The sequence below is a fragment of the Zingiber officinale genome, chromosome 9B (assembly GCF_018446385.1).
Source record: "Zingiber officinale cultivar Zhangliang chromosome 9B, Zo_v1.1, whole genome shotgun sequence".
NCBI classification, from domain to species: Eukaryota; Viridiplantae; Streptophyta; class Magnoliopsida; order Zingiberales; family Zingiberaceae; genus Zingiber; species Zingiber officinale.
In genome coordinates, this window is record NC_056003.1 from 92,526,161 (window position 1) to 92,598,249 (window position 72,089).

Consider the following 72,089-nt stretch of genomic DNA (forward strand, 5'->3'; position numbering starts at 1 on the left):
TAGGCTCCGAACGAAGTAAACGACCGTGTCTCTGTGTTTGTGTTTATTTACATTTTCCGCTGCTTTAATTACTCTACGAACGTTTTACGATTCCGATAATCGAACGAAATAGCCGCGAACGCTATTCACCCCCCCTCTAGCGTGGTTTCGATCCAACAACTTGGACTTACACCGTCGAATGGACTTACGTTGCCAAGGCTACACACTTAGACTTACACCGCCGAATGAACTTACGTTGCCAAGGCTACACACTTGGACTTACACTGCCGAATGGACTTACGTTGCCAAGGCTACACACTTGGACTTACACTGCCGTAACAAAAATGCAAACATGCATTGGAACATATCCCAAGGCTTCCCCTACACCTATACTCCCCATTGAGCTAGGGATTTTAACACAAGGCTATTTAAGAACCTATCACAAGGCTCCCCCTATACCTAAGCTCCCCAATGAGCTACGATTTTTCCACAGGGATATTTAAGAACCTATCACAAGCCTCCCCCTGTACCTAAGCTCCCAAGCTAGGATTTTTACTACCGCAAAGGTATTTTAAGGTTTTCCCAACTAAACCTTACTTCTCCCCCTTTGTCTAACATCCAGAAAGTTCTTCAACAATATCCCAATTGTTGAAAACTTGTCATCCAAATTGACCCTAAACTCATGTATTTATCCCTCATGGATCTTATACACCTACACGAGCTGACGCGCCCCCAAACCAATGCTGAAAACAAATTCAGACTGGCATCAGTCGACTGCACCAGTTGACTGCCCTTATCGAAACAACACACAGAACCATTTTGTGTTCGATATTCATTGTTACCAGTCGACTGGTAACTCTACCAGTCTACTGACACACTGTTTTCAGCCCAAACAACATTTTGAACCCAACTTTAGAAATGCGCCAATAATTCCACAGACATCCAAAAATTCCTAAATTTTGTAGAGAGGTCTATTTTATCAGTGTATACTTGGAAAAAATATATTAAAAAATATATCTATCATCAATCCTAAGATTGACACAAAATCCAAAACTAGCTAAATGGTTCAATTGAACCTTGACCTAAAATCTTAGTTTTGGCTTCCTTTTGATGTATTTGCCCATACTAACCCACAATGCATCCCTAGCATTGGTTTATATGACATCTATACATCCAAACTAATTATCATGCTATATGACCCCAATGTCATATTTCTAAGCGTGAATTATAAACCAATTGTGCCAATTTCCTAAGGTTGAGACTCAAATCCGTCTCCAAATCACTTGGCACATTCCATGATCCAATCTAGACTCCCAAGTAAAATACACTTGAGATCCATTGACCATGAGTCTCAAATTGGCTCTTTGAGCTCCCCCTAGAGCTCTTAGCCTTTGCCACCTCCCTAGGTGACTCATCCACAATCGCTAGGCCACATCGGCACACCTCCGGTGACGCTTGGCCTACAAACCTAACCTTCTTAACCTTGGACACCTTGTCCTTGGTTAATTTCTCCTTACCTTTAAATGGTTTTCCCTTGCTATTTATTGACTTCTCCTTGCTATAGTCATATGCAATCCTAGCATAAGACTTTCCCTTAGTATTGGAGACATTAGATTGGTATCCCAAATCCGATCTATCATTGTTGGGTCTTTGGCTACCCAACACCATACTTAATCCATTAGATCCAACATTGAATCTATCTAGGGTTTTCTCCAATAGATCAAGCTTTGCCTTTAAAGCTTGATTTTCCCTTTCTAGGTTTCTAAACCTAGAGTCAACATGTCCACCATGGACATTCCTAGACCTACCCTTCCTAGGCATGTATCTCCCTTTCTTGGGATTAATGCCTTGGTTCTCCTTAGTTCTACAATTTATAGATTTATCATGAATAGTTCTCCCAGGGTTATGATCTACAATTACCTTATTCCTATTATGATATCTAAAGCCAAAATTTTGCATAGGTAAATAATGAAAATTATTTCTAGCATGCATAGAGGAATTTAAATTTGACTTCAAATTTAAACTAGGGTTTATCTTACCCTTTACCTTTGGAGCTCACCCTTGACATGAGCCTCCATTCTTCCTCCACTTCTTTTCCCACATCTTCAAATGTGCCAACTTTTTAAGCTCTCCCTTCCTTGGACATTTTGTGTGGTAGTGTCCCATTTCTCTACACGTGAAGCATCTAATGTGCTTCTTCTCCTTCTTCTTCCTACAACTCAAATTAGATTCAAAATGAATTGAATTGAGTTTAGGAGATACCTCTTTCTTACCCAAAGAACATCTACTCTTGTAGTGTCCCTTTTCATTGCACCTAAAGCATATTATGTGGTCCTTTGACTTTACTTCAGTGGAGGTGCTCACTAGCTTGACTTCCAAGACTTCTTCTTCATCACTTGTCTTGGATTTTTCTTCAACCTTTGAGGTTATAGATGATGCCTCATCTTCCTCCTCCTCCTCGGAAGTTGAGTATGAATCAACTTTTAGTTGCTCCTCCTCTACTTGAGCCACTTCATCCTTCTCTTTGGATTTTTCTTCTTCTTCTTCTTCTTATGTAGGCAAGAGTTCTTCTCCTAGAACCATCTTTACCTTGCTCCACAACTCGTGAGCATTCTTGTATTCACCTACATGACTTATTACGTTAGAAGGTAAAATTTCAATCAACATTGATATTACCTTATCATTTGCCTTTGACCATGTGGTTTGCTCTTCCGTCCAATGTCGTGGTCAAAGCCTCTTCCCTTTCTTGTCTCTTGGGACTTCAAATGGTTCCTCAATGACCATCATGGTGTCCCAATCTGTCTCAAGGAAAATTTTCATTTTCACTATCCAAAAGACCAAAAGGTGATGTCCTATAAACTTCCTCCTTCATACTTCGGTTCTATCAAGCTGGTCATCTTCTTAAGCGTTGCTCTTCTCGGCGGTTAGTCCGGTGAAGTGCGTCCTCGCTCTGATACCACTTGTAGGGGATCGAATGATCGACTAGAAGGGGGGTTGGATAAATGACGCCCACAAATTGATTGCTTATTATGATGTTAGCACAGTGGAATACAAATAAACACAAATAGAAAGTTAATCTAAAGACAATAAGGAAATGCAAACCAATACATGTTCGTTTAACATGGTTCGGAGATTAGGGCTCCTACTCCATGGCTGCCTGTAAGGTGGACAATCCAAATCTGTCGGTGGATGACTCCCCGGAAACTCCGACTAGCTCAAATCTCCTTGTGGGTGGAGAAATCTCACCACAAACTCACCAAGACCTCTTGGACACAAGGAAAACCTTGAGCACTGGTAGGCTACTAATTGGACTTTAACCAAGTCCAATTTCATCAACTCTAACTAAGCTTCCAAGCCTTAGTTATATAGGCCATGGATTGAAAAATGTCGTCTACCAGTCGACTGCTAAAACCATCAATCGACTACCCTCTGTGGAGATTCGACCATTACATCCCAACGACTCGATACCAGTCGATTGGTAAAAGTATCAGTCAACTGCTCCATACTATCTGAGTGAACAGAAGTATTCTGCTCGCTCCCAGTCGATTGCCCAGTCGACTATACCAGTCGACTGATGAAACTACGAGTCGACTGGTATCCGAGTACAATCTCTCAGTACTCAGACCCTCATCCTTATGACTCACTTGACGCTTCTTTGCAGCCTTGACCTCTTGCCTTCAAGCTGACTTCCTTTGGCTCTCATCCCTCGGATGCATTCAAGCCCGTAACTCATCCCTAATGTCATCCTTCGCGTATGCCTCGAAGTCGCTTCTCTCGGCCCTTGTCCTCGCTACCTTGTCCACGGTCCCTCGGATGCTCCATCTTTCACCGGATTTGAAGCCATCAACCTGAGTCACATGTGTATCCTGCAAACTTGCACAACTCAAATACACATATCAAATACAAGGGTGAACATAACTTAAACCCTTTGCTCAAACACCAAAACACATTGTCACACGGACCATTGGGATTGCTCAAACAGTTAGGAGGGCATTCTTCTTCTCTTCAAACCAGTTATTCTTCCTCTCTTGATAAGAAGTAAGTTCCACCTAGGCAGTCACCAGCTCGGTCAAGAGACTTGCCGTTTTGGATTCACCAGTAGTCACAATCGCTCGTTCGACCTCTAAATTTGCCCGGAGTGTCCCTAGCTCAGTTTCTTGGGCATCCATTTTCTATTGTTGTTCAATCATTAATTGGAACTGGACTACGAGCTCGACAGCATGGGTAGTTTTTGAGTTTGCTAGTTGGGTTGTGAGGCGCTGGATTTCGGTAGTCTTCTCATCTAACTCGGCCAGTGTCTTCATTCGGCGAGCAGTCTCTAAGCGAAGTCTATCTTCCGAAGCTTTTAGAGTAGCCTCAGCTTTCTGCGCCTGCTCAACATCCATATGATTCTTTGCCTAAACCTCTTGAAGCTCTTTTTAAACTTGGCTCAATTGTTCCAGTTGAGCCTAGCTCACTACGCTCAAGCGGGAGGAAATACCGAGCATATTCGCTTCAGATTAAGCCTTTTTTCAAGTCTTCATTTTCTTGAGCCAGAGCCGCAAATTTTTGCAGCATGCCCAGCCCAAGCACCCATTACTGCAGAACAAGGACTATCAAAAACACACATAAGGAAAAATAATCAAAGCGTTGAAAAAATATCGTAGTTATATCAAAGGAATATTCGTCCATTGCCCTTGCCAATGTAAGATCTTCTAGTCTATTCGTGATAGCCTCCCAGGCTTCCATTAGAGAACCCAGTAACGGTACCCCCACCACTTGACAAGGGAGTAAACGGTAGGGAGGTCGAGATTGGGGTGAACAGTAGATCATACAAGGCAGAAAATTTATAGAGCTCCCTTTGCCTCATAGGTGCTGAAGTTCCTGGCTGGTCGGTACTAGGAAGAGTGGTTGGCCGTAAAGTAATATTGGCTGTGGACTCGGTTAGTTGAGAAGTAGCCACTTGAAGGGAACTATTGGAAGGAAGAGTTGAGGTAGACGGGCGGACAAATAAGGTACGTTCAGAAGATTGCACCTGGGTCTCCTCTAGAGTAGGCACACGATCGGGGGAAGGAACATGCATGGGAGATGAGGGTTCCTCAAGAGCTTGAGCAGAGAGGATAAGCCTATGCGTCTTACGTCTTGTCCTCAGTAGCTCCTCCTCCTCCTCAGGACCCTCGGATGTTGGGAGAAGCTCGGTCGGTGAGGCCTCTGGCACAGTCGCCCCACTAGGGTCTGCTGCATGGTTGCTAGTTGCCCCGCTAAGGGGACCAGTCGGTTGTCCCGCTAAGGGGACCGCTCGGACAACAATTCCTCCTCTTTTCGCAGCAGTTCCTCTTCTTGCATCTGTATACGTTTTGAGGTCATACATTTAAAGAAAGCGTCCATTGCATAAAATAAAGAAAAACTTAGTTAGAGATTATATAACAGACCCAATTGTAAGCCTTACCAAAAGAGCAATGGAGCTTTGTTCAAGAGATTCCTCGGACAATTATTGCATATTGCCTGGGTTGTACCCTTTCCTTTACCTAACAACCTCTGACACACTTCGACACCTCATGATTGTGAAAGTTATGAGAGGTGATATATAAAGACGGGATTCTTTCCGTTGGCGAGGTACGCTCTCTGAACATCTAAAGTTTATTCTCACGCGTTCTTTACTGTTCTTCATCCATTCGTCCGGATCTGTACTGACTTGAATGTCAGAGGGCCTTCACCAGGAACTCCCCTTGGTTTTTAAGGGCTGATATTTTATTAGCTCGTCTCCGTGTGTGCAGGATCAAGAAGAAGTCCTTCCGTAGAGTGAAAAGTCTTCTTTTAGTCAACCATATATCTACTGTGTCCAGCACATCATCTCTATAGTTTTCAGATAAGATCAATTATTAGTCTTTCTCACATTGTGAGTGATAAATATATCCTCGAAACGTGATATATTGTGCTATTTAATATATCATTATATAAATAAATAAATATATTAGCCCAACATAATATCATCATTATTATCATCATCATCATCATAACTAACCGTCCAGTCAAACTATATGGATTGGTGCCCCTGGAATAATGGTTCAATGGTTAGATCCTTCAACCAGTTAATCAAACATCTAAGGATCAAATCTGAGCTACGGTGCACTACAGATTTTCCTCCAGTAAGATGATTACTCTAAGAATGTTAGCCGCTTAAATGAATCATTACAAGTGTCTTCTGATTTATCTTAGTAACTAATAAAATTTTTTTATAGGACTGGATCAGTCCAATATTAGTCGGTTAAAAGAGTTTGATATATTGATTATTAAAAAAAATTATATAGGTTGGACATCTTTTGTCGTCATGGACCATCATGCAATTTCATACTAGTACCATATTTTTTCATAACTGGAAAATTATTCATATTGGCTTCTGCAAGAAACCGGCAATTATATGGGTGGACATATCAACAGAGAAAGGTAAACACTAGGTCACGCATTTCTGACCTGTCTTTGCTAGCCCCAATTGTTTACTCCTAGGATTCAAGATTCAACCCACTGGATTTGGGACCGGACCCAACCTGATGAAATGAGGTCAACCAATTCTACTCTTCCAACTTTTGCTTCTAACTCAGTTCCTACCACAACCAAATCAATCCACGAGTTCTATAACATTCTCCTGATATGCCTGCAAATCTATTCTAGGAATTTGCCAAAGCAGCTATTCTAGATATGTTGTCCTCCTTATTCATACTATTCGGAGTTGATTACTAGCTTGAGAATAAAAGGCTCACGGCACTTATATATTTGGTTGGATGATGATGTCTTACAAGGCATTAGCAGCGTTCCTGATAATCCATATAATAAGGATGCAGCATAGTTAGACAAAGGAAAAAATGAGCTATCATTTATTTAAAAAAATAATTGAAAATCTGGGTAACCTGGGCATTTCATGCAATCAAAGTGAAATTCGGCTTAGGAAAATTATTCTTATGATTCAATGTTGCTTGTGACCAAAGTTTACCACAAGTTCAATCAGCTACTTTAGAATCTATGATAATCTCAGTTAACCTCATTGATTATCTATGACAGCGACCGAGCTACTTTAGAATCTATGAATTAGATAGAAGTTGTTTTGGGCCAGTTAGGGTTCTGGAGTAAATGCGCAAAATGTTGAATCTTAACACAGGCAAAAACATTGAACACGCAAGCCAACCATCTAGCATTCTTGAATTCCACCTTCCCTAACAAAATGGCACTAGAGCACTGAGGTCAATTACTAGCAACAGTGTACTAGTTTATTGGACCACTAGTGGGATACATGGATCATCAATCTTTCCCTTACTGAAGCAATAGTTGGCTGTTAAAACTGGCAAGCTGGCAAGAAAGCACTGGCAACAAAACAAGATTCAGCTTTGCCCTTCTCTTCTAAAAGAAATTTGTGTATCTAATGGATTCCGATTATAATAACATGGAAAAGGTCGAACATTTAAATCTTTACAAAACTATCATTCTTATATTCTTGCAGGCACCTATTTCTGAGCTTGAATTAGTCTAGCTTCATATCCATGCTGTCCTCTTCGATGATGCTTTAAGTACATCCACTTGTACTCATGCTTCATCTAATTTCAAACGTGGAGCAATGTTCATCGACTGCAACTCCTGATAACACAACATGAAAGATAAAAAGGAATAACGTGAGACCATTCCTCCTACATCAGATTTGAATAGACAGGGAAAGCAAGCAAATGACACAGCATGACACTATAACAATTTAAGTTCTCGCCTGGATTAGAAGCTTGGTGGCGTATGGAATTTTGACAGTGCTCATATTGTCGCCACTTTTTTTGCACATTGAACAAGTGCCTATCTCCGACTTGTAATTATAGTACCCTAACAGGCCACACTGCCTGCAGACCTATAAGAACAATGATTTTAAAGTGAGCAACTGATAGTTTAAAATCCAAAGTCAAATGTTTTCCAGCAACATGTTGGATATTAAAATACAGAATATACTAGTTAGGGCTAAGATGCATGTTGCAGTGATTATGAAAATTACAGATGAAGAAAAAGAAGGGCATGGTCCTAACTTTCAATAACTAGATGTGAGAGCACTCCTGGTTTGATCAAAATATACTGACAGTTCAATGTTGTTCCACATTTGTGGATACATGAATTGATGTAGGAACAAATGCATGAGGCTTTAACGGGATTTACATTGCCTGTATAGTAGGGTACATGTTACAGACAAGTACTCATGTTTATTCAGATTGTTAGAGGTGCTACATGAAACATACTGATCCAGCTATGATTAGATTCAGGTGAGAAAAGAAGAATTTATAGATTTCAGGTGGTTTGAGTATCAAAGTAGTTTCACAAAAAAAAAAAAAAAAAAAAAGGTTTTACAGGTAACCAATCAATTACTTTTCCCTGCTCATATCTAGTGTATCATTTATTGCATGTTGAAGACTATGTAGGATTAACTTAAAAGGACTTCATAAGAGTTCAGATTTTTTGTACTCAGCCATAGGTAGGAGCTGCCTCATTAAGTCAATATCTATGTTTTCCCGATCTGACCTGTGTCCTAGGATTCAAGATTCGACACACTGGATTTGGTACCCTGGCCTGACTTGATGAAATCAGGTCAAACGGGGTCAACCAATTCTACTCTCCCAACTTTTGTTTCAATTCAATCCCTACCAAAACCAAGTCAACCCACAAGTTCGATAACATCCTTCTGATGTGCCTGCAAATCTATTTTATTAGAGCAAAAGGTGATAATGCTCACCTCAGACAGCTAGTATCGTCAGCCCCCTTGTTAGATATAGGCAAATAAATTATGGGAAACATTTTGCACTAGCACAGCGACCCCTTTACATAGGGGAGGTCAGACACCCAATGAGACATTTTGCACTGAAATTGACACTAAGACCTATTAGAACAAACACCCATAAACTTAGCAATTGTGTCAACCTGTGGGAGCACCTGCAAATCTATTCTAGGAATTTGCTAAAGTAGCCCGTTATTTTGTCCTTTTTATTCTTACTTGTATACTTAGTTGGATGATGAAATCCTACAAGGCTCACTAGCAGCATTCCTGATAATGCATATAATAAGGTTGCAGCGTAGTTGTTAGACAATAGGAACAAATGAGTTGTTAAATATAAGTGAATGGAGAAGAAATGGAAGAGGAAAGAGGCTTCATTGCGAAAGAGACTTTAGTCCCACATTGGAAGTTTCAAGGCATTTTTGGTGGTTTATATTGATTCGCATACATTGAGGATGTGAACAAATGCATGGAGAGAGACTCTCTCTCACGCGTGGGTGCGCAGGGGGGTGCAAATCCAGGATCCGGATTGTACAAAATTTGCCCAAGTGGAACAACCAACATTTTTCCATGTAGATCTTTTGCTGCTATGAAACGGATGCTCCGATCATAGGCAGAGTACACAGCAAGCAAAGCAAAGGCTCTCCATTTTCCTTCCTCCTCCTCTGTCGTGCAGCTCCTGCACGGCGGAGTGCCCGTGGTAGCATTCGGGTGCTACTCAGCTGACCGTGACCACCAGTGCTTGGTGGGGATCACGATTAGCCGTTGTATCCTAGGAGACAGATGACCCTAGTAAGCCTCGAAGCACAGCCGACGGTGGGGCGAATTTGTTTCAAGGAAACTACGACTCTCGCAGGCCTCAGTCTTTTCCCCGCTCGGCTCCTCTTTCCGTCCGCTCGGCTAGCTTCTTTGCTCACCAGATCGGTCTCTCTCTGTACGACCGGTCGACCGTTTTGCTCGCCCGACCTGACTTCTTGCTCGGTCTCTGCGCCCGCTCGGAATCTTCACCCGATCGGCCTGTTCGCTCGACCGACCTCTCCACTCGCTCGATCAGTCTTTTCGTCTGCCTGACCTTACTGCTTGGTCGGCAACTTCGTCTAACCGGCCTCCTCTCTGCTCGGCATGTCTGCCTCGTCTGAACGGCCTCTCTGCTCGGCCTGTCTGTCTAGTCCGACCGGCCTCTCCTGCTCGGCCTGTCTGCCTCGTCCGACCGGCCTCTCTGCTCAGCCTGTCTGCCTTGTCCGACCCGCCTCTCTGCTCGGACGCTCTGCTCACTCAGTCACTCTGAGGTCGACACTTGGATAAAAACCAGCCCCTGCTGGCAGCCTGAGATTATCTACTTAGGTCAGCTCAACTGTAAGTTGAATTTAATTCGAGTATTTAAATTCAACTAATACCCCGTAAATCTCTGGCAGCAGATTGTTTTGTGTCCAACAATCTTGAAATAGATTCACTTCTATTGAGATGGCCATAGAACAAAGTGTTGAGGTGCAACAGACTCAACACGTGCAGGCCCCCCTCCGCCCCGATTGAAACTATGCCAATCAACCACGGGGAAAAGCCAGAGAAGTTCAGTGGACTGAACTTCAAGAGGTGGCAATAGAAGATGCTCTTCCACCTGACCATGCTCAATCTGGCTCGGTTCTTGTCCGAGGACCCTCTCAAGCGTGCTAAGGATGCTGATGCGCAGACCATCAGTAGGAGCTTCAGGTGATCTTGCATGAGATCCACTCAAAAGGGATGGTTCTAAGTGAAACCTTTCAGGTGGCTGCTATCATTGAAAATCTGCCTCCTGGCTGGAAGAACTTCAAGAACTACCTGAAGCATAAGCGAAAGGAGATGAATGTGGAAGAACTCATTATTCAAATTTGCATCGAAGAAGACAACAAGAGTTCGGAGAGAAAGCTGTTCTCTCAGATTACTGTGAAAGCCAACGTCGTCGAGCATGGTCAAAGCTCGAAACAGAAGACCCCAAAATCTTCCAAGATGGGACCCAGAGGAGGCATCAGCAAGAAGTTCTATGGGAAGTGCTTCAACTGTGACAAAGTGGGTCACAAATCTTCGGAGTGCAGAAAGCTGAAGAAGAAGCAAAAGGCCAACCTGAACGAGGGACCAGAAATGGACGACCTCTGCGTTGTGGTCACTGAGTTGAACCTGATCGGTTCAAACCCGCGACGATGGTGGATCGATACTGGAGCCACCAGGCATGTGTGCTGCAACAAGGAGCTGCTCCACAACTTCGAAGAAGTCACTGGAGACAAACTGTTCATGGAGAACTCAGCAACCTCGGACATCATGGGCCAAGGAATGGTGGTGTTGAAGATGACCTCGGGCAAGGACCTCACTATAAACAATGTACTGTACGTTCTGGAGATTCGGAAGAATCTAGTATTCGGATCACTGTTAAGCAAGCATGATTTTCGCATTGTTTTTGAGTCGGACAGAGTTATATTGTCAAAGAATGGAATATTTGTAGGAAGGGGCTATGTATCTGATGGGCTATTCAAGCTCAATGTAATGGTCATTAGGCCCAAGATAAATAAAAATGAAAGCTCTTCCACTTATATGCTTGAGTCTTTGTGTTTGTGGCATGGTAGACTAGGACATGTTAACTACGATGTGTTGCATAGATTAATAAACATGCAAAGCCTACCTACATTCCTCCTTGACCCAAAACACAAGTGTGAGATTCGTGTTGAAGCAAAAATGACAAGATTATCCTTTCAACATATTGAAAGAAGTAACGAACCACTTGACCTAATCCACACTGATGTGTGCGACCTAAAAGGTACGCCAACACGTGGTGGTAATAAATACTTCATCACTTTTGTAGATGATAACACAAAATACTGTTATGTGTATCTTCTCAAAATTAAGGATGAATCTATAGAGAAATTTGCTCTCTATAAGAATGAGGTTGAAAACCAGTTTAAAAGAAAGATTAAGGTGGTTCGAAGTGACCGAGGCGGTGAATATGTGCCACCGTTTGCTGAGTTGCATGCTGAACATGGGATCAAACACGAAACAACAGCTCCTTATACTCCTCAGCAAAATGGAGTTGCTGAGCGAAAGAATCGAGGGCCCGGATTGCACTGAACCAAGTTGACTCGTGTGCGAGCGCGACTTGTGCATACGAATGCCGTGGTCGGGGAAAAATTTGTCCAAGTGGAACAACCAACATTTTGCCAGGTAGATCTTTTGTTGCTGTGAAACAGATGCATTAAATTCGAGATTAATGCAGAATAAAACCGGGCGAGTAATAATGAGTGAAACGGTGGTCGTTTCACTGCTCGGCTAATAATGACCATTAAGATCATTAACTCTGGTCATTGATCCGAGCTCTTATATAAGGAGGCTCCGATCATAGACAGAGTACGTACACAGCAAGCAAAGCAAAGGTTCTTCATTTTCCTTCCTCCTCCTCTGTCGTGCAGCTCCTGCTCGGCGGAGTGCATGTGGTAGCATTCGGGTGCCACTCAGCTCGCCGTGACCACCAGTGCTTGGTAGGGATCACGATTAGCCGTTGTATCCTAGGAGACAGACGACCCTAGTAAGCCTCGAAGCACAGCCGGAGGTGGGGCGAATCTGTTTCAAGGAAACTACGACTCTCGCGGGCCTCGGTCTTTTCCCCGCTCGACTCCTCTTTCCATCTGCTCGACCAGCTTCTTCGCTCGCCAGATCGGCCTCTCTCTATAGCGGTCGGCCGTTCTGCCCGCTCGACCTGACTGCTTGCTCGGTCTCTGCGCCCGCTCGGAATCTTCACCCGATCGGACTGTTTGCTTGACCGACCTCTCCACTTGCTCGGCCAGTCTTTTCGTCCGCCTGACCTCACTGCTCGGTCGGCAACTTCGCCTGACCGGCCTCCTCTATGCTCGGCCTGTCTACCTCATCCGACCGGCCTCTCTGTAGACCTGCCTCGTCCGACCGACCTCTCTTGCTCGGCCTGTCTGCCTCGTCCGACCGACCTCTCTGCTCGGCCTGTCTGCCTTGTCCGACCGGCCTCTCCTGCTCAGCCTGTCTGCCTCGTCCGACCGGCTTCTCTGCTCGGACACTTTGCTCACTCAGTCACTCTGAGGTCGACACTTGGATAAAAACTAGCCCTTGCTGGCATCCTGAGAAGGTTGAATTTAATTCGAGTATTTAAATTCAACTAATACCTCGTAAATATCTGACAGCAGATTGTTTTGTGTCCAACACCAGTTTTAATAATTGAAAACAAACTTCTCAAAAACTGAGAATAACTGGGAAAATAAACCTCATATAATGTAGAAAATCACTGAGCACAAGTTTCAATAGACTAATACTGATCCAATAGGTATTCAGCTTGTTCAAGTACCTGAACTTCGTATGGGTCACTGGACAACATCAAACGTTCAAATATCACCATACTCACACCATGTGCTATCAAACAGTCACGTTCCATTTCTCCTAGACGCAGACCTGCAAAAGGAAACAATAAAGAAAAATTTAGTTGAAGATTAAAGCCACCAACAATTGTTGTCAGTTTCAAACATGATTATGATCAAACAACCTCCATCTTGGCTTCTTCCTGCAGTAGGTTGTCTAGTCAGTAACACATGAGGCCCTGTAGCGCGAGCATGCATTTTATCAATTACCTGTAGGTCAAGAAGACGATGGACATTATTTACCAAAAAATCTATTATGCTGGAATACCAACAAAATGATTGATATTTCGTGGTTACATATTTAGATATATTGTTCTGTAGAATTGAATAATGAGCAGGGATTTCACATTGTATAAGAATCTCACAATAAATATGGCATTTCTCAGCAAGTAAAAGATATATATACTTATTTAAAGGTTCCAATATTAACCTACATGTCCAAATAAAATATGCTAAAGTTAATATGAAATTTCTATCACGACAAACATTTAGACATGATCAAAAAACGAGCTAATAAAAAAACTCCGAAAATCATAGGAAATGGATCCTGAATAGGATATTCAGGGCTTCTCATATTAACTAGATATACACTTGTTATAATAAGTAGATATCATATGTTCAAAATAAGATTTGAGAACTAAGACCAGACCAGATGACAATAGCATACAGCTTTCTTGTCCTTGCAAGGTAATAACATTGTCTGCCTGATAAATACGCGGCTATTCTCACATGTAGAAGGCCTATTGCTGTTATTTTTGTGAGTTGCAATGTGTCTTTATCTTTGCATTGTAGAAATAACCTTCTTCTTCGAATCCGCTCCTTTATTTTCCGTCATACCAAATATTTCTAAGTTTGTTATGGAAATGATTCATGTTCCTACTTTATCGTTGGATTCAATATTGCCTACTCTATTGTGTGCTCCTATTTCATTTTCTTCGCCACACTAACAACAGAACCTAAAACAATGCAAACTTACAGGGGCTAAGCATGTAACAACCACTTGAGATCCTGCTACCCTCGTGTCGCCAACTCTAGTCCCTGAGCTACCTTTGGTTTCCCATTGTTCTTAGAAAATAACCTTACAAATGCACTACTACAAAAAGTACACACATGATTCCACTTTTTTTTTTAACTTGTCCTCAATGACATTTTGGAACTAATTTCTCTTCCATCCTGATAAATCCACAGGTGGAAATGTTGCTTATTATGCAAACATCATCATAATTCAGAAGTATTGCAAATCAATCAAGGGATTGATTCAAGGGGAAGACATACAAATTTATGGTGTTGATTATCTTCATATTTTTTCTCCTATAGATAAGATCACACGTTCAACTCATACCGGCCTAGAGGATGTTTTAGTGTAGCATCAAAAATGTATTTCTTCAGGCTAGGGATGTGTATCATTTCCATAAGACTGACATGTTTGAAAATCTGATTCCCTAATTTTTTTTCTCATGCTTCTTTAACATTTGAAGGGGAGCCTTGGTGCAATGGTAAAGTTGTTGCTTTGTGACAAAAAACTCATGGGTTCAAATCCTGGAAACAACCTCTTGCAAAAAAGCAAAGTAAAACTACGTTCAATGGATCCTTCCCCGGAACCCCGCATGACGGGAGCTTCATGCATCGGGCTCCCTTTTTTTTCTTTAACACTTAGATCCCACTTCATATATCAGATGACTTATTGACAACGAACAGAATTCTATTAGTCCTTAAAACTGTCTTAGGATTAAGAAGGCAATCAAAAATTTATAGTTCCAAGGATGATGATAGAAATAAAGTTTTTGGCTTACTAAGCGACATTTAGTAACATTGTTGACACCTAACAACAACATTGCGCAAACCATGAAAACAAAAACATTTTGATAGCAGAGAAACATTTCAGAACAAGATAATCTCATTGAAAGTTTGCCAAATCTCTTTGCAAGGAGGACACATGAGAAATGAAATATGTGTACAATTACCATATGTTTCAACTTCTGATAGTAGATTGGCCCCATGAAAATGTATGCTTGTAATAGCCAGCCTGTAATGCCTGGAACATTCAAATTACATGTCAAATATTTTCTGGTCAACAGAACAAGTTGAAATAACAGATAAGGAAAAGGTCATGAGACTCTTGAATATAGACAAAAAAACATAGAGCAGACACAAACTTGAATGAATATACACAAGTGGATGTGCATTGTACTCATTTTGAGGCCAACTAATGCTCCTCCATTTTTTTTCCATTTTTTTTCAGTGAGGGAATTTTGACCTAAACACCTACCTTTTCACCTTAGCTATCAAATTACATAAAGCTTTGCAAAATAAACCCAAGCAACTTGTAGGCTCATGCAAATCAAGACAGTATTATGAAAGGCTTGATATCAAAATAGAGAAAAACTCATCAAGTTCCTTCCAAATTTTATTTACTTAATATAAACTATTGATAAAACAAGCTCAAATCTTGAAGTAATTTCTTATAAGAAAAAACATACCTGAGTAGAGGAAATCTTTGCCGCTATAGCTAAATCCATGCTTCGCAAGTGTATTGCTGGAATTTTACAAAATGTGTAAGTGCATGGTCATGGCCAGAAATCTATAGTATTAAAAGGAAACACACCTTATGTCTTCAACCTTATCAGCATGGACACTAGGTTCTTCAAATGCATCACCATAATGAAATCGGCCACAAGAAACTCCAGCTTTTCCACCAATAAGCTCAAACATTTTGCCCAGTGTCATCCCACTATTAATTGCAACTGATGTGAGAGCCAGTACTTATGTTTTAAAGGTGAAAATCTATATTCCAAACTATGAGGAGATTTCAAGCAATAATAGGAAAATCAATGATAGAAATTTTGGGAGAATACTAATAATCTCTACAGCAACATATAAATATAATTATCAAAAGAGTTGTATGATGAATGAGAAAAGCCGAGAGAAGAAATTTTTGCATTTCTCTTCTACATCAACAGAAGTATAGAAATTTTAGGAAAAAGGGAAAAAGAGAAAGAGGAAAAAGCAAACCCTTTAATTAGGAATTCATATAATAGACGAGAATACTGCCCATAAATAATGAACCAAATACCAAAAAAAAATGAATCCCTGAGAAATAGCCACAAATTAACCCTCTAATTGATACTATTTTCTGAAACTCCCTAAGGTGGTGAATAAACATTGTCCATCCTCAACTTGTTAATAAATGTGTGAAACTAACTAACTGAGGAATGCCAAATCCCTTTGTGAGCAAGTTTGCTAGTTGGGACACTGAAGGTATATAAGGAGTACAAATGAGATCATAGTCTATCCTAGTGTGGCACTCAAGTAACCACTATGACTAGTACAACTAGGTCACTGCAATTGCTACCGAGTGCCAATGATGTCTAAGCAAATGTATTCCTATGGCTGAGCAACTAGGCATTACAACTGTGACATGGTAAGTCATACACCACAAGTGTAATATAACTGATCTGGTAATGATGGGGGGTTCCACCAAAGATAGGTCAAAGTAAGGAAGATCGGCTGACATGGAAGACAAAGTCAAGCGGGGAAGCCAAGTCGGCCGAGCAGACTAGGTATGGCCGAGCGAACCGGGAACTGCCTAGCGGATGGTACTAGCTCATAAGACAAGTAAGTCGGGCTCACCCCGACCGGATAAAATTGCCCTTCGACAACAAAGGGAGCTAAGCAGCAAGTGGTCTCGTCGACCGGGCTTTGCTTCTAATCAAAGGGGGATAATCGACAAGGGTTAAGAAGCAAGGAAAAAGACAGGCCGACAGGCCCTAAGGACATTGTCGAGCGGAGGCAGCTCGACCGAGAGAACTCCGGTCGACTGCGCATGACCCCACCAAATATCTTATCATATCCTTTTGGGAGTTAGTGCTGCTGACAGGCAAGCAAGCAATCGTACTTTAGAAGCTTCCAAACTGTTACATTAGAGAACTACATGTGGCTGCTTAAGGAATGGTGTCAGGGATACTTTTTGACTTGTCTTTTCCTAGGACACCTATGAAAACGTGCCCACACTTTGGGATGCGTGCACAAATACTGCAATGACGCTATAAAAGGGGAATCCCATATACAGGAAGAGGTATACGCAACTTCATTTTCTACATCTCTTAGCTACAATTCTCTTTTTTTTGAGATCGTTGGAGACTGACTTAAGCGTCATGAGGGCCAGTGCCGAGAACCCATTCCCGACCCGGCACTGATGTTTTTGTATTGCAGGGCTACGTAGAGTCTTCATCGCGTCAACTAGGAAGTCACATCCCCAGCTTGCCATCTTCACTGATTTGAACAGGATCATATTTAGCGTAGTTTGTGAGAATCTTATCTGAATCTGAAATGCAAAGATGGAGGACACTGGCCGGCTCATCACCATGGCGTTGATGCAAGAGGAGTTGGGCGTGCTGATATAAGAGCGGGTGGCTAAGATGTTAGAGCAGCAAGCAATAGCCGTTCGCCAAGCAAACGAACCCGTGGCATCGGGACAGGACAACAAGCCGATCATAGAGGTCGAGTGGACAACGCCGTCGCTCGTCGGCCGATCAACAAGCCGACCGACACATTTGGAGATGCGTCGAATGCACCAATCCCCTATCACCGAGCGCTATTCCGAACTCCTTCAGAGGAATAAGGCCGAGCGGATAGGGCCCAAGAATCGTCTTCAGAGGATGCACCCGCTCAGGATGAGCAAAGGAGTAAAGCACCAAGGCTTGATGACTTTCCCAAACGGATAAACAGACAATTTTATCAGGAGATCCTAGATAACCGGCTGCCGCGGCATTACACGTCATTAACGATTGGGGAGTACATGGGGCGACCGACCCCGAGGACCATCTAATAAAATTTGACAATATGGTCACGCTCCATCAGTACACAGACAGAATCAAATGCCGAGTCTTCCTCACCACGCTCTCCGAGTCAGCCCAGTAATGGTTTAGGCAATTGCTGATCAGATCTATATGTAGCTTTAAAGACTTCTGAGCGACGTTCTTACAGCACTTTGTAAGCAATTGCCGCCATCAGAAGACAAACGTCAATCTATTTGTGGTTAAGCAAGACCCAAGGAAGCATTGTGGGCCTACATTAAGAGATTCAACCAAATGGCTATGGAAGTCCTGTCAGCCACTCTGGAGATCCTTGTAAGTTCATTCTCACAAGGGCATTTAGAGGGTGAATCCTTTCACTTGCTCATCCAGCGGCCTCCCAAGAACTTTGATCGTCTGCTCGGATGGGCCATCGAGTACATTAATGTGGAGGAAGATCAAGCCGCTTGGAGAAGGGAGGTTATCCTTGAGTCAACCACCGTCCTGGAACGCCGAGCGACCCATACTCACCAGCCATCAAAGGGGCCCTGAGAAGGAGTGGCACAACCGTAGGTCGAGCCCAGAACTCATGCGGTCAAGCATGTGGAAGTTGAGCGGGAGAGATTTGCCGGAAAACAATAATGGACGCCGCTCTTCCGTTTCTATCACCGGGTGGCGACACACAACACTAGAGACCGCTATAGTCTCAAGTCGAAGCCCCATCGAGAGGCCTCACCAACCGTCGGTCCCTGTCTCCTGACCAACGCCATCACAACCGATCAGAAGGGCGGCATGAAGAGAGAAGGCATCAGCTAAAAATCATCGACAGTCGACTCAGAGCCGAAGAGCATTGGCATCAGTTGAGCGACCACGTCCCACAACTCGGGAAGAGGATAACTGCCACAACGCCGCCCGGGTGATATACGAATGATCGCAGGAGGACCGACTGATGGCAACTCTAATAGAACCTGAAAGTCACACACCCAGCACCTGGAAATCCACGTTGTCGGGTGCAGTAGAGCAGTAGCAAAAGGACCAGAGATTAGTTTCAGTTCTTGAGACTTAGAGGAAGTGGAGGTCCCTCATGACGACACCCTGATCATCAAAGCGGTAATTGCTAACTACAATATCCATCGTACTTTTATAGATACAGGTAGCTCGGTGAATATTATTTTCAAAAAGGCGTTCGATTAACTACAAATCGACCGGAGCAAGTTACTGACCATGAAGACTCCCTTATACGGGTTCACCGACAATGAAGTATTACTGATTGGCCAGGCTCGATTAGTCATATCCCTCCAGAATGAGCTATTCAGGAACACAAGGATGACGAATTTCATTGTGGTGGATGCCACGTCAGCCTATAATGTCATACTAGGCCAACCGACCGTGAATGGGCGGTTGTCTCCACATTTTGCTAGAAGATCAAGTTCTCCGTCGAGAACTCGGTCGGTGAAGTGAAGGGTGATCAGCTTGTCGCTTGGCAGTGCTACATTGAGATGGTCAAGACCGAGTCGAAAGCCATTCGGAAGGGCTAGCGACTAGAGGTAAATGCAATTTTAGAGGAGCCTCCCGCGCTAGTCTATGAAGAAAAGGAGGAGGTTCGAGTTCATCATAGTTTATCAGAGGCTACTACGTTCATCCTAGCCTATTCAAGACCTCTGCTCAAATGTATCCGATCGGAGGATGTTTAGTATATCTTGCAAGAAGTTCACCAAGACTCCAGCAGAAGTCATCCGGGCGGTCGTTCATTGGCAAAAAAAATCCTACTGGCAGAATATTTCTAGCCTACTTTGTAAGCCGACGCCGCTCGAACAGTAGTGACTTACCTATTTGGCCAAAAATATCAAAACATATAGCACAGGCCCACGACGGAGCTGAAGGCATCCGTATCTTGCCCGTTCGATCAATAGGGCATGGACATTATAGGGTCGTTCCGAATGGCGACTGGATAAAGGAAATTTCTCCTTGTGGCGATAGACTACTTCTCCAAATAGGTGGAGGCCGAGCCGCTCGCCAAGATAACCGAGTAGATGGTTATAAAGTTTCTATGGTAGAATATCGTTTGCTAATTTGGTGTCCCTCATCGGTCCGTCTCCAACAATGGAAGGCGGTTTCAAGGAAGGAGACTCAAAGAATGGTGCGCCAACTACGGTATTACGCAAGCCTTCACTTCGATGGTTTATCCCCAAAGTAATGGCCAGACAGAGGTCACCACTAGAGAAATCCTCTAAGAACTTAAGACTCGGCTCGACCACATCGAAGGGAGCTGGCGGATGAATTGTTGAGCGTGTTGTGGGCCTACCGCACCATGCCCCGAGAAGCGATCGGTGTAACCCTATTCCACTTGGTGTATAGGGGAGAAGCAGTGGTGTCGATCGAGATTGGCATAGAATTCGATCGGCGACAGCTATACAACGCAGACAATCCCGAGCGACGGCTTATGGAGCTAGACCTGATAGACGAAGTTAGAGATAAGGCTGTCGTCCGACGTATCGACAAAGGATGAAGCAAAATTACAACAGACGAGTTATCCCCAGATCGTTCCAAGTCTGTGGCTTTGTCTGGAAAAGAGTGAAACCGGTATACGACGTGTCAAAGCTGGAAGTGCCATGGAGAGGACCCTACAAGGTAATACAGAAGCTTAGCTCAGGATTGTATTATCTGCAAGATGAAAATGGAAGGAAGCTCGATCGGTCGTGGAGCGCAAACCACCTGTAGCCCTATCGAGCAGGATAGTAAGCATGATGTAGAATTAATGTAAATTGTAAAACCATTTATTCTGTGAATGCAAGAAAGTTTAAACAAAGATTCGCTAACCATCAAAGACTCTCAACCGAGCGAGCAAGTTATAAGCGAGCATGCCCTCGCGCCTGAAGATAAATAGCCACGAGGTTCAGATTGGGTGCGTTAAAGACTCTTGACTCAAGCGAGCAAGTTATAAGCGAGTATGCTCTCACGCCTGAAGATAAATAGCCACGGGGTTCAGATCAGGCGCATTAAAGACTCTCGACCCGAGCGGACAAGTCATAAGCGGCATACCCTCGCGCTTGAAGATAAATAGCCATGGGGTTCAGACTGGGCACGTTAAAGACTCTCGACCCGAGCGGGCGAGTTATAAACGAGCATGCCTTCGCGCCTGAAGATAAATAGCCACAGGTTTAGACCGAGATCGTCAAAGACTCTCGACCCGAGCGGGCGAGTTATAAGCGAGCATACCCTCGTGTCTTAAGACAAATAGCCAAGGGGTTCAGACCAAGCACATCAAAGACTCTCAACCTGAGCGGGCGAGTTATAAGTGAGCATGTTCTTGCGCCTCAAGATTAATAGCCACAGGATTCAGACCAAGTGCATCAAAGATTCTTGACCCGAGCGGACGAGTTATAAGCGAGCATGCTCTCTCGCCTCAAGATTAATAGCTGCAGGGTTCAGACCGGGCGCATCAAAAACTCTCGACCCGAGCGAGCGAGTTATAAGCGAGCATGCCCTCGCGCCTGAAGATAATTAGCCACAAGGTTAAGACCGGGGGTGTCAAAAACTCACGAGCCGTTCGGTCGTGTTATAAGCAAGCGTTGCTCTCGCGCCAAGTGTCGAGTCACGAGCCGTTCGGCCGTGTGTTGCTCTTACACCAAATGTCAAGGACTCATGAGCCGTTTAGCCGTGTTATAAGTGAACGTTTCTCTCGCACCAAATGTCAGAGACTCTCGACCCGATCGGGCGAGGTTATAAGCAAGCGAAATGCTCACGCCAAGTATTGGGGAAACATAGGTCTTTTGACTGTGACACTCACTGCATGGATGAATATAAAAGGCCAGGTCCCCTACATTGATGAGAGGTTACGAGATTATGGAACTGTAAAACGGATAACTGTAAAGCGCAGAGCGAGGGTGCACTAAATAATACTTAGAATTTAAACAAGACCCTACAGCAAAAGGACTATAAAAGCGTCGAACGGGCACACATTCATCGACACTTAGAAATTTTTACAAAGTGTTGGGTGAGGGGGGTACAAAAAGCTGATGAAAAACTTAAAGAAGAGTCTACACTAAGTAATCAAGAACGTCATCTCGGAGCGACTCAATGATCTTCTCCCTGTTTATAATTTGGCTAGTCAGATCGAGAGAGAGAGAGCCACCGTCCTTTAGTTTGTTGGAGGGTCCCATCGATGCCATAGTTAAAGAGGCGAAGAGTCCAGTCGGTGAACTTGTCGTTGAAAGCGTCGGAATAGAAATAATTTACCCTGAAAACTTCCAACCGGCCCCGGGACACCTCCAACTCAGCTTTTAATGAATCTAGCTCAACATCTTTTTCATTGAGTTGGAGCTAGCTCACCTCTTGCTTCTCCGATTGGCTAGCCCGCTCGGCCGCCAAAGAAGCCTCTGCCTCTTTGAGATGGCCAAGACCCGAGCCTCCTTGTTCTTGATGTCAAGATCTTCAATGGCTCGGAGTTTCATGATGTTGGCAGAGTTTATCTTAGACTCAAAAGTATGAACCTGCTTAGTAAGTTGGTCAAGTTGGAGGGTCTGCTCGTGATTTTTGTTCTTCTCCACATTGAGCGCCCGTTCAGACCCCAATAGCTGCTCAGAACTCCGTTCCAAGTCTTCCTTCAGTTGGGCCACCTCCGCAGTCAATTGCTCAAGACGGGCTTGGCAGGTTTCTGATTGCCCGATCGGAGCACGTAGCTGCTAGAGCTCGTGCTTCGAGAACGCCAACCTCTAGCACATGACCAGACTCTCTACCTAGAACTACATAAAAGAAGAGCTAGTCAGAGCCGATCGGGAGATGCAGAGAGAAGACAGTTAAAAATATAACCCCGGTGGATTTCTAAAGTCGTCCACGAGCTCCCCAAGCGAAATAGTCGCTGTGCAAGCTCTAGCATCCGCCTAGACCTGCGCTAGTGGCCCTTGAATCTTTATCTGGTGCTCGGGAGAGCGCGGTACGATGTCATCAAGGTGACACCACTCGTCTGTCGGCAGGTGAATGCCAACCATTATGTGTCTGCGGCCGCTTGGGTCTGATGACTCTGATGTGGCGGACCCTTAGACATAGATATCGGGGAGGAGCAAATTGTAGACACCTAGGCAGCTGGGACAACCAGTAGAGGTGGAATGTAAGCGACAGGCGATGCACATATTGTCCTGGCCGGTAGCGCGATAGCGAGGGCGTCCGATCGGAGGATGGAGTGGGAACGACATTCTCCCTCTCCGGGATGGCAGAAGATGAGGTTTCGCCCCACTCAGAAGAGGGGCGAGAGGTGGTAGGTGCAGGGGCCAGCAGAGTGGAGGTTGCCGAGCGGGAAGAAGCTTTCCCACGGTGCCTCTTGCGGCATTGGATTAACGACTCACATGAGGTGGCCGACTCTGAAGGCACCGCTATAGGTGTCATGGATTGCTACTCGGGGGTCAGTTCGCTTGTTGCGGCTGTGGCATCGCTAGCACCGTGTGGCTCCCTCCTGCTTTGCCAATCGGATCGTCGGAATGCTCGACCAGCAATAAATCTCGACTCTCCAACTCAGCAACACCCCGGGCGTTGATCTCCATGTCGACAAGCTTGCTCTTGCCGCTCAGGCGTGCCCTCAACATGATTTATGCTGAAAAAATAAGAGAAAACAATTAGATTCCAAGGTGAGCGACAAAAAAGGACATACTAAAGGGGATGGGCAGCCGTATTCGGATTGAGCTTAGTCCAAACACATACAAAACTCTCTCCAACAGCAGCCGGTGTATGTGATACTTCTGACCTGCTAGACTTGAGGCTGCTTGGAGGTAGTCCGACTTGCTGCGATACTTGCCGAGCGGGGGAGGCTTTGCCAACTTTATCTGCCAGCCAGTCGGATAATCGGGTCGTTTGAGAAGGCGAATGAAGAAATAATGCTCCCTCCAATGCTTATTCGAGTAAGGCATTTTATCAAAATAGATTGCGCCCACTCGGGCTTGGAACAGAAGGGTTCCCCGGTTCGGACAACTTGGGATAATAGTAGTGGAACACACGAGGTACTAAGAGAATTCCGTATAGATGGAATAACACGCCACACAATAACCTAAAAGAATTGAGCACTAATTGATGCAAGGAGATATGGAAATATTTGCAAACTTCCGAGAAAAAGGGGTGGATGGGAAAACGAAGGCCAACGTATTAAAAAAGGGAAGAAAGTCAGCATGCAACAAGTGAGGGCGATCGTAAGCAGAAGGGATGCCAATTTGATAATCAGCGGGGAAGCGAAAAGTGAGCTTCATTTGGTCGACTTCGTCACCGTTGAATTTAGAGGCGGCGGAAGTGTACCAGAGCCCAGGAACGGCCGAGGGAGGATGAGTGGATTCGACCATGAGATAGAGAGAGGGAGGAAAAACCAGGAATCAAAGAAAGAAAGGAGGGGAGGCTTATTGTAAAGAGAATCACCGACGAAGAAGAAGAGAAGATGACAGAGAGCGTGAGGAAGACAATGAGGGGACGAGAAAGAGTTAGGGGCTTAAAAACCTGGAGAGTGATCGATCTGAGTAGTTCAATCAAGGGCTTTCGAAAATGGGAGTTTATCATGACCATTGAATTCAAAAAGGCAGCAGTCACATCAATCCCAAACAGCCATCTGTCACATCACGCATGTGACGGCATATAGAGGCACCACGTGACATTCTGTTACAGGTGGGATTAATGATAAGGCAGAAAGCATGATTATAGGGCATGGCTGAGCGTGCTCTACATTAATGGATGGAGATTTGAACGATTCTCAAGAAATCACGGTGACATCAACGACAATTAGAAAGCACTATAGTCGAAAGCAAGGCTTAGCAAAAAGTCAGGAAATTGGCTAAATGCCACACATGACTGAACTAAACAACGACTATAAAACCGTATGTCTTTACCATCAACAACCGAATGGCGGTTATAAAACCGTAGGTCTTCACAATCAGCAGCCAAACCACGGCTATAAAACCGTATGTATTCGCCATCAGCAGTCGAACTACGACTATAAACCCTTGAGTCAAAGATCTTCGTCATCCGAACGACAACTATAAAACCGTATGTCTTCGCCATCTGCAATTGAATGACGGCTATAAAACCAAATGTCTTCACCTTCAGCAACCGAACAATGGTTATAAAACCGAATGCCTTTGTTATCAGCAACCGAATGACTGCTATAAAACTAAATGTCTTCGTTATCAGCAACCGAACGGTGGCTATAAAACTGTGTGAGGACATCAGCAAAGTGTACGAGAGGCCTTGAGTGGTCGAGCGCCTAATCGGGGAGAGAGGCTCAGGAACATACTAATAGTACAATCAGTCGGACTTACAGCCTCCTTCCACTAGACTTGAAGGGGAGGCTTATGATCTGGTAATGATGGGGCCCCACCAAAGATAGGTTAAAGTAAGGAAGACCGACTGACGTGGAAGACAAAGTCAAGCGGGGTAGCCAAGTCGGCCGAGCGGACTAGTTACTGTCGAGCGGATGATACTAGCTCAGGAGACAAGTAAGCCAGGCTCTCCCCAGTCAGATAAAATTGCCCTCCGACAACAAAGAGAGCTAAGCAGCAGGTGGTCTCGCCGACCGGGCTTCGCGCCCGGTCAAAGGGGGATAATTGACAAGGGTCAGGAAACAAGGAAAGAGACGGGCTAGCCGGCCCTAAGGACACTGCCGAGCAGAGGCAGCCCGACAGAGCGGACTCTGGTCAACTGCGCATGACCCCACCAAATATTTTATTATATCCTTTTGAGAGTTTGTACCGCTAACAGCAAGGCATGCCCAGCAAATAATCATACTTTAGAAGCTTTCAGGTTGTCACATCAGAGAACTACATAATTACTTAAAGAATGGTGTCAGGGACACTTTTGACTTGTCTTTTCCTAGGACACCTAGGAAAATGTGTCTATGCTTTGAGATGCGTGCATGAACATTGTAGTGACGCTATAAAAGAGGTTCTCATCTACAGGGAGAGGTATGCGCAATTTCGTTTTCTACATCTCTTAGCTATAGTTCTCCTTTTCTTGAGATCGTCGGAGACTGATTTGAGCGTCGGAGAGCCAACACTGGGAGTCCCTTCCCGGCCTGGCACTAACGCTTTTGTGTTGCAAGGGTATGTGGAGTCTTCACCGCGTCAACTCTGAAACCACATTCCTAGCTTGCCATTTTCAACATTTTGGACAGGATCAATAACTAGCATAACTAAAACCTTAAAAAGTTTCGCACTTCTCCAGATTTCCAACCCTTGCAATCTACAGGAAAGATAAGCCTGGAGATAGGATTTTCTATGTAATGGAACATGGAAATCTCCTTCAGTCCATGCATCATCCATGTACAACAAATTGTGACTCCACATTATATAGTAACACAGGTCATACAACTGTAAGTGTCACATCAAATGAGAGATGAACCTAATGACTGCAGCAGTGATGCATTAAGTTAGGCGAGTACAAAAATTTCACAGAACAAAGTTTATTAGATGAGCATCCAAGGAAGATACTTAACCTTACCATATTTTTTTTCTCAAACTCGCTCAACGTATCTTATGAATAGTCAAAATTACACACTTTGAACACAAAATAGATAGCAAAAGAAAGACATTTCTTTTACTTAGTAAAGGGATCAACAAATAGTCAACCATCTTTTACTTATTTAATAAACCAACCCTTGTTCAAAAAGAATTGTATTAAAAACGAGATTATTCTCAGATACAAATAAAGAATTGATAAATGCAAATGCCTAGATAAACCATTAGGAAAAAAAACAACAATAACTATATATCATACCGAACAATGAATGTAATTGTGCATGAATATGACAGTAGCTTTAGACATGCCAAATAGTTGTTCTTTATAAAATATTGAAAAGCTCTAAACAACAAACAAGAATGGAATAGAGTTCATACCTAATAAATTCATGTGGATTTATAATTAAATCGGGGCATACCCCACGCTCCAAAAATGGCAAATCTTCCTGCTGAACTATGACACCACAAACACCTTTTTGACCATGTCTGCTACTAAATTTATCCCCTATCTAGAGAAGGAATAATTTCAAATGTTATAGCAAGAACAATACACTAGTGATATAGTTTTCAATAGAGCTCAATTTGAAACAACATCCAGCAAGTTGACCACAAATAGTTGGCATACCCATGACTTAATGATGATAAAGAACACTATATAGACAGATTCCTAACCTTCTACACGGTTCAAAACTTGGTAGAAATTGCTTGACAACTTTACAATCAAATAGTGTGTCATAAGTTTACAAATCAAACACCTATCCTTTCCTCAGTGCAAGATGTTCTTTGAAAAAAAAATAATAGTACATTTGATGATTATTATGCTAGACAAGATGGTTGTTTTAATAATCCAATTACTTTTTGTGGATTTTCATGATACCATGTCATAAAGGTTAGTTGTGTGAATTATCTAACTACTGCTAATGAATTTCAGTAAGCTACATTCATATACAAAATTCCTTTAACAGACTGTGATGAGAAAAATTGATCAGTTTGACAATAAAATATGGCTCTTGAGCATTCAGCTAATAAACTCACCTCTGGCCTCCGAGTGTGGCGGATGATACATTTGATGCATAACTTGTTATTAGTATCTGAGTAAAGTATCACGCGATCAACCACAGAAGTTTCACCTTCAGGGCCTTTGTACACTGCAGGTGTTTTTCGGTACTCTCTGGAACAGAAGGAATACCGCATCATCATCTCTTTGAACTTCTTGAAATTGTAGGCAAGTATCACTTACTCATCTTTTAAACCCGTTCGATCATCAGTTCTCTCCCTTGTATTTATTGGAGTTTTTTTGTTGACATAAATGTCATTGTTCCGAATTATCTCCCCAGGAGCAGCAATTCCATCATCATCTAATATCTGTACAGAACCAAATGGATATCAATGCTTTAAATTGAAGGAATCTAGGTGGAAATGTGGCAGGCACCAAAAAATTTAACACAAAGCAGTGATAAAAGAAACAAAAATGAATTGGAAATTGAAAGATATCAGTGAGATGAGACTGTGAATTTTAGACGTCTATCCATAACAAAGTACACTTAAAAGCATAGTTTTAGAAACTAGTTAGCACTTGCTGAGTGACCAGTACATACCAGTGTAGTTGATCACATAGCACATATACAGAAAGACTCATTCAATTTTTTTAAATAGATTTTCTTTTATCTCTTGTAAGTCCGGATTCCAGGTCTTGCTTGCATTGCAACAGAAGATGACCCACAATCTCTCCAGCAATAGGTTCCCTCCCTTTTCTTCTTTGATATCATCATTTCTCTATTGTCAAATACTGCCCACTTATACAGTGTGGATGCAGACAATTTACATGATATTGCAAGATGATTTTCTTTCCTTTTTTACCTTGGCTGGAAGTAAAAAGGCAATCACAACCATTACTGATGAAGAAGACAGGTAAATGTGCTTGCCAATCCTTGTCATGGTTTAGGCATAAGCAAACTCCCATAGTTCAATTGAAAATATGAACATCAAACCCATGATCCTACTTGCCAAAATTTGACTCATGAGAGAGGCTGGATTGGAGGAGAGAGAAAAAAGAGATGGTTGTTTAGATTCCTCCAGGCCAGAGAAAAGACTGGTTATATGACTTTTAATACATATGAGAATTCTCTCTTCTCAGCAACAGATTGAACAAAAACCTAACTCCATTAACTTTTACAACTTCAAGGACCTATTACACCAGGAGGTTCTCTCTTTCCTAATCCCCTTAAGGAAGCCAGAGTTGTCCTAAGGCAGTCAGACCAGCAGTTATTTTTTAAAAATCATTAGATCATTTTTTTTAAATGGTTCTCTTTTTTTTTTTTTTCAAATTTATAAAATTTTAAATATTTTTAATAAAATAAAATAAAAATAATAATCTTAAACAATCACGAATTGTGAACGATAATCGTTTTAAAAGTTAAGATTTTTTGTACTATCAAATTGACGGTTTTGAATTGTAGTCGAATCTAAGCAGAGACACTCTTACTATGATTTCTTTATAGATTAAGATTGATAACAAATGATCAAATAAATATGTCCAACAAGAAAACACTAACTCGTTAAAGAGGAAATGCATACAAGTCTGTACAACTTAGTGGAAATATTTCTTAAGAAAGTTAGGTCAATACCATAGAGTTGACGCCTAACCTAGTGAAAGATGAACTGGTGCATTCCCAAACAAGATATGTGTCATCTCCTAGTTATTTTCCCCATTTTTTTCTCCTGTCTACATAGCTATTAAATCTTGACTTCGTACACTGACAAATTTGGGTTAGTAATCTGAGATAACAATTAGGAAATGAAAACAGTGATTTTCTATCAGATATTTTCAAAGATGAAACGTGCATGCTAATATTCATTCATATTGCAAGATACACTAATAAAAATAAAAACCATTTAATTCAAATAATCTGTACTACATACATCAATCAACGTAAAAATAAAGAATAACCAAAGGAATTAGATGTTACAAGTCTTACCAGAAGATTTAAAATGTCCAAGAATACAAAGACTGCAAATAAACAGACCAAAAAAGGCAAAATTTTCAGCCAAAATACCTGCATGCTTGGTTTATCCTTCCTTGGCTTAACTGTTCTGTCTATGGTATCTTTACCATAGATCTCTTTTATTACCGAATACCTACAAAAGATTAATTTTATGACAAAACCATATAAAAAGGAATTCTCAAAGATTTTACAATTTACCCAGAAAATAAGAGAAAAGATAAAATGGGCTAAGTAAAACAGTTAAGATACTTTTTCATTACTATACAACGGCCAAAACCACGATCAAGAGATGACTTGTTCATGACAATAGCACCCCCAATATCATAGCCACTGTAACTCATAACAGCAACAATTGCATTCTGCCCAGCTCCTAGCTTATCATATCCGACCTGGAAAAACATGTTAGAGACAACTCATAATGCATACACAACATAACAGCAAAAATACACACCAGTTCAATTGTTGTTGTTGTCAGCAATGGGCGTTGGGGATACACCAACAAATTAAGCAAAGTATCCGCTCGATAAAGCTGCAAGAATACAGGACAAAGAATCAATATCTTGGAAAATATAAATATGCTGGAATCCAGTACCATCATTTTTACAGCGAGGCAACTGTAAATGATTTTGAAATGCCTTACAGATCTAACACTATAAAAGAGATTAACACTTAGCTGTATGTGCATAAGTTTTAAATAAAAATCAGGAGCAAGCATGAATATGTGCCTAACATGCACGAATATAGCAGGCAGCAACCCATAAACAAATAACACAATTAACCTAGGACTTCTCTATGCAGTGGCATTGGCATCAGTTAGTTCACCCAGCAAAAGAACTCTACATTTCGTTGTCAGCATCTTGCCAAAAGAACTAATCGAAATACTCAAGCAAAACGAAACATCAATAGAAAGTAAATATTATGAACCAAACTAGAAAAACAGACCCGCTCAACCTGAAGTTTTATGTTTTGGGGTTCTAGGTCAAATTCCAAATTCTTGTAAGAAAAACTCTTAATAACTATCTCAGAAAACTCCAAATAACTAGGTTAATTAAGTTATATTTTGATTTAATTTCATCAAATTTAATCTGTGATTAATTTTTCATTAAATTAAAATAAACTAATTAACTTTGAATATAATCTCAAATAATTAGATTAATTACGTTATTAAATTTAATTAATTTTAATTATATAATTGAATAAAATTAGTTAGATTAATTGATTAATAGTTTACTATTATTAATTAATTCTTAAACTATTTACAATAATTATAGATTATTATTATAATTACCTATAATAATCATCCATTCACTTGTTTGTCGTCCTCTTTGTTAAGGAGTGGAATGAAGCTTCATGCTCATCTAAGGGGAATGAAGTTTCCCTTCCTCAATAGGTTTCCTTTGCACACTGCAAGAAACCTTCATTCTCAAGTGTGGAAAGCTTCATGTTCATCTAGTCACTTGCTCTTTGTTTCTCCATTAGAACAACAAAAAACAATGTTCTTCTCCTTGCCGACCAGCCTTTCTACCATTGACTGCTCTTGCATGATGTCAGAGAAAGTTGAAGCTTCATTCTCCTCCCCTGCTGACTTGCTCTATGTTCCTCCTCAAGAATGTCGGAGAATTACACTCTTCTCCTCGCAGGATCGTTGTACTTTGCATCACCGGCCTGATCGTTGTACTTTGCACGACATCACAAATTGTTGATCCTCCTTAGCTCTCTTCCTCGAAGTAATATCTAGATTTAAGTTTCTCATCCTTTCCTACCATAAGCAGCGCCACCCCACCACCACCTCATCGCTCTCCCTATTTTGTTAGCACATAAAGAATTCTGAGTTGGATCATATGCATTGGCCAAGTCAAATGATTGTGCTCTAATTCAGCCAATTTCCTCCATTTTCTTCTGATTTTAGCTAATTGTCTAATTCACCAACAATTCTAACCAATTTTCAATTTTCCCTTGAAAATCATGGTTCCAAAGATTTCAGGATTATGTTTGAGAAATTGTAGACTCAATCAATCCCAATCCAACTCAACCAATTTGTATCGTGATTGGCTAGAATATATAGTCTTTTAAAGTAATTTTTTATGAATAATATAATGTTATAATTGATTTTAATCTTTTTTTATTTATGATTCTATATTAAGATATATGAATTATTATTTATAAATAGCCTAATAAGTACCACATGTATAGTATTAAACTAAGAATAAACTTTAATTCGATATATCAATAAACTAATAAATTGTCTTGTTGTACTGTCATGAAATACATCTACTTTATCTTTTTTTTTTTTAATATTCCAACTCATTTGATTTCGTTGATCCTATCAGTTAGATACAAATGAATATTCAGAAGTTTAAACTATGTGATCTGGGTAATGAAACTAACTCAACAATCATAGTTGAATTAATTGGAATCAACCAAATCATTTTAATAGTATATAGGAATACTATGCTTATAGAAAAGCTCAATAAGAATGCTTGACGCAACAAATCAATTCATTTGCCTTAAATGATATAGTCCTAACTCCTTAATTGTTAAATGTCCAAGAATCCGGATAGAGATTAATTCACTTCCCCAAAAAATTGGGCAATGTAGAACTCACATGTGTTATGCCCAGAGAATATGAAATTTTCGACATAAATCAACAAATCAATATGTTACTAAAGTTGTATTGATAATTTACTTACCTGATTGTAAGCAATATTACCCATAGCTTGTTTCCCCATTGCACACTACAACAAGAATATTATTTCAGAAATTAGTGTGGTGTTAAACTGAAATCAGTACAAGGCAGCTCAACCAACCTGGTAAGTACTATATAGAGAATGGTTGTGGTGAGGATAAGGAATTAAACCAGCACAAACACCAAAAATTGCCAATGGCTCAATCTCTATGTGGGTTATATCACCCTTTTTCTTTTCAGGATCATCCATGTTATTTTCACATTCATGCAATGCGATCTGTTAACATAAGTATGCCAAAAAGTGAATATGACAATTTCAAATGACAAAATGAACATGGTAATAGCAGATTAACGAACCAATGCATTGTTCTCTTCATTGACATCGAGATATTCAACCAATCCATCACGTAGAAAATCATCAAAAGTACGAATTCCAAGCTACAATGACAAATGTTTCAGAAACCCCAATTTTATATGCCTACTAAAGAGAATAAAAAAATCAATAATTAACCCAAAATAAGGAAAAACTCCAAACAAACATAAAACCTGTAATTCTTTCATGTGACAATCCTTGATTCTTGATATGCCTCTGTCAGCAATAACTAATGGACGACAAACCCGGCCACTATCCGAGGCAATATAAACACAATGCTTCAAAGAAAAGGGAGGCAAACAAAAGCATTTTCAGGTGCAAGAAAGAAAATGGCAAACCAAAAAGCTGTCACATTTATGGCAAAATCTTCACAAGACAGGATTCTCTTTCACTGAAAGTGTAAGTAGATGCCATATCAAAGAGTATCCTATTTAGATAAAATGTGCATGATACAAAAAGTAATCCTTTAATGTAATTTAAATATCATATGAAAGAGTCATATTTAGACAAAATGAGCAAGATACACAAAGCATTTCCACTGTAATCATTTGAGGTCTCAACTTGTAGCACATATTACTCCACAATAGGTCACAAAACTAATGTTGATAGGTACATAAACTGAAAGGGGGCGTGCATTTTTACGATAAAAGAATCAAAATTAGGAGTGAGCACTCCACAATGAGAAGTAAATGATGGTCTTCCAAGCCCAAGTCAACATAAGCATAAACTCCAGAGTACCAATTATCTCTACGTCCACAATTTTTTATATTAAACTAAATATGTGTACCTGCTGCAAAATGTTAGATGGAGCCTTTGGGTGGGGACCATTTCTATAATGCTATCATAAAAAGAACCACGACATTTCTCCATGTCATCGCCTGATTATGGGCGTCAAGCACACATGAACTTAACATGACTCTACACATACATAATGACTCAAAACTATGTACCTAATTATCATGATTCAATCAAAAGACCTACTCCAGTAAGTGGACAAATTGAAAGTAAAGTGAGGCCAAAATGACTTGGTATTTGAAAGGGACGTGCCCAAAATATAAGCATACCATGGGCCACCATGTTTATCCATATTAGGTCTGAGCACCTTGCCTTTAATACAATCCATAATTTAATAATCTAACTGAGTGCCAATGATTAAGATTTTTTATGATGTCCAGTATTACCATCTAAATTTGAGATCTAAGGCAGAATAAGAACTACCTAGTTTGAACAATCTAAGGGATCAATGTATCCACAAGAAGCTGTTAGAGTGTATACTAAAAGCCTAGCTTTTTGTATAAATATTTATTTAGAAATAAGAATCACATTGGTCAATATCTACATTTATATGCTAAGTGTAGTTGTTCAATTAATTTGTATTGTAGATAACATGGTGTGTGGTGTCACACACAGAAGATCATGTTATCAGTTCCTTATAAATTATAAACAGTAGCTGACTAAGATGGAAAGGAATAAACCATTGGAATAGTCATAGTGTAATTAGGTATTAGTTTATCTTGACTAATAAATTACATTAGTACACTCTGAGTATATTGAGCAGGACCATTTAAGGTAAGTTCTTTTTATACTGATTGAATAAAAGAACAAGACCTTAGTTATTATGGAAGTGTGTGCTCTTAATCCTAATATAATAACAAGCACATATATTTAATATTTATTTCTTTGATTTATCAAAGGGTGCGATTTAGTTCGATAAATCAAAAGGTCCGATAAGTTGGGAAATGATATTACTTATAGTGTGTGTTGTTGATTATAGAAGGAAATTGTGTCCTAGTTAATCTAGGTTGATAATGTCCCCAAGAGGAGCTCATAAAGATTGTCATGTTAAACTCTGCAGGTGGACTTAGTCCGACTGACGATAAGATTGAGTGGTATTATTCTTGGACTAAGATATTAATTAAAGAGAGTTGTCAGTAACTCATTTAGTTAGTGGACATTTGACATCTTAAACACAGGGAGACTAACACACTCATAATAAGAAGGAGCCCAAAATGTAATTTGGGATTGGTGCGGTAGTTCAATAATAATTCTTTAGTGGTATGCATTATTATTGATGAAATTAAGTTGTATGTTCAGGGCGAACACGGGAAGCTTAATTTCATCGGGAGACCAAAACCAATTTCTCCTCTCGGTCCCTATCGTAGCCTCTTATTTATAAAGTATTATACCCACCTTTACCCACCTTATACCCATCCTAATGGGGCCGGCCAAACAAGCTTGGAACCCAAGCTTGGGCCGGCCAAAGCAATTAAGATGAGTAAGATGGTGTGGTCGGCCCTAGCTTGAACTCAAGCTTGGTGTGATCGGCCACATCATATTAAAAGGATTTTATTTTTTAAAAGTTTTCTTATGTAGATTCCATGGTTTTAAAAGAGAGTTTAAAATTTATATCTTTCCTTTTATAACATTCTACATAAGATTAAGAAAAGATTTGATATCTTTCCTTATTTGTAGATTAAAAGGAAGATTTTAATTTTGAGAAAACTTTCCTTTTTGTAACCATGTTCATGATTTAAAAGAGAGTTTTAAAAATTATAAATTTTTTCCTTTTATAGCTTTCTACAAAAGATTAAGGAAAGATATCATTATTTGTAGATTGAAAGGAAGATTTTAATTTTAAGAAAACTTTCCTTTTTTTAAATCATGTTCATGATTTAAAAAGAGAGTTTAAAATTGAATATTTTCTTTTATAAGTTTCTACAAAAGATTAAGAAAAGATTTGATATCTTTCCTTATTTGTAAATTGTAAGGAGATTTTAATTTTAAGATAACTTTCCTTTTTGGAAATCATCCACATGTTTTAATAGAGAGATTTTAATTTATAAAATTCCTTTTATAACCAACCATGAAGGGAAAAATTATTAGAGAATTTTTTTATAAATTTCCGGAAATAAATTAGGAAGTTTTAATTCTTGTGTTATTAAAACTTTCCTTGTTTGGAGCTTGTAGGTGGCCGGCCATGTTGATAAAGAAAAGGAAATTGATTTTTAATTAATTAAATTTTCCTTTTCATGGCAAAGAAAATAAGGAAGATTTTATTTAATTTTTCCTTATTTGCCAAGACCAAGGATTATAAAAGAGAGCGTAGGGGTGCCTTCATGGCTAACAACTCTATTCTATTTTTCTCCCTCTCGTCCTTGGTGGTGGCTGACCCTTTGCTTCTTGCTCTTCTCCTTTTCTCTTCCTCCTTTGTGGCCGGCGGCATCAACACAAGAGGAGTTCTTCGTGGCCGGTTCTAGCTAGGAGAAGAAGGAGAGAAAGGAGACTTTGTTTCTAACATCCCTTGGAGCTTGGTGGTGGTGGCCGGACCTCTACATCTCTTGGAGACTTGGTGGTGGCCGAAACTAGCTTGGAGAAGAAGGAGCTTGGGTGATTCTCATCTCGGAAGATCGTTGCCCACACAATGTCCGAGATTAGAAGAGGAATACAGTAGAAGATCAAGAGGTTGTTTACTTGCAAAGAAAGGTATAACTAGTAATAGTTTTCCACATCATACTAGTTTATTTTTTCTTTGTATGAATTCCAAACACAAGAGGCATATGATTCTAGAGTTTCGAATTTGTGATTCGAGTTCGTGTTTTTTTGTTTTTCGAATTTGTGATTCGATTGTTCTTTTTGGTTAAACCTAATGTTATTTTAGGAAATTAAATATTGAATTTCTATTAAAGGCTTTGTCGAGGTAGTGGTGGATGATCCCATATCCAAAAAGGCCAAGTGTCTCGCCATGTTTGACCTGGGAGCCGATTTTAGAAATAAATATTTAATCAACTTTGTAACATAGGTCGGACTTGGACCAATAATGTTAAGTTCCGCTTGTGATCCAAGTCTAAACCATTAAGAACAGATAAGTTAAATTTGGAATCAATAATGTTAAGTTCCGTTTGCGATTCCTAATTTAATTTCTAAAGAACACAATAGGTTGTTTAGGAAAGGTTCAACACTTATACAAAATTTTTGTACAGTGGAATTGATACGATCTTCCTCCTAACAGAAGCAACTTGTAGCTTTAGTTTTCAAGTAGTTTTAATCAACTCATATTATGTCCACATTCCATGACAAGAATAGTAATAGTATTTTTGACATATTCATCTTCATCAGTGACAGAAATACATTTTAAAAAGGACCAAATTTCACTTCTGCCAATATTGAATAATTAAAGTTCAGTACATTCAAAAACTTCTGGAACAGAAAATACACTGTTCAGAAGAAGATGAGGCAGAATATGCAGATACAGAAAAGGGCATACTATGAATTTCACTCGTGATAAAAAAATATGCAAGTCCTAAATAGAATATTGCTATGTACAGCTGGTAAAAATATGGCTATAAAATTTTGTGTATAATAAAAAAAATTATAATAATTTAAACTATAAAAAGGTGAAAAGGTAAGAATGGTTTACATATGCTTTACAAGAACTTGAGGAAGAGGAATATACATTTTAAAGGTGATTGCAATTTTTTTGGTATGACATAAGTATGATGTAGTGTCAGCTATAAAGTAATTGATTGATTCAAATGTAAAGGAATAGTTGGTTTTACTGAATAACCCTAACATAGCTCATCAAACATGTATGACTTAATTTCAATAAAATTAGTTTAAATGGTATAGCTGATGAATGTCTATAATCCCTAAGGAATTAAATACACGAGAAAGCAATTTCTACCTGCACTTCATTCACAAAAATGCTAACAAACTCCCCAATTCTACCACGTCTACGGAGCTTTCTCATGTTATCAGCAAATAGCTGTCAATTCAAGATAAAATGATTTCACATAAATGTAATCAGAGACCAAGTGCTTGTAAAGTCTATGAAACAAAGTTAATAATTGTTGATGAACCTTTGGTTGTCTATGTTTTCCAAGTATAAGCCCATTAAACATAACCAAGAAAGATCCTGGTAAGTGAAGCTCCTCGCCAGATAAAAGTGCTAAATCTTCAACACCTAGAGTGTAACACTGCTTGGGGAAATTTAAAACTCCATAGAGAAGTGAGAGACACTCAAAGATGCAAAAATCAACAGAGAGAATAAACTTTCAAAAATCAACTAGGGAAAAAGAAAAATTATACTTATAAAGGACATATCAATTATGCATACATTGTCTGTGAATGTCCAAATTACTGAACCTACTTTCAGACAAGATACAATGTGTTTGATTCAAAATGCTTCATGCATCATTTACAAACTAACCAATAAACACATAAATAATTTTGCTCACGCAATAAAAACAGATTTGATGTTGCTCTCAAGTTAAAAAGAAATATAATGTCTTAAAGTTGTAGATCTTATGATGTGTATGATCAAAAAAAGTTCAAGCAATCAAACCAGAGAAATCAGTCGACCGTTCTCCTCGTCAGTTGTAATATGTGCCAACAAAGCTAAGTTTTTTGTCAACCCACAACCTTCTCCTTCAGGAGTGTCGCATGGGCAAAGCATACCCCACTGTTTCAGATAACATCCAGTGAACAAACACCAAATTAATATAGTAATAGTAGTGTAGATAAATTCAAGAAAAACAATTACTTGACTTGGGTGCAATGCCCTTGGCCCACTTGCTTTCCTTGTCTTCTCAAACTGTGGAGATATTCGGGTCATGTGGCCTAACACTGCTATATATGATAATCTTGAAACAACCTACAATGCTAAGCATTAAGCTACTATATTTTCTCGATGGCAAAAGTAAAACAGAGAAGTCAGAGATAATTACCTGAGATACTCCTTTTCGATGCATTTTAAACCGTTTTAAATCCCAATTACCTGTTGAAATGGATCTTTCGAAGCCTAATGTGATGTCATGATTTCGCCTAATAAACTGTAAAATTAAGTTAAATAAGAGAATCTACAATACTTTCTTGGTTATACTAGTGGAGGTAACAAATAAAATAAAACAAGCACAATGCAGGTGAATAATCCAGATAACTCAAGGGCAATGAACAAGCATTAGGAAGAAAACGTCAAGAAGGCAAGAACACAACACATAAAAATCAAAGCTTAGTACCAAATTATCCAGGAAAATAAAACAAATAAAAAATGACAGGTGTGTAACTAAACTTTCTTGACCCCATTTAGTCACTTCCAAAATAAATATGCAGAACATACAGAAAAGCTAAATGGATTTTATTTACAAGATAATACTCTAAATTAAAAAGATCAACATAATCGTCATGTCATAATTTGATATTCTTCATTTAAATTAAGGGAGCTAGTATAAGATGAAACTGCAACTAGATATTCTAATTCAGAAGATAAAAGTAAAGAATAAAAAAAACAGGCCATGAAAGTGGGAGAACTGAAACACAAACCCAGATTTTTGTTTACCCAAATAAATTATGGAAACATGACACAGACTAAGCTTTTAGGCCCGGTGTGTTTGTGATAAATAGATGAGAAAGGAGGAAGAAAAGCGAAGGTAAAGTTTCTATTCACCACAAATCAAATAGGACAAAAGCAACCAGCATAATCTTTTTGGCCCTATTTGCTTGGGAGAAAACAGGGAGTAAAAAAAAGTGATTTCCATTTACTACAAAAAGAAAAAGATAGATAATCAAGTCTACAGTACATATATTCTGCCCAAAATAGGTAAAAAAAAAATGGGAAGGAATTGAGTTGGTAAATTATGGGAGCATATTAGCCACCATTCATTCATAAATGACAACCAACAGCAAGCGAAAAGGGATCGATTACACCTTGAAATTCATTGATTTCTAAACAATGTATAGGTGATGAGAAAGATTTTAAGTGGTTTAGGGTTTAGGGTTTAAACCCTAAACCCTAAACCCTAAAAAAAAAATGGGAAGGAATTGAGTTGGTAAATTATGGGAGCATATTAGCTGTTGGTGCAACATCCCTCAGGTCAAGGTTGACCTGGTTGACCAAGCTGAGTCTTGGTTTGGGTTTAGATGTTTGACAATAAGATATTGATTGAAGAAGAGTCAAGTAGGTCAAGGATGACCGGATACTTGACTGGGAAGTCCTAACTGGGATGTTAGGCAGGAGGAAAATCCTGGTGAATGAAGCCAGGTGAAAGACCTAGTGAGTGAAGCTAGGCAATTGGGAAGTCCTAGTGAGTGAAGCTAGGCAGGAGAAAAATCCTGATGAGTGAAGCCAGGTGAAAGACCTAGTGAGTGAATCTAGGCAATTGGGAAAGTCCTGGTGAGTGAAGCCAGGCAAGAGAAATCCAGATGGGTCAAGGTTGACCAGACATCTGGTGAGAGTCCAAGTAGGTCAAAGGGATTGACCGGATACTTGGCACGAGGAAGAAAAGTCCAAGTAGGTCTTAGGGAGTGACCGGATACTTGGCAAGAAGAGAAAAGTCCAAGTGGGTCAAAGGGATTGACCAGACACTTGGTGAGAGAGTCCTAGCTGGTCAAGGGTGACCGGATGCTAGGTCTTATGTACCAACAAGTCATGGTTGACTAGATGTTGGTTTAGGGGGCTTTGGACTTGGTTTTGGGCAAAAACCAAGGTTTGGATTGATCCGTGGATTGATCCAGCAGGTTTGGATTGATCCGTGGATCGATCCAGATCGGATCGATCCGTGGATCGATCCGAAGATCTGGATCGATCACCGATCGATCCGGTGAGTCCTCGCGAACAGAACCTCTCTGGATCGAAGAGGTCCCAATCGATCGATGGATCGATTGGGCCGCTGCTTCGCGCGATAAGCGCCGGATCGATCCGTGGATCGATCCGCATTTTTCCTCGATAAGCGCCGGATCGATCCGTGGATCGATCCAAAGCCTCCCGATCGATGGGAGCAATCCAATCGATTGGGATTCGACCGTTGGCGTCGTTTATAGCTGTTGGCGTGCGATTTCTTCAGCAGAACTTCACCGATTCATTCCAGATTCAACACAGCTCCTCCCCAGCACTCTCTAAGCTCCTCACCGCCAGTTCTTGAAGGTTCTTGGAGGTTCATCCAAGTCAAGAGGCGAGTTGCAACGAGAAGAAGAAGAAGCTAGGGTTTTTACTGCATTTCTTGTAAGATTTTGCTTATTCTTTACTACCCTTTCTTCTTCTTGTACTGAGAGTCTTGTAGGGCTTCTCCGCCCTCGGTAGTTACCGAAAAGGAGTGTTTTCATAGTGGAGGGTGCGTGCATGGTGTGGATCCTTGGATTAGTCATCTCCGTTGGAGGTGGATACCAAGTAAACTCCTAGTGTTAGCGTGTTTGTGTGTTTATGTATTTTCCGCTGCGCATTCTTGAAGAAACAAGCAACACCGAGCAACGAGCACGCGACGAGCTATTCACCCCCCCCTCTAGCTACTTTTGGTCCTAACAAGTGGTATCAGAGCAAGGCCGCTCTTCACCGGAATCATTGCCGGAAGGGTCAAGCATATCAAGAAAAGCTAGAGGGTGAAGAAGTTGGAGCAAATTCTTCAAGTTCAAGACTTTATCAAGCTCAACTTCAAGATGAAATTCCAAGATGGGCTTGGATTTGACACAAGGGTGGCTCCACCATACACTTCTACGAGTTTCGATTCTTGGAAATCAAGAATCGAAAATTTTCTTATGATGGAGATAGAGCAATGGTTTGCTCTAATGGAAGGCTTCAAGGCTCCAAGAAATTCAAAGGGCAAAGTTCTAAAGAAAAGCAAATGGAGCCCGGAGCAAGTCCAAAGGTGCGAGGCCAATGACAAAGTGACCAAGCTTTTGGTCAATTTATTGCCAAGCACCATCCTTTGCAAAATTGGAGAGTTTGAAGATGCAAAGGAGCTATGGAGCAAATTGGCCAAGCTTCATGAAGAGATCCCCTCCACTGTACAAGATCATAAAGAATCCAGAGAGGGTGACTCTTTGGAGCAAGACCAAGAGGAGGACTCCGAGGTTGAGAGATGCTCAACCTCCGAAGAAGAGGAAATCCAAGAAGCTTCATCCTCAAGGGAATGCAACGAAGGGAACAAGGAGGGAGCATACTCCTTGTTTCATGTTCAAGATGATGAAGCCTCCACCTCTAGGATTGAGGGGGAGCAATCCTTGGTGACGCCGGATCAAGAAGAAGGAGAAGCTTCTACATCCGGGTCAAGTGAAGAAGAAGAAGATGGTGCCACCTCCGAAATTCAAGAAATAGCAAATGGAGGAGCAAGTGCCATCCCTACATAAGAAGGTATAAATGTTTCAATTAAAAATAAAAATCATATAATATGTTTTGAGTGTAGGGAAAGTGGGCACTACAAGAGCAAGTGTCCCAACTTGGCCAAGAAGAAGGGTCAAGTGACGCAAAAGGGCAAGGAGAAGCCCGAGGAGACCATTCCCGGAACAAAGAAGAGCAAGGAGCATATCATATGCTTCTCTTGCAATCAAAAGGGGCATTACCGGAGTCAATGCCTCAAGGGGAAGAAGATGGTCAAGGCTCAAGGAGGCATTAGTCAAGGGGGAGCCTCCAAGGTAAAGAAGAAGGTAACATTTATTGAGCCTACTCCTTTACATTATGGTAAAAAGCATGATAGTTCTAATTTTTATCATTTTAATGCGATTTACCATAAGAATAGGAAGCATGAGGGCTTTAAGGAAAAGCATGTGGCCCTACATGCCAAAACTACTACACCTAAGGCTAGGAATGTAGGTAAAAGTCTAGGCAAGAACTCTAAGGATTGTAGCTACAAGCCTAGAAACAAAAATGCTCATGGACTTAATGGAAAACCAAAAACTAAGGACTTAGTGATGGAAAATCAAGTCTTGAGGTCAAGACTTGATAAAATGGAAAAGACCCTAAGAAGGATGGAAAATATCCTATTAGGCCAAAATGAGCATAGCCTAGGTCTAGGAGCACAAAGGTCATCCAATGGTCATAGAGGTTTGGGATACAAACCCAAAGCTAAAAAGGATGTGCCTAGTTATCATAGGGTTCCATATAGCTATGGAACAAACCCTAAGTCTAGAGGTCAAGTCCAAGATACAAGGGAAGATATCCCTAGAAGTATCTTTGCAACCAAAGTGACTAAGACTTCTAAGAAGTCTAAGAAAGTCACTAACAAGGTCACAAGAGAGGCTATCCCTAGAGTTGACCTAGAAAATGTGACCAAGGCTTCTAAGAAGCTCAACAAGGTCACTAGGAAGGTATCTAGGGAAGTTATCCCTAGTGAGTACCTAGAGCATCCAAGGAGCACCAATAGGTGTTGGGTTCCTAGGAGCATCTTCTCTACCCCATAGATGGGTTAGAGAGTGTCAACTCTGAGAAGAAGGGTAGTTAACCCAACTTTGAGGAAATTGACACTCAAGGAGCATTTTCAAGGTTTTTGTTAACCTTTGAAAATGAAATGGAATTATTATTTACTCCTTGAAAGAGTAAAATGTGCCTAATGGTGGAAAATTGATTTTATCTTAAAAAGGCATAAATTGGGAAAACCTAGAGAAATACCAAGTTGGGATTTTGGTATTCTCTTAGAAAATTTTAAGGCACTCCGGGCCTTGATTTATGTGATTACTCTTGAGGAAAAATGGAATATGCCAACATTTGAGGATAAGCTTAATTTCAATTGGCATAAATTAATCAAGAGAATTAGAAATGCCCATTTAGGTTTTGGCACTCTCTTGAAGCACTTTGGGCAATCTAGGGTTTAAGTTTTAGGATTAGCTAAGATTAACGATACTTAGGTAGGTAATCTAGGTATATTTTATTTATGCTAAACCTTGCCATGATTGTTTGCTCATAATATGTCATGACATCATATTTTATCTTATTTGTATTTTGCATTCATGACTTATCATGAAAAATACAAAAATACCATGTCATGCCATACATACATCATGTAGTTATAGGAATCTTTCTTTTGAAAGCTATTTTATTTTGATGTATGCCATAACATTATCATGCATTATGTTTATTTCCTTAAAAATTAAGGACATATGGCATTAGTTAAACAAGTGGCATTTGTTTACAACAAGTGGAATAAACAAGTGACATTTGTTTAACAAGTAAATCAACAAGTAACATCCTTTGTGGATGTCTACCTCTCAAAATGCCTAGATAGATATGCATGATCCCTAGAATAGGGCAAAAATAAAAATCTTACATCTCACAAAGACCTATAAGATGACTTGTATGTGTTTCAGTGCACATTAGATACAAGTGAGATGTTAGGATGATGAACAAAACTCAAGATGTTGATTTAGTGCATTCTTTTGAGTTTTAAGTTCATCAAAACACATAGTTATGTGTTTTCCCATCATTGGGAAAGCTAATGTACAAGTCATGTGCATTATGCCCAAGGAACATGATGGGATATTGGTTTTGAAAATGTTTTTAAAATGTTTTTGGAAAACCTTGGTGAAGACTATCTTTTGATAGTAATCACCATCGAATAGTTAGACACAAACTTGAAGAAAACGCTAAAGTTTTTGTAAGTTTTCAAGTTTGTGTCAATCTTTGAAAATATGAAGTATTTTCATAGAAAACTATTTTTCCATGATTAAGTATGCCCTAAATAATGTCTACACGAAGTTTCATGATTTTTGGATTTTTGTAGAATTTTCTAGGGGTTTCTGAAATTGGCTGAAATTGAATTTCAGCAATTTCAGGCCTTTAATCGATCAGTGGATCGATTGGAGTTCCTCAATCGATCAGCCGATCGATTGAGAAGGCATTTCTCGCGAGCAGAAGCTCACTGGATCGATCAGCCGATCGATCCAAGAAGATTGAATCGATCAGTGGATCGATTCAGTTGGTTTAATCGATTGGATCCCAACTCCAATCGATCCAAGTTGCTGATTTTGGCTGGGAAGGCCTGATTTCAGCATCTTTGAACCATGGTTAGTCTATGTAACCATTCCAAACCCTTAAAATACATTTGTATACATAAAAAGGGTGTTTTCGTGTTGAAAACAAGGATGGAATGGTTAAGGAAGACTTCATTGAAGTTTAGGTTGAGATTTGTTTCAAATTTTGAACATTTGAACCTCAAAACTTATAAATTTGGGTTTCCTAAAGGTTTAGGGATTCCAAGTCATTGTTGGTGCAATGACAGAAGTTACCACCATGTCTTTAGGGGGAGGGACTCTTTAAAGGCATGAAAATTATTTTTCATGAACCTTGGAAGGTGGTTAACCTTCTTTAAAGAAAATGCTCATGGATGAGCTTTTGAACTTGAAATGGGGAGTGGATATCCTCATTATTTCAAGTGGGAACTCAAGAGGTTAGAAAATGCTCAAGGTTGGGTATTTGTCTACATTGAGGAAGAAGTTAAGGATAAATGAAGGGTATGAGACCTTCATTATCGTGTTGGTTCAACGAGTGAAGTTGTAACCAATGATGAGCAACTCTTTAGGGGGAGAGTTTTCAACAAATGGATTTGTTGAAGTGTGCCCAAAGAGGGGACATAGGTTGATGTGTGCCAATAGGGGGAGAATGAAAGGACGTGTGAAAGGGAATAAGTTAGGCTTTCATTATCTAAGAGGGAGGTTGCCCTCTTAGGGGGAGAATGAAGAGCTTAACTTATGCTTACATTACCTAGTGGCATGAAGGATGAGGCTATGGGATTAGCCTAACTTACATGTGAGATTGTAAGTGTTATTGTGGTATTGTCAAACATCAAAAAGGGGGAGATTGTTGGTGCAACATCCCTCAGGTCAAGGTTGACCTGGTTGACCAAGCTGAGTCTTGGTTTGGGTTTAGATGTTTGACAATAAGATATTGATTGAAGAAGAGTCAAGTAGGTCAAGGATGACCGGATACTTGACTGGGAAGTCCTAACTGGGATGTTAGGCAGGAGGAAAATCCTGGTGAGTGTGAAAGACCTAGTGAGTGAAGCTAGGCAATTGGGAAGTCCTAGTGAGTGAAGCTAGGCAGGAGAAAAATCCTGGTGAGTGAAGCCAGGTGAAAGACCTAGTGAGTGAATCTAGGCAATTGGGAAAGTCCTGGTGAGTGAAGCCAGGCAAGAGAAATCCAGATGGGTCAAGGTTGACCAGACATCTGGTGAGAGTCCAAGTAGGTCAAAGGGATTGACCGGATACTTGGCACGAGGAAGAAAAGTCCAAGTAGGTCTTAGGGAGTGACCGGATACTTGGCAAGAAGAGAAAAGTCCAAGTGGGTCAAAGGGATTAACCAGACACTTGGTGAGAGAGTCCTAGCTGGTCAAGGGTGACCGGATGCTAGGTCTTATGTACCAACAAGTCATGGTTGACTAGATGTTGGTTTAGGGGGCTTTGGGTTTGGTTTTGGGCAAAAATCAAGGTTTGGATTGATCCATGGATTGATCCAGCAGGTTTGGATTGATCCGTGGATTGATCCAGCAGGTTTGGATTGATCCGTGGATCGATCCAGCAGATCTGAATCGATCCGCCGATCGATCCGGTGAGTCCTCGCGAACAGAACCCCTCTGGATCGATCCGTGGATCGATCCAGAGGTCCCAATCGATCAGTGGATCGATTGGGACGCTGCTGCTTCGCGCGATAAGCGCTGGATCGATCCAGGCATTTTTCCAGAGCACAGAGGCGCTCTGGATCGATCCGTGGATCGATCCAAAGCCTCCCCGATCGATTGGGAGCAATCCAATCGATTGGGATTCGACCGTTGGCGTCGTTTATAGCTGTTGGCGTGCGATTCCTTCAGTAGCACTTCACCGATTCATTCCAGATTCAACACAGCTCCTCCCCAGCACTCTCTAAGCTCCTCACCGCCAGTTCTTGAAGGTTCTTGGAGGTTCATCCAAGTCAAGAGGCGAGTTGCAACGAGAAGAAGAAGAAGCTAGGGTTTTTACTGCATTTCTTGTAAGCTTTTGCTTATTCTTTACTACCCTTTCTTCTTCTTGTACTGAGAGTCTTGTAGGGCTTCTCCATCCTCGGTAGTTACCGAAAAGGAGTGTTTTCATAGTGGAGGGTGCGTGCGTGGTGTGGATCCTTGGATTAGTCATCTCCGTTGGAGGTGGATACCAAGTAAACTCCTAGTGTTAGCGTGTTTGTGTTTGTTTATGTATTTTCCGCTGCGCATTCTTGAAGAAACAAGCAACACCGAGCAACGAGCACGCGACGAGCTATTCCCCCCCCCCCCCCCTCTAGCTACTTTTGGTCCTAACATTAGCCACCATTCATTCATAAATGACAACCATCAGCAAGCGAAAAGGGATCGATTACACCTTGAAATTCATTGATTTCTAAAAAATGTATAGGTGATTTCAAACACTATTTTCTCCCTTTCCATGCAAAGTGTGGAAATCAAGACTCCATGTTTACCCTTTTTTCATCCTTCCAAGTAAACACCAAGAGGGAAATTTATTTTCATATTCTTCACTTTTAATCCCTCCTATGCTCCATTTCCTACAATCCTTCATTTCTCAATGTAAACATGCATAGATGCATGAGCAGGCAAAAGAACAATTAAGATTACTTCAAAATTGACATGTCCGTAATAAACTCGAGCTTAAATGTGTGTGTGTGTATGAAAAACTTACAGGGATAAAGTCCACATGAGTGGAGCAGCTAGCCTTTTCATATGCCCTGTTCACAATCTCTAATACACGAGTGTTCATTGATTTAAACAGATCCTGGAAAATGATTAGAGAAATATTAGAAGCCCATTAGATTTATTAACAATGATCAGAATGAGCTTGTCTAGCATCAACAACTTACCTCGAAGAGCCAAGAAATCATCTGTCCTGATAGTTCCAGCCGTTTGTTGCCCAAATAATCCTGATATAGAAAGCAAATAAACAACAAGATTTATGAATCTCAAAAATAATTTTAAAAAATCTATACTAAAATGAATGCTTGCACATCTGAAAGGAAAACAAGTAATTGTAAGATTTGAATAAATAGCCACTTTCTTTCTACAATATTGGTTACTCAACATGCAAATAAATCATGAAAAAACATCAAATTCTTCTGTGAGTAACATAATGATCTTACACCAACATTTTTAAACTGAAACAGAAATTTCTCTTTGCAAAATATCTAATCTAATTCGACATCCACACATAGTAAGGATATCTTCAAAGTAAGCATTCCGAACTTTTTCCAACATTCTTATATACTTTTAGAAAGTTTTACATTATTACCAATAAAAGATTAAAAACATACACCATCTAACTATAAAAAAGTAAATATACAACCTCTCTTCTCCCATCCCAGAACCTACATTGGGTACCAATAGCCAGTACTTCAACATTTTCACATCACGAATAGTTTACATAGTTTTATCATTGAAGAGAGAAAAATTATAAACATGATACTAGTCACTCTAAAGAGTAATCAAATACTATTTTTTTTTTTCAAATTTCTAAGAGCAACTTTAGAAATCAAGCCATCCAACATAATAACACCGGAAAAAATCTATATAAAATGCATAGTTATACCTTATCATCAAATGTATCGGTATTCAAAATTGCATCTAGCATACATCTTAACATAACTACTGCATATATCCATCTAGGACGGAAATTACCCTCGTAGAGCTGAAAAGTAAACAAAGTTATGAAGATTCATTTTTCATGAATAAGTTGCCACCTTTAAGGCAGGAGAAGAATCAATTACCGGAACATGTGCAAGAAACACATCACGAAGAATAACCATTGCTAGACTAGTCTGCAAGTATGTGAATTTGTCAAATTTTTTTTAAAAAGCTAGCATTCTACTTGTTCAACACAACAATAATAAAAGGAAAGAACAAAATTATTGCGCTTCCAATCGCAAGAACCAAGCCATATGCATTAAGTGAAAAATATGGATAGCAAACTCATCCTAGTGATTGAGGTGATGGGGTATCCTTGCAAATTATCATATTCAATAATCTGAAATTAGTGTGAATTGAACAAATTCTCTATGACGTATGAAGGGTTTATAAATAACACCAAAAAGGCTGACAGTCGTCATAAAATTGATACAATTTTTACATGCAATCAATAAGAAATTGAAGCTAAAATTACATAAAACTTAGAAAGTACTAATGCATAAATTAAAGGCAAAGTACAAGTTTGTTCAATATTAACCTTTTTGTTGCCATGATTTGTAGGATTAAATCTTCCAATCTGAAAAAGTCAAATAAAAGAGTTTTGTCTTACAAGAATACATGAATAAAAAAAGGCAAGGCTTGGCACTAGTTTTCAAATACTCATAGTCAAAATATTTGGACAATCACCTTTCCATCTAGGAAATTTAATGCCTGTTGCTGAGTATAAATTCTCTCAGATGCACATTCCTATGCCACACAAAAAATGATTATGAGAAATTAGTGGACGAGCAGGTCTGAAGATACTATACTTAGAAATGGAGGAACAACATAAACAGTAGAATAGGTCAATAGACAAAAAATTAGAGAGATCATAGTAAAAACATAAAATTATAAAATATATATTGCCGCAATATTATTTTCTGAATTTGCATTTACATTTTATGTTTTTAAACAAAATATAACAGCTGCACAAATCATGTATGATTTTCTATATTATTGTGCACATGCATCCAAAATCAAAACTCAAAATCAAGGATCAAAAAGCAGCAGTGCAAAAGGGAAGGGCATATGGATATATGAAGGTTTTACATCTGAAAAATAAGCATTCGATTAGTTTTAAGAATGGAAGCAATCATGGCAGAAAAACTCTTTCAAGAAGGCAATTAGGAGTGTGCCAAATATAAATATAAAATATGTCTTCATTCATAATTTATGCTGTATGAAAGTATGTCCTCGTTCCTTCAACCTTCAACCTTCAACCAAAATAAAACATATATTCTCATTCCTCTGACCAAAATATAGACACTATGTAGACCAATTGCACTTGCATGCATGTGACATGCTCAAACCATATTTTTGTTGAAGCCATATACTACCTGAATTGACGGAAAGAGAAGATCTCCGTATCGTGGATCTCTTCCTACCATTTGCACAATCTCTTGGTCACTCTCCATTCCCATAGCCTTTAAGATCACCATGATAGGAATCTATCAAAAAGCACAATAAAATTATAAAGCAATAGATGATGAATACATTAGAATAAAGCCTTATGATTTACTACCGGCTTATTAAATTGATTGAGTTGCAGATAAATCTTCCTCTTGTCCATAAAGAATATTGTTTTGCTTTCTGTTTCATGTGTGCTACTGGTAACAGATGTTGCCACCCTGATCAAAGTGATTATGATAATTGTAAAAGTACCTCTTAAACAGAAAGATAGAAATTTATACAATAGTAAATATATCAACAACAAAGAGAAAGGTAATTGTAAAGTTTTTTTTTTTTTTTGTCAATAGCAGCCTGCTAGATAGGCTTGTATTTTCTTTTGTTGGTAATTTTGTGGATTAAGTTTTATAGTGGATGAGTCGACTTACAGGTGAGAGGGCTGGTGAAGCACCATGTGGATTCATATAATTACTTCATCGACCATGGTATCAAAAAGATACTCCAAGCCAATAATTTCCTCGTCTGCCGTCACGACCCCAACTTTATCTGAGGCAAGACTAGACCTAACTCCTAAAATCTTTTTTCTCTTTTGTTGAACCTGAATATGCAATATAATTTCTTTTTCTATGTGTGTTTTGATTAGATACACTAATATTAAAGTTGGGAGGCCAATTGTCAACGTGGACCATGCCACGAGGATGCTTACTCCACATGAATGCCGACTCTCAGATCAAACGTATGTAGTATTCTTCCTCAAAAATAGTTTCTAAGGGCAATTAGTACGCATCAAATGTGATGGATAAAGTTGGGTTTATTATGCATCCAAGGTTGTTAGATAAGTGCAACAATGATAATAACTCTTTGATTATGTTCTCGTGATAAGTGGCTTCATAGCAATCAGAGATCTTTTCATTCCACAAGGCAGCAAACAACTCCTCCATAACATGATCGAAGGGGCCTTAAGCTTCCTTTCTGGAGGTAGATGAGTTTCACGACAAGGAGAAGATCCCTCGTCAGAAAGGAGATGGGTGAATCTTTGTTGTTAGTGCATGTTGGTTCCTTTTGTTACCGATGTGGGCTTTTAGGAGGGAAGAGAAGGGGAGGCAAGGAGGAGAAAGGAACTTATGGTTTTATAACAAAATAGATGAACAAGGGGTGCTCCATTACTTTAAACTTACAGCCTCCCTCAAAGCAGGATTGTTATAGAAAGTCTAACTTTAGGGTCTTCTCTCTCTTTTAATGATCAAATTGATTGAAATAATAATTATTAAATCACAGGATATGTAAGTGTGGTATTGAGAGATAGTTTTTCAAATAGAAAATTATGCTACTTAATCAAAGGGATCATAAGCGGACCAGGATCCTGCCTCTTTTATTGTTCAGTGTTATGCTCATGATATGTTTTGCAGATATGCTGCACCCATAATGGTTGATGTTTAATACACAACAGCAAATCAAGCAACTAAGAATCCTGAAGTTAAGGTATTAAAATTTGCTGATATTTACTTCCTTGGAGTGTAAATGATAGTTCTGTATTTTTTTTAAAAGATTTTTCTCCTTTTTTGTTAGACGCTAGCCAGTTTGGTCATTGGAAGGATGCCAATTATGCTACGAAGTAGTCGTTGTGTTTTGAGTGGGAAGGATGATGTTGAATTATCAAAGCTTGGTTTGTGTTGTATTTCTATAATCTGAAATTTGAATAAGTTTGTATATATTTTGATCGAAATGCCTTCTTTTTTTTTTTACAGGGGAGTGTCCTCTTGATCCTGGTGGTTACTTCATTGTTAAAGGAACTGAGAAGGTAATTTAGTTTTTCTATTCAGTCTTCGATCAACTATTTCTATGGGACTTTTTAATTTTGACTGTCTTCAAGTTTGGAAGCACCAATTAGGCAAGTTGGTGGGGACCTCAATGGTTTTGCTTTGAGTCTTAGTATTTAATAAGCCTTTTTCACTCAATTGATAATTGTGTGTCACATTAAAGTAATTTAAATTTCATTCCTTCTTTTGAGATTTCTTTCCCGATTGAAGCACGTTAATGCTTGTTATTGCACAACCCAATATGTAATTAGTTTTATTTCCTCGTCTTTGATATTGACTTTCTTAGCCAATTTTTGTAATTGTAAAATATATTCAATCAATAAAGAAAATTACATCCGGCAATGGAATGCTAGTGCAGTGCTAAAATCAATATATCTCATTCAAGAATCTCGCAGGGTTGATATTTAAGTCAACAATGTCAACAGAGAAGGGAGAACCTCATCATAGTATGCTTAGTGATATTGTTGAATGAATATAACAATGGATAAAGTGGACTTTCATTTGTATTACAATAATGTTGTATTTTGTTTATTTTATTTGGATTAATTTGTTTCGAGATTCTATTGTTATTATTTCCCCACCTCCATTGAGAACTCCATTGCAGATAAGTTGAAATGGAGGAATAGAAGCATTTACCTCAGGGTTATCTTAATCTTGCGTCGTCTCTTCTATTGAATACAAATTATCATGAGGGTGAAAGTATTGTATGTTTGTCAATTATGTTTTTGATGTTTGGTATTATAGTGTTCACAATGGCTGCTAACATTACAATTTGAATTTTGCAACTTAGAATGATAGACTACATCTCTTACCTCTATGTTTTATTTCCTGTATCATACTTTAGTTTTTTTAAAGCTTGCCTATCTTTTACCTTTCTATCTTCTATGCCTTTCCATTTGCTTTATAAATTGGTTGGAGAAATTCTATGCCAATTATTGCTGAAAATGCTATATTTTATGGTCTTGATAATGAGGTGTTCCACACCTCATAGATTTGACACTATTCCCTGTTGATACTCCTAGATGGGATGGGGAGATGTCACTTGCTATCATTATTGTTTTTTCTGCATTCATTTTTTTGTTTCTTTTTTCCTTTTTTGAATTATGACTGCACGAGCTAATCATTAATAATACTGTGGGTTCCAGGTGATTTTGATACAGGAGCAACTCTATAAGAATCATATCATCATTGACACTGATGCTAAGGGACAGTATGCTTTTCTATTCCTTATCTTCTCCGTATTTATTACTTTTATTTATTTTTTGAGCTATTATGTGATAGTTCTTGCAATATTTTCTCCCTAGTTTAGGGTTGTGCTTTGAATATAAGGAACCTTTGATTTTAAATTATTGCTGAAAAGACAACACTATCTTTAAGACTTGCATTTGCAAGAGCACTATCAATCTCTTCTCTTTAGTTCTAGGCCAGTGCTATTGGAGGTTGAGATCCAATGATTTATATATAGATTGATGAAAACCATGTCTACAAATATGTTGAAATAGGTAATGGTTGTATATCTTGTAGTTCCTTCATGACTATCTATCTGTTAGCAATGTTTCTGTATGGATGGACTAGTCAGTCACCACTTAGATAAAACAATTGTGTCTAATGTTTAACCCAAAGAAATATCTAAGAGTGGTGACTGACTAGTCCATCCACACAGAAACATTGCTAACAGATAGATAGTCGTGAAGGAACTACAAGATATACAACCATTACCTATTTTAACATATTTGTAGACATGGTTTTCATCAATCTATATATAAATCATTGGATCTCAACCTCCCGTAGCACTGGCCTAGAACTAAAGAGAAGAGATTGATAGTGCTCTTGCAAATGCAAGTCTTAAAGATAGTGTTGTCTTTTCAGCAATAATTTAAAATCAAAGGTTCCTTATATTCAAAGCACAACCCTAAACTAGGGAGAAAATATTGCAAGAACTATCACATAATAGCTCAAAAAAAAAAAAGAAATAAATACGGAGAAGATAAGGAATAGAAAGGCATACCGTCCCTTAGCATCAGTGTCAATGATGATATGATTCTTATAGAGTTGCTCCTAGTGTCAATGATGATATGATTCTTATAGAGTTGCTCCTGTATCAAAATCACCTGGAACCCACAGTATTATTAATGATTGGCTCATGCAGTCATAATTCAAAAAAGGAAAAAAGAAACAAAAAAATGAATGCAGAAAAAACAATAATGATAGCAAGTGACATCTCTCCATCCCATCTAGGAGTATCAACAGGGAATAGTGTCAAATCTATGAGGTGTGGAACACCTCATTATCAAGACCATAAAATATAGCATTTTCAGCAATAATTGGCATAGAATTTCTCCAACCAATTTATAAAGCAAATGGAAAGGCATAGAAGATAGAAAGGTAAAAGATAGGCAAGCTTTAAAAAAACTAAAGTATAATACAGGAAATAAAACATAGAGGTAAGAGATGTAGTCTATCATTCTAAGTTGCAAAATTCAAATTGTAATGTTAGCAGCCATTGTGAACACTATAATACCAAACATCAAAAACATAATTGACAAACATACAATACTTCCACCCTCATGATAATTTGTATTCAATAGAAGAGGCGGCGCAAGATTAAGATAACCCTGAGGTAAATGCTTCTATTCCTCCATTTCAACTTATCTGCAATGGAGTTCTCAATGGAGGTGGGGAAATAATAACAATAGAATCTCGAAACAAATTAATCCAAATAAAATAAACAAAATAGACAACATTATTGTAATACAAATGAAAGTCCACTTTATCCATTGTTATATTCATTCAACAATATCACTAAGCATACTATGATGAGGTTCTCCCTTCTCTGTTGACATTATTGACTTAAATATCAACCCTGCGAGATTCTTGAATGAGATATATTGATTTTAGCACTGCACTAGCATTCCATTGCCGGATGTAATTTTCTTTATTGATTGAATATATTTTACAATTACAAAAATTGGCTAAGAAAGTCAATATCAAAGACGAGGAAATAAAACTAATTACATATTGGGTTGTGCAATAACAAGCATTAACGTGCTTCAATCGGGAAAGAAATCTCAAAAGAAGGAATGAAATTTAAATTACTTTAATGTGACACACAATTATCAATTGAGTGAAAAAGGCTTATTAAATACTAAGACTCAAAGCAAAACCATTGAGGTCCCCACCAACTTGCCTAATTGGTGCTTCCAAACTTGAAGACAGTCAAAATTAAAAAGTCCCATAGAAATAGTTGATCGAAGACTGAATAGAAAAACTAAATTACCTTCTCAGATCCTTTAACAATGAAGTAACCACCAGGATCAAGAGGACACTCCCCTGTAAAAAAAAAAAAGAAGGCATTTCGATCAAAATATATACAAACTTATTCAAATTTCAGATTATAGAAATACAACACAAACCAAGCTTTGATAATTCAACATCATCCTTCCCACTCAAAACACAACGACTACTTCGTAGCATAATTGGCATCCTTCCAATGACCAAACTGGCTAGCGTCTAACAAAAAAGGAGAAAAATCTTTTAAAAAAAATATAGAACTATTATTTACACTCCAAGGAAGTAAATATCAGCAAATTTTAATACCTTAACTTCAGGATTCTTAGTTGCTTGATTTGCTGTTGTGTATTCAACATCAACCATTATGGGTGCAGCATATCTGCAAAACATATCATGAGAATAACACTGAACAATATAAGAGGCAGGATCCTGGTCCGCTGATGATCCCTTTGATTAAGTAGCATAATTTTCTATTTGAAAAACTATCTCTCAATACCACACTTACATATCCTGTGATTTAATAATTATTATTTCAATCAATTTGATCATTAAAAGAGAGAGAAGACCCTAAAGTTAGACTTTCTATAACAATCCTGCTTTGAGGGAGGCTGTAAGTTTAAAGTAATGGAGCACCCCTTGTTCATCTATTTTGTTATAAAACCATAAGTTCCTTTCTCCTCCTTGCCTCCTCTTCTCTTCCCTCCTAAAAGCCCACATCGGTAACAAAAGGAACCAACATGCACTAACAACAAAGATTCACCCATCTCCTTTCTGATGAGGGATCTTCTCCTTGTCGTGAAACTCATCTACCTCCACAAAGGAAGCTTAAGGCCCCTTCGATCATGTTATGGAGGAGTTGTTTGCTGCCTTGTGGAATGAAAAGATCTCTGATTGCTATGAAGCCACTTATCACGAGAACATAATCAAAGAGTTATTATCATTGTTGCACTTATCTAACAACCTTGGATGCATAATAAACCCAACTTTATCCATCACATTTGATGCATACTAATTGCCCTTAGAAACTATTTTTGAGGAAGAATACTACATACGTTTGATCTGAGAGTCGGCATTCATGTGGAGTAAGCATCCTCGTGGCATGGTCCACGTTGACAATTGGCCTCCCAACTTTAATATTAATGTATCTAATCAAAACACACATAGAAAAAGAAATTATATTGCATATTCAGGTTCAACAAAAGAGAAAAAAGATTTTAGGAGTTAGGTCTAGTCTTGCCTCAGATAAAAGTTGGGGTCGTGACGGCAAACAAAGAAATTATTGGCTTGGAGTATCTTTTTGATGCCATGGTCGATGAAGTAATTATATGAATCCACATGATGCTTCACCGGCCCTCTCACCTGTAAGTCGACTCATCCACTGTAAAACTTAATCCACAAAATTACCAACAAAAGAAAATACAAGCCTTTAGATTACCAAATGACACAGTGCGATTTAAAATTTTGAGTTGTATCGAAATTGCAGTTTATGACGAGAACGATACATACTGCGCCGTGCCATTATGGTTTTGATAACTTTTAATATAATATTAATAAAAATAAAAAATTGACTTAAATATTTAAAAAATTAAAAAATAGAAAAAAAAATTATTATATATTTTTAAAATTAAAAAAATGTATATATAACGGGATAGGTAATAAAGTTTACTTAGATTATCCGGGAGTCAATTAAAATTATTAAAACTTAGGCATTCGTCGCAACCCAGCACCTAACCAGCCCATCAATAGAAATCGGGCGACTCTTCCGCCGCACCGCCCTCAGCAGCTGCTGCGGCCGGAGGGTCCCGCAGCAATCGAGCGACACTTCCGCCTCGCCGCAGGGGTCGCGCGACCCTTCCGCCGCGCCGCGGGGGTCGCGCGACCCTTCCGCCGCGCCGCGGGGGTCGCGCGACCCTTCCGCCGCGCCGCGGGGGTCGCGCGACCCCTCCGCTGCCGCCGCGGGTTGCGCGACGCCCTCGCGAGGACTCGGTGAAACTTAATTAGGAATACCTTACAAAATGAAAACTAATACCTTACAAAACTCGGAAATAAGCTGAGACTTGTCGACGGCGGATTTGACCGGTGCTGAGAGTTAAAGTGAGACTGATTTTGATTTGGTGCTCATACTAGCTTCGGCCGAGACGGAGGAAGCCTGGACGGCTGGACGGAGTGAAGATGACACTAAATGGATCGAGACTGAGGACGGGAGGAACTACGAGACGAGAGCAGCGTGCACTTGGTGCTGAAGACGAGACTAGACGGAGTAGCCAAGGCGAAATAACCGATAGAGCAATGGCAATGGACAATGGGCAATGGGCAATGGCAATGGCCATATATGGCATTGGCATTGGAGTAATCAGGTTTCTCTTGTTGGGTGAACGGCCCTCCATTTGCTTAGGTCATCATCGACCGGAAAAACCATAACCGAACGTCCGTACCTCTCCGTTAACTTGGACCTTCTTCTTTCCGTGTCCCAACAACAAATGATAATTATTCGCATAGAGACACGAATGGTATTATTGCAATGGAACTAATTAAGAGAAATTTGCATGTTTTTTAGCAGTGCTTCCTTATTTGTGAGACAGTTTCTCCACGTCATCTTCTGAAAACACCCTCGACGCCGGTACCACCCATTCCATCTATACAAGTTCGCGTACGAGGTTTGTCCTTATTCATGTGCCTTCTATTCTCAAGAGAAAGCCAATGTGTGTGCAGTCTTAACCGTTCTAATGTCACAAGCCGACTTGGATCAACCACACGCCTAAATTTCATAAATATTTTTTAAAATTATATATTCTACTTTTTTAAATTGTTAAATCAGATTTTTTTAAAAAAAAATACTCCACCTATACAAACCAAATCGAAACAGACTATAAAAAATAAAATGGTGAAAAAAAAAATAATCTGAAATAGCTTAGTGTCGAGGGCTAGGCGCCCATATAAAATCACAACTAAACTACTTGATCACGAAATGATTGCCTGATTACTAGGTTAAAAAATTAGTGCAGGCTGCAGCCATATTATTTAGTGATCCAAATTGTTCAAAAAGCTAGCTAGCCCAATTATATTGACCGTCAACTCAAGTAAGCTAGTTAACCAAATTCAATTTTATTTTATATATTAGATCAACACAAAAGTATTGTTTAAGTGTATTTGAGTTGATGCTCTTGTACTCATTTTCCAAGACTATGTTAGCGTACGGACATGTATCTACAAATTAAGTTGGACAAAATTAATAATATATGAAATTTTCTTCATTATTAAAGTAGCTACAAATTAAACATTATTGTTTTTCCTTTTACATAAAAAAATAAATTTATAATAATTATTTATATTTGTATTGAGTTTTATTACTTAATTAATTTCCAACAACACGGATAAATTTGAAAGCTATAGAGTCTCTTAAACAAACACTGTTCAAAGGGCCTCATAATTAGAAAGAATAACTTTTTTAGTCTTTCGGAGGATATCGACCAATACCCGATTGCCACGAGATATCATTAGATTTGCTAATGTTTCATTAATATCGAATTACCATTCTAAAAAAATATTTATTTATTTGAATCAGAAAAATTTTCGATATCACAACAACTAAATAAATTACTTATTTGAATTTTCTGTTTCAAAAGACTTTTTCTTGGCACATTAATGAAAATTGACGTCATTGTATTTACCTCAAACAATTTAGGGAAGAAATCCTATATCAACTGATAGTTCAGCGACTAAATCAGTTATGAAATTTTAAAGAAAGCTCCGTAACTAGATTTTATAGAAATTTGTATAAATTTTCTTTTTTACTAATTCTCTCGACCAATTAAACATGATCAGTTTCCAAAATTTAATTTCTATTAAGGCTACAGTCGATTTCGTTCTCTCACGCGCCGTGATCATGTCGTAGGTCCGCCGCCACCAGGAAGATAGGGGAAGGACACCGCTGCCGCTGCCGCGACCGCCTTCTCCCCTCTCGTCGGCAGCATATGCCGACGACACCAAGGCCGCACGCATAGGGAGAGGGGGCTGCTTCTTGGGGCTTTTGGCTCCGCGGCCACGACGAAGGCACAGGCGGACGCACCTCGACGCCGGCTTCGCCGACTTCCTTTTCCTTCCACTCTCTCCTGCGACCAGGTCGCTACTAATGGGTGCTCGTCGTCTCCCTTCTTGCTCACCGCACGCTTCGCCATAGCCTCCCCGCACGCATATAGCCGCCTCCACTGCCGAACAGGCCTTCGAACGCAGCCGCTGGACGCTGGCGCTGCCTCCCTCGTCTCTCGACACACGTCGTTGATCCCTCATGCAAATACCACCTCTTTTATCCTATCTCTAGTTGGCCGACGGTACATCTTCCCCTTTCTTCTTTCCGACATCAGCAGTTGCCCGCCGGCAGCCTCCTCTCCGCTATTCACGGCTGAACGACGACGTTGCCTCCCCCTTTGTGCGCTGGCAGCACATGTTCTGCCTCCCTCCATCTTTGAGTTTGCCGGCACACCAACAGCCGCCCTTCAGCAGCTGCCACCTGTCACTCTCAACCCATTTTAGCGTCGTGGACGTCATCATTGTGCTACAGTCGCTGCCACTTCTGCGTCATGGCTGGCAGGCGCCATCTTTGGGGGATACGGTGCTTAGCCGGTGCAGATTCATCGTCGCCATATGCCTTTGGCCTGGGCGCTACGATCGCGTTCCGGCCTTCAAGCCTACTTGCCATTATCTCCGACCTTTGTGTCATTGTTGTGTTTTTGCCTTCGTGCCGATGTGATGTTTCAGCTTGTAAACCGTTGTTGCTATCCGGCCTGCCAGACGATGTCCTATTTCGGACTGCGTGCCAATATCATATCCCGGCATGCGTGTAGTTGTCATATCCCAGCCTGCGTGCCACTATTATCTCCCGGCCTGTGGGTCGATGTCTTATCTCGACCTGCATGCCGATGTCATATCCCAGCCTATGTGCCACGGTCACATCCGGTTTCATGCCATCGCATTCGACTCTGTATCATCAGATCCAACTCTCCAGTCTGTTCAGAGTTATTTGCTCTTCCGGGTGACGACAAAAACTCGAATAGTGTCCTGATCAGCTTATCGATCCACCAGAGGGTGCCCCCTAGGCTAGGGTACGTTCTCTATTCTTATTATATACGCATTTTATTATTCTAGTATTAGTCTGTTACTTACATATTCGTTGGATTTGCCTTGAGCATCGGGGCACCAGGGACCGAGGTGACTCGATCGTTGGCTGCAGGTAGCGTTAACAAGAGTACTTCTGACGACTTGGTCAGCATAAAAGTCATCTCAACATACCCCCCCCCCCCTCCGAGACATCACGATTCGGTCAACATTTCATCCACATTAGCGGTCCGTCTGACTCAGATTTCAGACAGGATCAATTTGGTGTTACCTGTGGGATCTCCTCCACCTATTCTGGAACATGAAGATGGACGACGTCGGGAGGTTCTCTGCCACTATCATAGTCATAGAGGATCCTGACAAACATATTATCTTCTCCCCTCGCTCCACGGGTATTCGGGAGTTGAGAGAGATTGACTTGAAGCTTCAGTTGGCCGATAGGTTAGTTTTTCTATTGTATTTTTTCCCCAACTCCACGGGTATTCGGAAGTCGAGGGATTGAGACAATTCTTCAGTCGATTGGCACAGCTCCTCGTTCAGGTATGTTACGGGCTCTGTTCCCTTTTTACGATTACAAGATCTACTATAACTTCCTGATAAGAGAGTAAGATCCTAGTTCCTTGATCAAAGATTAGGGCCTTAGATCTTTCATCAGACACTAGGGGCACAACTCCTCGATAAGACATTAGGGGCACAGTTCCCCGATCAAACACTAGGGACACAGATCTCCGATCAGAGACTCGTAGCACAGCTTCCTGATCAGGATCTAGGGGCTTCACTCTTTGATTATAGGCTAGGGGCCTTACTCTCTAATCAGGGACTAGGGGCCCAGCTCCCCGGTCAGGTGTGTTATAGGCTCTACACCCTTCACCATGGAGCTCTGTATCCTCTTACTACTATAAGCTCTACACCCTTCACCATGGGGCTCTACATCCTCTTATTGCTATAGGCGCTGCACTCTATTACTACTATATTCTACACCCTCCACCTATGGGGTTTTGTATCCTCTTACGTCTACAGGCTCTGCACCCTCCACCCACGACACTCTAATTTCTTTTATTGCTACGGGCTTTACTCCCTTATATTGCTGTGGGCTTTACTCCCTTTGATGGTCAGGGCTTAGATTATTCTCTCCTTGACTCCACGGACATTTGGAAGTCAAGGGATCTACACTATTTCTCTCCCCGACATCACGGACATTTGGGAGTTGAGGGATCAAGTCAGATTCTCAGCCAGTTGACACCACTTCGCGATCAGGTATGATAAAGGCTCTGCTCCCTCATATTGCTACGGGCTCCGCTTCTATAGACTTCAGGGCTTCACCTCCCCCGTTCGAGGTTGAGCCATTGCCACTGGTCTCAAACCGGAGTATCCCCACTGGTCTCAGACCAAAGTATTACCACCAGTCTCGGACTGGAGTATCGGTGTTCAGGGCTCAATTATTCTCTCCCTGACTCCGCGAACATTTGGAAGTCAAGGGATCGATACTATTCCTCTCCCCGACTTCATGGACATTTGGAAGTCGAGGGATCAAGTCAGATCCTCAGCCGGTCAACACCACTTCGTGATCAGGTATGATGTCTCTGCTCCCTCATATTGCTACGGGCTCCGCTTCTATGGACTTCAGGGCTCACCTCCCCTGTTCGGGGTTGAGCTATCGCCACTGGTCTTGGAGTAGAGTATCCCCACTAGTCTCAGACTCTCGCCCCAGCATAAGTTATAAGTGAATGCTCTCACAACCAACGACCTCTCGGTCAACATTCGAGATTCTTGCCCCAATGCGAGTTATAAGTGAGCATGATCTTACGACCAACAACCTCTCGGTCGGTGTTCCAGACTCTCGCCTCAGCTCGAGTTATAAGTGAGCATGCTCTCACGACCAATGCCCTCTCGGTCGGTGTTCCAGACTCTCACCCTAGTGCGAGTTATAAGTGAGCATGCTCTCACGACCAACGACCTCTCGGTCGACATTCCATACTCTTACCCCAACGTGAGTTATAAGTGAGCATGCTCTCACGACCAATGACCTCTTGGTCGGCGTTCCAGACTCTTACCTCAACGCGAGTTATAAGTGAGCATGCTCTCACGATCAATGACCTCTCGATTTGCATTCCAGACTCTAGCTCCAGCATGAGTTGTAAGTGAGCATGCTCTCATAATCAACGACCTCTCGGTCGGCATTACAGACTCTCGCCCCAGCTCGAGTTATAAATGAGCATGCTCTCATGACCAATGACCTCTCAGTCGGCATTCTAGACTCTCCCCCCCAACACGAATTATAAGTGAGCATGCTCTCATGACCAATGACATCTCGGTCGACGTTCAAGACTCTCTTCCCAGTGTGAGTTATAAGTGAGCATGCTCTCACGACTAATGACCTCTCAGTCGGCGTTCCAGACTCTCGCCCTAGCGCGAGTTATAAGCGAGCATGCTCTCGTGACCAACGACCTCTCGGTCAGCTCTCCATCCTCTCGCCCTAATGCGAGTTTTAAGCATGCGCCGCACACGCATACATTGACTAGCCGGTCAAGTTTCCTCCCTGGTCGGGTACTCTTCTCACTCGCTGATTGTTGGCACTCATCGTTTAATGCCGAGGGACAAGGTGCTGCGGAAGAGTACATCGGTGGACATGAAGGGAGAGTATGATGTTTCCGAGGGACAAGAAGCTAGAACGGAAGATTGCTCGAGGAGCAAAAGATGCAGCTGTCCAAGGGACAAAAAGCTGTTGAAGAGTACGCTGGTGGATGAGAAGGACGCACGAGGCAATTCCGAGGAACGAGAAGCCGGAGTGGAAGCTTGCTCGAGGAGAAGGCCGGAAGTTGGGTTCGGGTGAGCCCTATTCTAGATGGCCGAAATCACCCAAGCGAGCGGAGCCGGAGTAGAAGACCCGAACCGATGCGAGTGGAACCGGAGTAGGAGGTCGGGATCAAAAATAAGCAAAAGCTGATTTCTGGTGCTTAGGGCGCCCGGACCAGGTCGGGGCACCCGGACTCCTGGCGCCCGGAACGATTCCGGGAGCCCGAAACCCAATTCTTAGCCAAATTCAATGTGGCACATATCGTTACATCAGGGATAAAATATTATCTCATTCCAAGTGCTTGGAACCCTTCCAAGCGCCCCGAGCAGGGCTATATAAACAGCCCTGCTCCTAGAAGCTAACAAGAACAAGAAATATCCAAGCAGCACTTGTACACACTTCCTTTTCTGTTTAGCCTAATCTTTCTGAGCTTTCATTGTTGTAAAGAGGCTTCTCCGCCTAAAGGAGAAATTAGTACAACTTCACTGCCTTAGATTAATAACCTCCCCGGTTGTAACCAAGTAAACCAGTGTACCTTTGTCTTTTAGTCCTTTTTATTATTCTTATGCAAGTGTTATTTTAATTAAGTTATAAGTTGAGAAAAGTTTTATTTTGTTTTTGTGCAGGGGCTATTTACCCCCCTCTAGTCGACCGCCAAGGGTTCTAACAAGTGGTATCAGAACCAGGATGCCTCAGAAGGACTAACCGCCGACTGAAGCAACGAGATGGTCGGAGCTAACATCTACCCACCAACGTTCGAGGGGGAGTTCACATTTTAGAAGCAACGAATGGAGGTATTTCTACAGATTTTAATATTTTATTAATAATAAAATATGGTTATGAAGTACCAAATAACGCAAACGGAGAAGAAATTGGAAAACCACTCTGGACCAAAAAGCAGCACGACGACTTTACGTCAAACGGTAAGGATGAATATCATCTAATAAGCGTACTACCGATGAAGGATCTCGACAGAATCGACAACTACAAAAGTGCGAAAGAACTTTGGAAAAAAATTTTGAAGCTCTACGAAGAACCAATTGAAGTCGAATCTAACTCCTCGATGGACACCGAGTCGTTGTCAAATGAATCCGAGACCGAGGAAATTGTCAGGACATCCCTTATAGCCGAATTCCTTCTTGAGGACACAGAAAGCTCATCCTAGATAAGCATCGATGAAGGGGGAGAGTCTTTGGAAGAAAGCAGCTCCACAGGAGGAGCATCAGAAGTCGACAAGGTAGGTCAGGTATAGTCTCTACCTCCTGACCAAACATATAAACTTATAAAAATATTGTCAAAATATTCTTGTAAATTAGAAATTGAAAATAAAAAACTATTAACAGAGAATAATGAGTTAAAAGGAACTCAAGCAATAACTTGTCAATTAGAGGATTTCGACAAACTAAAAATAGAAAATGAAATGTTAAAGGAACAAATACAAACTTTAAAAGTTTCTGCATATTCAAAATTCTCTGCTTCGAATTTTAGCAACTATAATAGACTAAATTGGAAATTTAAATATCACAATGGACAAATTAGAAAATTGTCAAAAAAGCATGTACCTAAAAAATTTCTTATTAATCCAGTAGGAAGAAATTTATTTTGGATTCCAAAATCATGCTTATATTAAATTTTTGTTGCAATTCAATTTTTTTTCCACAAAATTTAGTTTGAGTTTAATTATTGTTCGAAATAAATTTGATCCCAATTTTTTTGAGAAAGAGGAACTCAATATTCATCTATAGAAAGAATCTCAATTTTTTGTAACATTTGAATTTTGTTATTCATAATTTTCAATTATTCCACATGAGATATTCTTACTAACTAAGATTTTTTTTTTTGAATTTTTTTGAGTTATTTATCTAAATATAATTCTTTAAAAAAATTTAAAATTATAAATCTTGAAAATGTATTTCCTATTGTCAAAATACATGCTCTATACATTTTTAAAAAAATATTTCAAGATTTCTAAAATTATTTTAAGGCTTTCAATTTCAATTTTTTCCCCTTAGACTTGCATATAAGATTGATCAAATTTTTAATGTCATTTTAACCTTATTCAGAATTTTGTTTATTAAACGACTTAAAAATTCTTGATGAGTTACCCGTAGATTTTTTTGGTACTCCATTTTTTATGTGATCAAAGAGGAAGAAGGGAAGATTAAGTCTAGAGGGAGGTAGCTTAAGTCTAGGGGGAGGTAGCTTAACTTTTTTCAATTTTTGCTCTTTATTACAAAATTTATTGTTTTGACTTTATGTTAGTTTACCCTAACTTAACTTGGGTTGCTCACATCAAAAAGAGGGAGATTGTTGGTACCCCAAGGTAGTTTTGATGTGATCAAACAAGTTAAGTTAGGTCCTGTTGTGTTTAACCTCGTGTCTAAGTGTGCAGAAACTTAAGAGCACAGGGAGTTGAGCAAAAGACGCAGCTAGCGAGATGGACGACACATGAGAGAGTCGACGGGCTCTGTGCGTCTAAGGGATGAGGTGCTGCGGAAGAGTACACCGATGGACGTGAAGGGAGAGTGCGATGTTTCCGAGGGACGAGAAGCCGGAGTGGAAGATTGCTCGAGGAGCAAAAGACCTAGTTGTCAGTGGGACAAAAAGCTATACTGGAAGAGTACGCTGGCGGACGAGAAGGAAGCACGCGACAATTCCGATGGATGAGAAACCGGAGTGGAAGCTTGCTCGAGGAGAAGGCGGGAAGTTGGGTTCGGGTGAGCCCTATTCTGGATGGTCAAAATCACCCAAGCGAGCGGAGTCAGAGCGTAAGGCCCGGACCGATGCGAGCGGAACTGGAGTAGGAGACCGGGATCAAAAATCAACAAAAGCTGATTTCTAGTGCTTGGGGTGCCCAGACCGATCTGGGGCGCCCAGACTAGGTCGGGGCGCCCGGACTCCGGGTGCCCGGACCAGGTCGGGGCGCCCGGACTCCGGGTGCCCGGACCAGGTCGGGGCACTCGGACTCCAAGCGCCTAGAATGATTCCGGGAGCCCGAAACTCAATTCTTAGCCAAATTCGATGTGGCATGTATCGTTGTATCGGGGATAAAATATTATCCCATTCTAGGCACTTGGAACCCTTCCAGGCGCCCCGAGTAGGGCTATATAAACATCCCTACTCCTAGAAGCTAACAAGAATAAGAAATATCCAAGCAACTCTTGTACACACTTCCTTTTCTATTTAACTTCATCTTTCTGTGCTTTCATTACTGTAAAGCGGCTTCTCCACCTAAAGGAGAAATTAGTACGACTTCATTGTCTTGGATTAATAACCTCCCCGGTTGTAACCAAGTAAACCAGTGTGACTCTATCTTTTAGCCCTTTTTATTATTCTTATGCAAGTGTTATTTTAATTAAGTTATAAGTTGAGAAAAGTTTTGTTTTGTTTTTGTGCAGGGGCTATTTACCCCCTTCTAGCCGACCGCCAAGGGTTCTAACAAGTGGTATCAGAACCAGGACGTCTCAGAAGGACTAACCGCCGACTAAAGCAACGAGATGGTCGGAGCTAACATCTACCCACCAATGTTCAAGGGGGAGTTCACGTTTTGGAAGCAACGAATGGAGGTATTTCTTAAAACATATTTTTAATATTTTTTAATAATAAAATATGGTTATGAAGCACCAAAGAACATAAACGGAGAAGAAATTGAAAAACCACTCTGGACCAAAAAGCAGCGCGACGACTTTACGCCAAACGGTAAGGATGAATATCATCTAATAAGCGTACTACTGGTGGAGGATCTCGACAAAATCAGCAACTACAAAAGTGTGAAAGAACTTTGGGAAAAGTTTTTGAAGCTCTACGAAGAACCAATTGAAGCCGAATCTAACTCCTCAATGGACACCGAGTCATTGTCAGAAGAATCTGAGATCGAGGATATTGCCGGGATAACCCTTATAGCTAAATTCCTTCTTGAAGACACAGAAAGCTCATCCCAGATGAGCATCGATGAAGGGGGAGAGTCTTTGGAAGAAAGCAGCTCTACAGGGGGAACATCAGAATTCGACAAGGTAAGTCAGGTACGGTCTCTACCTCCTGACCAAATGTTTAAACTTATAAAAATATTGTCAAAAGATTCTTGTAAATTAGAAATTGAAAATAAAAAACTATTAACAGAGAATAATGAGTTAAAAGTAACTCTAGCAATAGTTTATCGATTAGAGGATTTCGACAAACTAAAAATAGAAAATGAAATGTCAAAGGAACAAATACAAACTTTAAAAGTTTCTATATATTCCAAATTCTCTGCTTCAAATTTTAGCAATTATAATAGACTAAATTGGAAATTTAAATATCACAATGGACAAATTAGAAAATTGTCAAGAAAGCATGTACCTAAAAAATTTCTTGTTAATCCGATGGGAAGAAATCTATTTTGGATTCCAAAATTATGCTTATATTAAATTTTTATTGAAATTGAATTTTTTTTCCACAAAATTCATTTTGAGAATAATTATTGTTCGAAATAAATTTGATCACAATTTTTTTGAGAAAGAGGAACTCAATATTCATCTATAGAAAGAATCTCAATTTTTGTAACATTTGAATTTTGTTATTCATAATTTTCAATTATTCCACATGAGATATTCTTGCTAAGTAAGATTTTTTTTTTGAATTTTTTTGTTATTTATCTAAATATAATTTTTTAAAAAATTTTAAAATTATAAATCTTGAAAATGTATTTTCTTTTGTCAAAATACATGCTCCATACATTTTTAAGGAAATATTTCAAGATTTCTAAAATTGTTTTAAGGCTTTCAATTTCATTTTTTTTTCTCTTAGACCTGTGTTTATGATTGATCAAATTTTTTAAGTCATTTTAACATTATTCAAAATTTTGTTTGTTAAATGACTTAAAAATTATTGACAAGTTACCCTTAGATTTTTTGGTACCCCATTTTTTATGTGATCAAAGGGGAAGAAGGGAAGATTAAGTGTAGGGGGAGATAGCTTCAGTCTAGGGGGAGGTAGCTTAACTTTTTTCAATTTTTACAATTTATTGTTTTGACTTTATGTTAGTTTACCCTAACTTAACTTGGGTTGCTCACATCAAAAAGGGGGAGATTGTTGGTACTCCAAGGTAGTTTTGATGTGATCAAACAAGTTAAGTTAGATCTTGTTGTGTTTAACCCTATGTCTAAATATGCAGGAACTTAAGAGCACAGGGCGTCGAGCAAAAGACGCAGCTAGCAAGAAGGACGGCACGAGAGAGAGCTGGCGGGCTCTGTGCGTCTGAGGGACGAGGTGCTACGAAAGAGTATATCGATGGACGTGAAGGGAGAGTGTGATGTTTCCAAGGGACGAGAAGTCAGAGCGGAAGATTGCTCAAGGAGAAAAAAACACAACTATCCAGGGACAAAAAGTTGTGGAAGAGTATGCTGGCGGACGAGAAGGAAGCACGCGGCAATTCCAAGGGACGAGAAGCCGGAGTGGAAGCTTGCTCGAGGATAAGGCTGGAAGTTGGATTTGGATGAGCCCTATTCTGGATGGTAGAAATCACCCAAGCGAGCAGAGCTGAAGCGGAAGACCTGGACCAATGTGAGCGGAACCAAAATAGTAGACCGAGATAAAAAATCAGTAAAAGTTGATTTCTGGTGCTTGTGGCGCCTGGACCGATTCGGGGCGTTTGAACCAGGTCTGGGCGCCCAGACTCCAGGCGCCCAGAACAATTCTGGGAGCCCGAAACCCAATTCTTAGTCAAATTCGATGTGGCATGTATCGTTGCATTGGGGATAAAATATTATCCCATTCCAGGCACTTGGAACCCTTCCAGGCGCCCAAAGCAGGGCTATATAAACATCCCTGCTCCTAGAAGCTAACAAGAATAAGAAATATCCAAGCAACTCTTGTACACACTTCCTTTTATATTTAGCTTCATCTTTCTGTGTTATCATTGCTGTTGTTCCTGTCGGGAAGCTGAGAAGACGAACCTGCCGGTATGACGTGTCTGGAGGGTTGACCGCATCCTCTTGACCCGGTTGATGATCTGTCCGCTGCGTTTACCAGATCGTCAGAAGTCCTCCTCCGGTCAACTGTACCTGTATCCAGCGACCGGGTTCCCCCGGTCTTTGGTACCTCGGTGCTCGAGGCGAATCCCACAAATATATGAGCAATCGAATACTAATGACAAAATAGTTAACTAAATGCAGAAAAGGTACAAGAACCTACCCTGGCCCAGGGGGGTACCCTCGGATGGATGGATGAGCTGGTCGTGTCGCTAATCGAGTCGCAGCGGCCCGGAACAATACAGCGGCTCACAGGCCGGCTGGTAAAATGTCTCACCATCATAGCAGTAATACAAAGAGCAGGACATCACGGCTCGATGGCCGGAAAACACAATGGATGTCTGGAAACACCGCGGAGGGCTGGATCTACGCCAAAAGCAGTGGAGACAACAAATGTACAGCCGTCGATGCGGACTGTCAGGACGCTGGAGCTAGCTGTGGGGCCGTCGGAAGGGGCAGCGGCGGCTTCCGTCGACGGTGGCTACCGGCGGCAACACCTGCGGGAGGTGGCAGCGATTCTCCTCAACAGCCACAACACCGGCGAGCTGCGAGAGGGGTCGGCGGTGACGGCGTGCGACGCTAGCAGCCATGGCGGGAGGCGCCGGGGTCGAAAGAAAAGGGAGGAGGTGGCTCTAAGGGCGGTCGTCGCCGGTAGATATGTCCGGCAGCAACGGTGAAGGACTAAGGTGAAGTCCATCGTCTCCTTCTCCTAGCAGCGGCGGAAAGATCACATACGAAGCCCTCGAGCTTGATGGTAGCGGAGAGAAGGAGGGAGCTGGGAGTGCCTATCGCCGGTGGCAGTGCAAGCCCAGCGGTGGGAAGCACCGGAGAGGATGAGGAAGGAAAGTCCTTCCTGTGTGCGGCGGCCCAAGCCCCCTTTCCCCTCCCCGGTGATGGCGGACACGCACCAAAGGAGCTCCCTCCTGTGCACAGCGGCCCCCCCCTCTCTCCTCTTCGTGAACCGTGCTCTCCTTATACTTAAAACCCTTAGCAAGTGAGATGACAATAATGCCCTTTGTCTTCCCTATTATCACACTTCGAGCCCTCCTCATATATCCGTATCACAAGCTTTCCCTTCAAGTCTAGTCGAAGGAGGCGCGAGTCCGACTGACTAGACAGTCCATCACCAAGGCTCAACCGCTCTCGATGCCAAAGCCAAATCGCTGAACCGTTAATATAATGTCCCTCGAGCAGTCGCTATAATAATGGTGTCGCAGGAGATGGTCATGATACCGAGCAGACTAAGTCGGAAACTGGACCAATGCCAAGTGCGCAGCCACGAAGATACCAACCGGAAGATCGAAGTGATGCCGATCAGGTGGATAGACGCCGAGCAGAAGATGCTGAACGAGTGACAACGTCAAGCGAGTGCCAAAGCAACAAGCAAGCGACGAGTGCCATGATAGCAGACCGAGCGGCACGATGGACTATGAATAGACCGAGTGGACAAGCAATGCTAAGTGGGTGACCACGGAGATGCCGGATGAGAAACAAAAACATCTCTGCGAGCGATGACGATGCTGGGCACACAACAACGAAGATGCTGAGCGAGTGATCGGAATGATGTCGATCGGACGAATAGATGCCGGACGGACGATGTCGTGCGTGCGACCACGAAGGTGCTGACCAAGCACTCATAGGAACGGAAATCGATGTCGGACGAACGATGTCGAGTGTGCGATCGAACTGATGTCAATCAGAATAATAGATGCCGAGCGTGCGATCGGAATGATGTCGATCAGAATAATAGATGCCGAGCGTGCAATCGGAATGATGTCGATCGGACGGATAGATGCCGAGCGTGCGATCGGAATGATGTCGATCAGACGGCTAGATGCCGAGCGTGTGATCGGAATGATGTCGACCGGACGGCTATGAAAGTGCTGACTGCGCAGCCTCAATAATAGTCAACGGGCGATCGTAAGGTGCCACCCAACAATCGAGTAAACTAAATGGCCGGTGCCATACGGGCGTATCATGCGCTAACAGCGCTGGAGTGTCGTGAGCCGAATAAGCGCAAAGCCCAGAGATCCTGGTCCACAACCAGTGGGGGTACTCCTGTCCATGACCATCGGTAATAACTCAACCCCGAACGGGGGAGATAAAAGGCTCCGGTATGCTCCATGACACGTGAAAACCGCTCTGCCCCGAACGGGGGAGATAGATGCTCGCGACGATGGCTCGACCCCGAACGGGGGAGATAGATGCTCGCTACGACGGCTCGACCCCGAACGGGGGAGATAGATGCTCGCGACGACGGCTCGACCCCGAACGGGGGAGATAGATGCTCGCGACGATGGCTCGACCCCGAACGGGGGAGATAGATGCTCGTGACGACGGCTCAACCCCGAACGGGGGAGATAGATGCTCGCGACGACGGCTCGACCCCGAACGGGGGAGATAGATGCTCGCGACGACGGCTCGACCCCGAAAGGGGGAGATAGATGCTCGCGACGACGGCTCGACCCCGAAAGGGGGAGATAGATGCTCGCGACGACGGCTCGACCCCGAACGGGGGAGATAGATGCTCGCGACGACGGCTCGACCCCGAACGGGGGAGATAGATGCTCGCGACGACGGCTCGACCCCGAACGGGGGAGATAGATGCTCGTGACGACGGCTCGACCCCGAACGGGGGAGATAGATGCTCGCGACGATGGCTCGACCCTGAACGGGGGAGATATGATGTACTGGTCCGATGTACTGGTCTACCCGGCCGATCGGCTCGGGGGGTCTTCACCATCGAGCCCGTGGCAGCCACGGGCTCGTATATAATCCTCCCGGCCGATCGGCTCGGGGGTCTTCACCATCGAGCCTGCAGCTCGGATATAATCCGCCCAGCCGATCAGCTCGGGGGTCTTCGCCATCGAGCCCGTGGCAGCCACGGGCTCGTATATAATCCTCCCGGCCGATCGGCTCGGGGGTCTTCACCATCGAGCCTGCAGCTCGGATATAATCCGCCCGGCCGATCGGCTCGGGGGTCTTCGCCATCGAGCCCGTGGCAGCCACGGGCTCGTATATAATCCTCCCGGCCGATCGGCTCGGGGGTCTTCACCATCGAGCCTGCAGCTCGGATATAATCCGCCCGGCCAATCAGCTCAGGGGTCTTCGCCATCGAGCCCGTGGCAGCCACGGGCTCGCATATAATCCTCCCGGTCGATCGGCTCGGGGGTCTTCACCATCGAGCCTGCAGCTCGGATATAATCCGCCCGGCCGATCAGCTCGGGGGTCGTCGCCATCGAGCCCCTGGCTCGTATATAATCCTCCCGGCCGATCGGCTGGGGGGTCTTCACCATCGAGCCCGTGGCAGCCACGGGCTCGTATATAATCCTCCCGGTCAATCAGCTCGGGGGTCTTTGCCATCGAGCCCGTGGCAACCACGGGCTCGTATATAATCCTCCCGGTCGATCGGCTCGGGGGTCTTCACCATCGAGCCTGCAGCTCGGATATAATCCGCCTGGCCGATCTGCTCGGGGGTCTTCGCCATCGAGCCCCTGGCTCGTATATAATCCTCCCGGCTGATCGGCTCGGGGGTCTTCACCATCGAGTCCGTGGCAGCCACGGGCTCGTATATAATCCTCCCGGCCGATCGACTCGGGGGTCTTCTCCCGAGGAACTAATGCAAATCATATAACTGACAGAATAAATAACGGGAAAACTGACCGGGGTCATGAGAATGGTAGAACTCTCCGGCATCGTCCATTTTCACGTTC

At 41.1% G+C, this 72,089-nt stretch overlaps 1 protein-coding gene across 1 annotated transcript; it reads right to left on the reverse strand.

Annotated features, from left to right (window-relative positions):
* Window positions 1-7,270: 7,270 nt before the first annotated feature.
* LOC122023159 (DNA-directed RNA polymerase III subunit 2-like) lies at window positions 7,271-58,746 on the reverse strand. The gene is made up of 38 exons (XM_042581246.1): window positions 58,332-58,746; window positions 56,486-56,544; window positions 55,694-55,815; window positions 55,509-55,601; window positions 54,763-54,835; window positions 54,579-54,675; window positions 54,443-54,495; window positions 53,200-53,276; window positions 49,461-49,557; window positions 49,276-49,386; window positions 48,577-48,646; window positions 48,438-48,457; window positions 47,983-48,033; window positions 47,805-47,903; window positions 47,083-47,142; window positions 46,905-46,997; window positions 38,225-38,329; window positions 38,041-38,151; window positions 37,843-37,959; window positions 37,358-37,474; window positions 37,183-37,263; window positions 32,675-32,779; window positions 32,486-32,566; window positions 32,250-32,405; window positions 32,133-32,177; window positions 29,894-29,971; window positions 29,692-29,831; window positions 29,494-29,575; window positions 27,678-27,802; window positions 27,473-27,608; window positions 26,816-26,946; window positions 15,764-15,889; window positions 15,639-15,694; window positions 15,123-15,193; window positions 13,284-13,368; window positions 13,089-13,192; window positions 7,712-7,843; window positions 7,271-7,587 (listed from the first exon to the last, which is right to left on the reverse strand). Exons 1-38 carry the CDS (start codon window positions 58,744-58,746, stop codon window positions 7,537-7,539), a joined length of 3,825 nt encoding a protein of 1,274 aa, XP_042437180.1. The 3' UTR covers window positions 7,271-7,536.
* Between the last annotated feature and the right edge of the window lie 13,343 nt (window positions 58,747-72,089).

Excerpts from the sequence above, each read along its gene's own strand:
- LOC122023159 (XM_042581246.1), bottom strand. The coding sequence starts at position 58,746 with ATGAGGGATCAACGACGTGTGTCGAGAGACGAGGGAGGCAGCGCCAGC. Across the intron at positions 48,034-48,437 it reads CAAATCATGGCAACAAAAAG|ACTAGTCTAGCAATGGTTAT; the intron begins GTTAATATTGAA and ends ACATACTTGCAG. Across the intron at positions 47,904-47,982 it reads TGTTTCTTGCACATGTTCCG|CTCTACGAGGGTAATTTCCG; the intron begins GTAATTGATTCT and ends TTTACTTTTCAG.